The 72,089-nt window shown below is 34.3% G+C and overlaps 1 protein-coding gene and 2 long non-coding RNA genes across 12 annotated transcripts in view; all 3 read left to right on the forward strand.

Moving 5' to 3' along the window:
• Positions 1–5,673: 5,673 nt before the first annotated feature.
• Positions 5,674–13,100, forward strand: LOC149792148 (uncharacterized). Its single transcript, XM_089969535.1, has 6 exons — positions 5,674–5,779; positions 6,578–6,697; positions 7,127–7,267; positions 8,219–8,317; positions 8,922–9,011; positions 12,970–13,100. The coding sequence occupies exons 1-6, from the start codon at positions 5,674–5,676 to the stop codon at positions 12,996–12,998; spliced, it is 585 nt and encodes a 194-aa protein (XP_089825661.1). The 3' UTR covers positions 12,999–13,100.
• Positions 13,101–15,868: 2,768 nt separating this feature from the next.
• On the forward strand, positions 15,869–23,922 carry LOC149792149 (uncharacterized). Of its 3 annotated transcripts, none has more exons than XR_016423274.1 (4): positions 15,869–16,652; positions 17,350–17,522; positions 19,848–19,920; positions 23,763–23,922. It is a non-coding gene; the product is annotated as an uncharacterized LOC149792149 (long non-coding RNA). The 3 variants fall into 3 exon arrangements; XR_016423273.1 differs by lacking the exon at positions 23,763–23,922 and adding an exon at positions 22,315–23,018; XR_016423272.1 differs by lacking the exons at positions 19,848–19,920; positions 23,763–23,922 and adding an exon at positions 17,941–18,044.
• Positions 23,923–58,753: 34,831 nt separating this feature from the next.
• LOC149792150 (uncharacterized) overlaps positions 58,754–72,089 on the forward strand; it is a 25,119-nt gene continuing 11,783 nt past the window's right edge. For 2 of the 8 annotated variants that reach the window (XR_016423487.1, XR_016423491.1), the window contains exons 1-4: positions 58,760–59,476; positions 59,983–60,104; positions 64,384–64,590; positions 67,620–70,536. This is a non-coding gene — a long non-coding RNA (uncharacterized LOC149792150). Of the gene's footprint in view, positions 59,477–59,982; positions 60,105–64,383; positions 64,596–67,619; positions 70,537–72,089 lie in introns of all 8 variants that reach the window. The other 6 variants (XR_016423488.1, XR_016423490.1, XR_016423486.1 and 3 more) reach the window with 6 other exon arrangements.

Genomic DNA, 72,089 nt, shown 5'->3' on the forward strand with positions numbered 1-72,089 from the left:
ACGCTAGTCTTTATATTACTTTCTCAAAATATTGTCTTCTGAGATGATAGTCCATGCCTCTATAGAAACAATTCCAACTTTTCTTCTGAACTAATATTCAAATATTTGTAGTGTTGTTTCTAAGTAGAATGATTAGTGTGATATCGACAACGATGTTCCACGGTTAGATCTGTTATTAATGCAGCACTTGCACCAGAAAAAAACAAGAGGTTACATGTTCTTCTTGTTCGGGTCATCTGGCTATCTTGTCAGTAGTTTTGTATTCGTGTTCACTTGTAGCTTATGATTGATATTGTTGTTCTGGATAAAAAAAGACAACATCTTCAACGACTGTTTTGATAGGCGTGTGTTCTGTATTTCCTTTATTCTTCCTAAGATATGGAACCATTATTCGCAGACTTGATTTCCTGAGTATTGTGAAATATAGAGTGACACACGGTGTTCATATGGATTTCGTGAAAGCCACTGCACTATGAACTTCCACACTATGTTAGCTCGAGATTATAGGGTTGAAATGTATGTTGTCCATGCAGTCGTTTGGAGTGAAATGACTCTCTACAAAGAATATCCTCCTTCATAATCTTCGTCCGAAATGTCATGACTACTATTATGAATTCATAGTCATGTAAGATCTCATGTAATTTCTCTGGGCAATATTGGGTTCAAAAGGTCCGGCACACAACTTTTGGAAATCTCGAGTGACTTCTATCTTGGACACGTTTAAATATTGTAACTCAAAATTGATCGGTATATATGTTTCAGTTGAAGGCTGTATAGCTGACGATGTCAGTGTGCAAACGTTTCCATGGAATACATAATCTCTAATCTTGGATTGGAATCCATAAGCAGCGGCGAAAGTTTCCACTCCCACTTGTTATATAAAATAATTTGCTGTTGCTTTGCTCATACCTAAACCAATGTCATTTCCAACTTTAGCTATGATTTCCACAATGTGAACATTAACGTTTGGCTTCTTCAGCACTCGTTTTACACTCACTGACATTATCCATTAAATAGAACATACTAATACTTCGAATCAGTATCAGGCGTACATCCAATCCATTGAACAGATACATGTCTTTTAGACACACATTAAAACTGTTAACAACCCAAAATTTCTAAGATATCATCTTCTTTGATTTTCTGTCGGTGGTAGTTATATCCAAAAGTGTGAGAATTGTCTTTCTTTAAGCTCTGTATCTTTGAATTTGTCCTACTGTCACGTTTTCATACCAGTAATTAATGCAGATGTGTGTTGTTTGCTTCCTTTGCGCCATAAGTCAATATATATCCTAGGTAAACTCGGTAAGGGATAGTAGATCACGGGTTATTGGTTACACAACACGGCGTGTTGATGGTATTTTTAGACTTGTCGTATATATGATGACCGGGTACTTTGTCATTACACACGGGGTGTTGATGTAATAATGTGGGGCGTTGTCGTATGAATACATGAGTATTGGTCACTACACAAGGCGTGTTGATTGCATTGTTCGGTGTGTTGGATTGTAAAAAGTAGGTTATTGATCACTAAGCACGAAACGTCAATGGCATAATGCGGGATGCTGTATGGTAGACACTGGGTATTGGTCACTATAAGCAAAGTGTTGAGAGCATTGTACAGAATTTGGGTTAGTATAGAACGAGATTTTAATTACTACATCGTGCTGATCGTACAGTGTGGTGTTGTTTAGTAGATGACTGTTTTTTATTGATACTATAATTAGAGGCGTTGGTTAGTAAATCAATGGGTAATGGTCACTGCATACAGCGTGCTGGTGGTATAATACAGAGCAGGGTGGTTCAATTAGAGGTCCGGGAGTCATACAACATTTCAGTTCGAAAATTATTGTTATTTGCTTTAATATGGCCGACGAATTTTACCTTGTTGGTACATGAGGACCGCAGTATTGAAGATATTGAGCATTGCATTGTTTAGTAGATGTAGATATATATCGTGTGTTTAATTTTCTTCTATAACTGTAGATCGTAAAGGTCATTTTGTAAACAAAATAGTAGATCTCAAACTTTTGTCCATGAGAGTAGATTACATTTAAAGGTAATTTATACAAACATGCCTGCTCATATTTGAGCTCAGAACATTGGTTTCCCATTCGCATCAATAGTTTACATGATTTTTTATTTATTTGATTGGCTCATGTTTAAGTAAACATACCTGTCTTTGTTTACGGTTTTGGGGTAATATTCTGTTAAGATGATTTTGTATAATTGTAATAAATTTAAATTATTCACTGGAATTATGAAGTGCTTCTTGACTTTTCGGACAAAATCACTGTCATGGAATTCTTGTGAATTAATTCGAGATCATTCTTGATCAGATCGATGTGATACAGCATACGGTGTGTAAATTAGCACATTGAATGCTACTGGTATATCAGCATATTAAAGGTTGCAATTCATACGTAACACCACTGGAATTCATTCAGAACACTATAATTTTGGACTTGTGACAAATCTTTCACAAGCATATAAGATCCTTTTCAGTGCTCACTTTATATTATAGGTAGATAATTCTGATATATATATATATATATATATATATATATATATATATATATATATATATATATATATATATATATATATATATATTTATATATATATATATATATATATATACATACATACATATGTTTCACTTTGTTTTGTAGGAAAATAAATTATTTGTTGAATTTTACTGAATTTGTTGTGTATGGTTCTTTTCCGTTACTTAGTTTAGAACTAGTTTGGTTTTATTATTACCATCGTATGCGTAATACAATCGAACTGTAAGATATAAGAAAATGACAAGGGAGATAAAGGTTCATAGTCTCTTTGCTGCACACTTATTTTCCTGATTACAAAAGAAAATTGACTAAATGCATTTATACTTATTGGCCTTTCATAAAATTAGATAAAAAAGATATTGTGTTGCTAATTTTAAGAACTGAAGTAATAGATTGTGTTGTATTTCAGATATAATATGTTTTTTTCCTCCATTCCATTCCCCTAACATATTTCATACTTATATATGTCTATGAATTCTTTAATGCCACTTTTTTATAACTTTTGTTGCTTGTTATTCATCTTTTGTCCTAACATTGAAGCAAATATGTATAATGGTTCTAGTGAGGCATGCAAATAATTATCCGATCCGTCTAACAGGAACGACGTGTCTTCAGCATATTGAGCCATTTTAGTTTCATATCCATTTATGAACATGCCTTTAATGTTCTTATTGTGCCGACCAATGCTTCCTAAAATCTATGCTACTAATAAAAACAATCTTTTTGTTAGAATTACTAATATGTATTGATATGCTATCTACATCTTATTTATTGCAAACTATTTCTTTTTTCTATTCCATAGTTTCTCTCTTCCTCCTCTCTTAACTTTCATATTCCTCTAGTTTATCTTCTCGTTTAAATAATTTAATAAGATATATGCATTACATGCATGTATTACTTATGTAAATACAAATGTGTATTTTATTTCTCCTAAAAAATTAACTCAGCTCAATGTAACGCTTTCATACACACGTTTTAAAATTATTATATCTTTAATATATATGTATGCGGTACAGTATACATAATTTAAAACAGAAATACCATTACATAAATTAAAGCTGTCATACCCGATACAGCATACTCACCTTAGAACTGCAAATTCATCGTATAATGTTTATTTTAAGAATATTATCTGGCAGTCATAGAATACGGGAAACACTTGTATAAGGGCAGCATTTATTTGTAAGATAGCACAGACTTGATATGTTATCTTTCTAACCAACGAAAAGATACTCGCTATCTGTTATTTAAACCACAAGTCCTGCATATATTCAGTTCTTGACACCAACTGGGAATTTGTGAAACATACATGCCATATTCATATTCGGATTTATGCTAACTGTATCAGGTTAGTTACACTGCTAACATATTCTGGCCCTACAATATTGCAGGATAGACTTGTATATCTGTGAGAGTTTCCTTTTTTATAACTGTACCTTAAACTGTTAGGCCCATTTCATGCATTTGTTTCATTGGACAGAATATCAAAAGTAATTAAAATATTATATTCGGTCATTTTCGCAGGTAAATAGGCTCGTATTTGATGATATGGCATTTGTCAGTCCGACCATGAAAATACTATAATGCAAAATTACAGAACTGTGCAAGTTTAAAAACTCTGCAATGAATTGCAAATGAAATAATTTACATAGTCTAATTCAAGTTGGTAAAAAACATATAACAATCTGTAGGAAATAAATAGTTAAAGGAGTGCATAACTTTTTATTTAAGTGCTTGTCACACCTAGTTCTAAAAATTGCGATGTGGCATATACAACAATACACTTACATACTCATATTTGAATGAGTTAAAGGTCATAATAGAGTCATTTATGAATCAAAGGAGTATTAACCGTTAAAGACACCAGTATAATGATATAATTATCATATTATCAGTGATGGTTGACGTTCTTTATTGTTGTATGGCACTTTCATGACTATCTGACAAATTCGTCAAATAATGAATGTACGAATTCACCACAATGCTAAAGAATTTATTCTGTTTTTAAGGTAACAAACGTACTTGCATATGTCGTATTCAACGAGATAATTAAGACGCAATGCTAATACATGAATTAAAAATGGAATGATAGCACAATGATTATGACTAATTCTCCTAAATTAATGCAAAACTTACAAACTCTTCAAAACTTCAAATTGTCAATTTTGGACTCTATGTTAATGATATTAGTTTTTCACTGCAATACTATATAATGTTTTATCAATCCGTCGGCATTATTACATATTGTTTAGCATTATTTGCGAAATACATGCGGAAATAATAATTCCTGTTTTCATAGTTACAGGGTTTCATTGAGCAATATGTACAACGTGTGTGGTGTGTTAAGGTCAAAGACAAGTTGTAAATTTAAGTAAGATTTAATAATGCTCACGATGAGTACTGTAATAAATTGTAAGAAATGGAATAATTCTACCCTTCCATGCCAAGTATCGCTTTTTTCCGCTTATTTTGTACTAGTTCAAATGATATCATAATTTCTATTTTTTCTAAAACATTACTGTGTTTAACTCCATAAACAGTAACAAAATATTCAAATGAAAGATGTCTTGTCATTTAAAACAACATGAGACCTTAGTACATCCATATGCTACTCATACTATCATCTGATAGCTAACTTAGGACAAATATAATATTTTTCTGAAATTATGTTTAAGTTTTGTCTTTAATGCTTGAGATCTATTTAAGTCACAAAATATAATTTAGAAAGGTATGCGATGTAACAATTGCTTGTATAATCTAATAGCAAATAAGGGAAAAATTAAAATACTCCTGAGTCACAGAAGAAAACAAAAGTTTTAAGATAAACAATATTTACCAAGGATGTAAATATGAAAGATTAAAAAGCGTTTCACAAGTACTGAAAATACTGGAATGTTTAGTTGTATTCAAATGCAAGCATACGCAAATAGTTTCGTAAATACTCTATTCATATAAATAAACGATAAAATATTTATAAAAACAATTGCATTATCTGCGTTCATTACTTGTTGTAGCTATTCGAGTGTGGAAACTTGTCATTGGAGTCGATTGGAAAACTGCATTTCACGCCTGCAGTTCCAACGAATCCAGGCTTCGATGAGTGAGAATGAGAAACAATGGGCTGGAGGTGGCAGACCATATTCCTCTCAATTTATCCAGTACATTCTGGCTTGGAGCTGTAAACGAGCCTTTATATATTGATGCTCTTAATGGTATAAGTGCCTAACGTATAGTGTTTAACACAAAAGAGCTAACTAATTTATGAAGACGTGAGTGGGTGAATTTAATCAAAATGTCTGTAGTTATGGATGTATTTATCAAAATGAAACTCTTCTTGATATTAATAGCTATTATTATTAATGATTGCCATAAATTACAAGTAATGAATGCATATTGGAGTACTTGATTAGATTTATATTAGCATCGCCATGCTTATGCCAATATTTTAATGGTTTCAACCCAGACAAAGCGGAAGTGCGTTGCATTCATCTACGAATTTAGCCAGGCATATTTCCCACGTGAAATATCAATAAATGGTTATTGTGTAACAGAGTACGAATACTGGAAAACAATGTTCTGGTCAATATACATATATATATATATATATATATATATATATATATATATATATATATATATATATATATATATATATATATATATATATATATATATATATAATCTAATAGCTTAGATTCATATTTCAAAAGTTCCAAAAGGAATATTTGCATTTATCCCGTCTCATATATGTTTAGATCTTGTATTCATTGTAAAAGATAGATAGGTAGAAAATAATACTGTCATAAACGTACTCACTCTCCATCCCAACCATTACATGCAAGCAGGCGTTTAAAGCAATGATCTTATTTGCTAGGTATTTAGTATATCACCCACAAGGGGAAGTGAAATTATTTTGATATTTTAGGATGAAAGTATTATTTTGTATTCCTTTTAAAAGATTAATAAACAACGAACGTTTTTGTTTTACATCTTATAATAAATGTTTTTAGTTTCAGATGAGACTTTAGGGTTTCCAGGTGTGTGCTGTGGTGTGTTTCCTGCATTATCGGACAAGTGTATAGATAGCTGTATTTCCTGTCGTGAATTTCATGCATACAAATGCTTGATAGGTAAAAACGCAGAAAGGGCTAATATTATATAGTTTTATATTTCTTTATTAACGTAAGGATACCATTTTATAGACGGAGCTTAATGAAATCATATTATGCTTGGTATATTGTCTTTATTGATGTACATATTCCTATTGCATGACGGTCATATTTAATGATCATATTTTGTTTGTCATACATTACACATTAATATTTGTCAGAACACAATACAACGTACACGGCATAACAAAGCAATTCTGCGCGATGTTTGAGACATCCATTATTAGTGAAGATCTATGACACAAAATACATACATATCAATACTTATTTTTTATATATCTATACTATGGTTCAAACAATTAGTTTTTTCTTCAAATTCGTCTATATGTGCAAACTGTTTGCCGTAAAATGAAAAGTACTAATAAAGTTTGTACATTGTACCTCCATTAGGTGAAATAAGTGAGATTGAGGGAGTAGGTCCATGGATAAAGATTACGAGAATATGTTCACCTACTGCCATGACCAGAGGACACAGAAATGGTCAATATTGGACGTACGATATTCGTCGATTTAGTCTTGATCCAACTACATGTACGTAGCGTTATGTAGTATGAATCAATATGCCTTATTGTACCTTTCTTTTTGTGTTCCAAATAGTTAATGCGGATTTATTTTAATGCGTTAAAGTAAAACTACGATGCCTTATTATATATTTTTGTTTGTGTTCCAATTAAGTAATGCTAATCTTTTTCGTTAAAGCGCACAACTCCTATCTTTGATCATGAAAACGCACTTTCTAATTTAACTACCGATGTACAATAATTAATATATAAAATGAACATACATTTAGACTAATTGTTAACATCAGGAAAATATCTAAATGATATAGTTTGATCACAAGTAACACATCCTGTTTTAAATTTTTTCTCTGATTATTAAATAATTAATTGTTGTAAATAGAATAGTAACCAACAAATATATTGGATATTTTGCCGATAATATCGAAATATTCACTTCGCGAATGGAAAGGATATGGAATGGAAATGTGTAAACATACCGTATACTCAGATAATAAATGATTTCATAGTCGATATGTAGATCTGTTTTCCATTGTTTGTATAGCTATCCGTCTGATGTAACACGCGCCAAAGTATTTTAATAAACAAGGTTATAAAAAATCCTTTCCGTTTGATTTGATTTCAATGGTTGCCAAAGTGGATACAATAATGCCACTTCTACTTACTATTCAGCAGGATCCGTGCTTTCTAGGTAACTGTTCAATTTCATCAGGCATAGACGTTATTGTGTAACTGGTGAGTTCTCTCTAGAAACCGTTGCAAATTATGAGTGGCATGTATATATTGAGAAATATTAGGAAACATAATTGATGAAAATAAAATAAAATTAGTTTGGATTCAATTATTTGTTTTATTTTTCGTGTTTTTCTAATTGTCCGTCTGAACTAGGACAGGCCCAAGTGCTCTTATTGAACAAGGTTATGCCAAAACATTTCCGTTTGATTTAATTTCCATGTTTGCCCAGCTGGACAAAACAAATCCACTTGCACGTATTATTGTGCAGGATCCGTGCTTAGAGGTGACTGTTCAATTTCTTCCGGGATAGACGCTATTTGTGTAACTGGTGAGTTTTATCTATATACTAATGCAAATTGTAAGCGACAAAACTAAATAAGCAAATACAAATTGAGAGAGTTATCTCTGGAAATTGTTTGAAATTATGAGTGGCATATATAAAGTGAGAAAAATGTTGTGTCATAATTTATGAAAATAAAATAACATTTTTGTGTATGGTGATTACCGATTGTGATCATTGCATCGGAATGGAAAGTTATATGCTAATGTTATTTTCCAATGAATTGAAATGCATAGTTCTGAATGCAGAACACATAATATTGAAATTATTATAATGTTTATTGGATAATACAATTTCTTGCTTATTGTATAAGTCAATATATATCTATATATAACAGTAAAGCTTGAAATAAAAAATGTAATCTTCTGATTTCCACTCTTCTGCAATCTTGCGCTACGAAACAATTCTCTTTCGAACTGTGTTCCGTATGGCGTTTAAAACTGACTTGATCAAGTAAAATCCATTACGAGTGATAAGGGAGCCAACTTATTTCAAATGTTAAATGAAGAAATTATAACTTTCAATATATCTGTCCAGATTGCAAAAATAGGCTTGGAATTATCTCTATTGTATATTTATTGTTCATATTCAGACAAAGTAGACACGTATAGCTCCAGCAGCACAAGTGCGGCTTCCACCAAAATTTATACTGATGCAAGACATTCCAGCTTAAGATATTCCGGTAAAAGTATAGTTAAGAGATAGTTTTAAATCACAATATATTTAATGCATACGGATGCTCTTTTTTATATTCTTTCTTTTGTGTTATTTAATGTATAACTATATGAAACATTTTACTGATTGTAATATTGGGAAGATTGCTACGACTTGATTTCGTTTATTTAGATTTAACACGTGCAGTCACTGCAGCCATAATTCGCACAGATCAAAATGAATCTAACACTAGCTTAGCAATCCGTAGCAAACAAATAATCTTTTAACATAAATTTGGTCAACCAAACATTATTTAAAAAACAAAACGTTTATGTGGGATTCGCTTCGAAGAAATATAGAAATATAACATTTCTCTTACTCGTTCCCTAAAAGAAAGTGTTGAACATTTTATTTTACAGGAAAGTGCATCTTTCTTTATATGTATGAGCAGGATTTCAAGCATAATAACAATCTCATAGAGCTTGTTTGATGGAAGAAGACATAGTCGATTACACGCGTAATTGTGCAAGTGAAAGTGTATGTAGAATCATTAAAAGGAAGAATTTATTAGCCAAATATATTTATACAATTAAGACAAGACAATCACGATGAGTTTTAGATATTATGGAACTATAAGAAAGATGAACTTTAAAAATAATTTTAACTTTGTTCAAGAGAAGTAACAAGAGCAAGTAGCTTCTACAAAGTAATTTGTGGCAAGATTTTGTTTTATTTTTCATCATAGATACAACCAGGAATGATATTTATCTTCAATATAAATCGTATTATTGTTACAAGAAGCATATAATATGATATATGATATAATGTGATATGATATGATATGATATTTATTGTTTGTAAGTGCAAGTTACATTATTTATTATGTACATCTCGAACATTAGCTATAAAAGCCATTACAGATATTCATTCCACGATAAATTCCATGTCAGCTGGTCTTTCCAGAATACTCTCAAATATCAGGGAATTGTTAACTTTATGTCAGTTCAGTTTCTAATACTGTTGTGGATTAAAAACTTTATTTTGTAGTAGAATAATTGTGTACTTCATAATACAATCGTTTATAGATCGTATTATTTACGATAAATGTATTGTAAGGAGATCGCATTAAATCACATGTTCATTTAATGATGTGTTATTATATTTAAATCGCCTTGATTCTTTAAATTTAATTCGTAATATTATGATATATTTATGTGATTGTAATATATGGAAGCATGTTGTACACTAGGATAATTTACCAGTTGAATCAGATATAACCATGTACACGCTATCAGTTGAATTAGATGTAGCCAACGACACGCTATCAGTTGAATGAGTTTAAACCAAGGACATGATATCAGTTGGATTAGGTATCATCAAGGAAACGCTATCAATTTCATTAGGTATAACCAAGGACATGAAATCAATGGGATTAGGTATAACCAATGACACGTTATCAATTTGATTATCTTTTGCCAAGGACACGTTTTGAATTGCTCGATTAGGTATAACCAATGATACGCTATCAGTTTGATTAGGTATAAACAATGACGCGCTATCAGCTGGATTAGGTGTAACCAAGGACACGCTATCAGCTGGATAATGTATATCCAAGGACACACTATCAGAAAGATTAGGTATAACTAAGGACACGTTATCAGTTGAATTAGGTATCACCAAGGACAAGCTATCAGTTGGATAAGGTATAACCAATGGCACGCTATCAGCTGGTTTAGGCGTAACCAAGGACATACCATCAGCTGGGTTAGATAAAACCAATGACACGTTATCAAATTGATTAGGTATAACAAAGGATACGCTATCAGTTAGATTAGGTATCATCAAAGACCCGATATCAGTTGGATTAGGTATAACCATGGTCACGCTTTCAGCAGGATTAGGTACAACAAGTACACGCAACCAGTTGGAGTTTGTATAACCAGGGACACGCTATTAGTTGGATTAGGTATAACCAAGGACACGCTATCAGCTGAATTAGGTATAACCAAGAACACGCACTCAGTTGGATTAAGTATAACCAAGGTCACGCTGTCAACTGGATCAAGGACACTCTATCAGTTGGATTCTGACTCACCAATGATCTACCATCAGATGGATTAGGTATCACGAAGGACACTCTATCAGTTGGATTATGTATCACCAAGGACACGCTATCACTTGGATTAGGTGTTACCAAGAACACGAAATCAGTTGGAATAGGTATAACCAAGGACATTATATCAGCTGGATTACGTATAACTAAAGAACAACTATCAGATTGATATGGGATTATCCAAGGACACTCCATCAGTTGGATTAGGCATAACGATAGACACTCTATCTATTTTATTAAGTATAACCAATGACACGCTATCATTTGGATTGGGTACATCCAATGACACGCTGAGGCCAAGGCAACGCGGGCCAAAGCCTTTCAGACGATACTGATGAGAGAGATGCCCCAGTAGTTGTTGCAGCATGTGGTATGATATTTATTTTTAATGTGTAGTCTACATTAATTGTTATTTTCAGATGGAACTTTATCTACACAATCCTTTACAAATACCGAAAAATCAACTGACGATTCCACAAGTATACACGCTCCAATGACGTGTAATTGTTAACTTTTTCTCAGCTCAGTTTCAACCTTTTTAATGGATTAAAGGTGTATTTGTTTCCTAGAATAATTGTATACTTCAGAATAAAATAGTTTTTAAAATACCTAATCCTGATCGAATGCCTGGATTTTGTGTTTATGTTTATGATAGTGCCATTAAACACGGTAATTAACTTATTGTAGGGTATCGATCTGCAGCATCTTTTAAACATTTCTATGCAATCCCATAAAAACCGAAAGACTTGAAAGGCGAACGGGCATAAGCTAATCTTTATTAATTTTTTCCTTGTCATTTTGTATGGTTCTTATATTATTTACAATCAGTCTTCACTGTAATGCGCTCTTAATGGTTTTACCCAGGTTCCTTGGATAAGGTTATGGATTCAAAGGTGTCAATGACGCAACCAAGATAAATAAATTGGAAATCACTAATATGTGTCACCATGAGTGTCAGGTTGATGTTCTGTGTTTATATGCATGGACTGAATTTTTAAATCCTCCAGTTGACCTATGTGGCCAAACTTATGAATTCAAAAGATACATAAATACTTAACGAAACCTTCATGTCAATGGCATTAACTTTGAGGTTTTTGAGATTTAGTTGACTACATAAAAGTATTTTCTTTTATCAATGCTTAGGCTCCCATCCTCTGTAACTTGCCAAAGGTTGTAGGTCGGATACAAGTAACTCATATTTTCAGCCGCATGAGAGCTTTAGTTCTGAGTTGTGACGTCACAGTACACTGTTTCAAAAAATCATATGTTCGTATTAATATTTTGCATTCGTCGTGATCTTGAGACATTTTAGCAGAAGTTAAATCAATCAAAATCAAGGTTTCTACTAAACTATCATATCGTAGGTGCCAAATCAGAGACCTTTGAGAATATATGCGCATGGAATTAATTTGTATCTTTGATAAGTTACAAGAGGTGCAAGGCAGTGAATAAGAATATCTATATATTCATGACAGCGCTTAAGATTATATGAAAGTTACAGTGTATTTGTAGTACACCAAATAAATACTCTTAAACGAGCAAATATCATATATCTGTGTTGCAGACCATGTACTAAGAAACACAATCCAAAAACCTAATATTAATAAGTATTCCTATCTTAACTTGCAATGCACGTATACTGGAGAATTTCTCAACAATGCATGATGCTAAGAAATGGTCTCAATACCTGCTTAAGGTACAGTTTAACTATTTGACCTGACTGATTATTTTGGTACTCTTTACATACATTTATTACACGTGTGTAACTATTAGCAATATATATATATATATATATATATATATATATATATATATATATATATATATATATATATATATAACATCATCTCTTTTACTGAATGTTGTTTTCCAGAAGGCAGCGATGATCAACATCGCAGCTGACATCAACCTCCTTTGCTTTTACTAACTTTATGGGGAAATCAGATAAAGACACAAATACAACTTCATCGACAATGTCAGAAGGTATTATCCTCATACTTTGAAAATAAAGTATTCTTTTTATGCAAATAGTCCATCATAATTCCTATTCATTGTAAATTATACATTGTATTCTATGCGCAAATAACCCATCTTAACGATTGAAATAGCCATTATAGCTCTTATTTATTGCAATGTATAATTGTGATATGCTATGATTAAATAACAAACCATAACGCCTATTCCTTGTAATGTACAAATGATATGCTGTACGTAAAAAACCCATTTTAACGCCTTTTCATTGTAATGTATAAGTTACATGCTATAAATAAATGACCATCCATAACGCCTATTCCTTACAATGTAAAAATGATATGCTTGCGTAAGTACCCCATTATAACGCTTATTCATTGTAATATATAAATTACATGCTAAAAATAAATGACCAACAATAACGACTCTTCATTATAACGAATAAATTATATGCTACACGTAAAAATCCCATCATAACGCCTATTCATTGTAATAGGCATATTGTAACATTGTAATGTATAAATTGTAATGTATAAATTATATGCCGTAAATAAATAACCAACCATAACGCATATTTATTGTAATAAATAAATTATATGATATACGTAAATAACCCATCGAAGCGCCATTCATTGTAACGTACATGTAAAGCAAGGATCGTAGTCAATTATTCAGGACTCCAATCTCTAACAAAACAAGATTAATATATATGTTATTCGGGACGCCAAAATATATTTTAGCCGGCAGAGGAAAGTTGCAACTTAATGAGAAGACTTTTACTAAAATGAGAGGACAAATTCATGACCTCATAAAGTTATTTAGTTTGTTATGATCCTGAAGGATGCACATTGAATGTGCGTGTGTGTGGGTGTTTGTGTATATACATTTATATATATCCTAAGAGGTGAACTACGTGTTATTTTGAAAGTCCTCAACAAGTTACGTCTGACAGAGACTTACACTCAGTATGTATTGTTCACAGAATTTGCGACCGTACATGTGCTGTCGACTGGTTTGCAAACGCTTAGCCAATCAGAAGGCGTGTGACTTCTGATTGTTTGTCATCCAATCAGAAAATCGCATCTTTGCAGTGTCACTGTAAATGTCGTATACCAATAAATACGGCTCATAAACAATAATCTCTAGTATTATTAAGAATTTTAAAAAGAAATAACTTTGTAAAATGATAAACTGGTTGTGTCATCGGATAGTGCAATAATTTAAGCCGGGTGCGGCGCATATAGTGCGGCATTTGTGGCGCGGATTTGGTGTGTACATGAATTGTATTGCTTCGAGACTTAATGTACCTAACTCTCGGAAGACGGCAAGACGTTCTGGATCAAACTGGTAAGAAAAAAGTAGATTCTTTATAAAATTGTTGTTCGTTCTAATATTCGTTTTCATCTGTGTCAACTTGATTGCATCCCACGTTCCACCAATGTATTCGATACACAGGGCCTCATATCATTGCTTGTACTTAACTATGAGTCATAAACATAGGATACATTTTTTGTTATGGCTGACAGTTAAATTGTAAGCAACGATACGAGCCCCTATGCGAAAGTTTTGATTATTATGCTTCCATTTCAAAACAGTTCACATGGATGTCATAAGAGTTGGTCAACGAAGAAACAGTTCTGTTTTTTCTCTCTCTCCCTCTGTCTCTCTGTCTGTCTGTCTCTCTCTCTCTCTCTCTCTCTCTCTTCATTTCCTTTTCAACTTGATTATTGAGATTGAAACAGACCAAAATGAACTTTATATTACAAAAAGAATTTTGTGTTTTATTTTGCTTTTTAATTCCAAAATAAGACCAAAGAAAAAGAAAATTAAAAAACATTCAAATAGGCAAGAAAAGGAAAATGGAATACATCTGTGTCAGTACCTAATACCCTTGTAAAATAAACAGTTGGTTCCTTTAAAACTAGTACAGTTCTCACTCTTGATGGAACAATATATCCGGCAACAGAAAATTAGGCTCTGTACATGACATGCTCATTGATAAGCAAACTTGGTTACTATAGTCTGAATCATGACTTGGTATCTCAAGAGCAGGAGCATTCCAAAATCACATTCTAATGAACTAGTCATCTACAAGTAAGACATATTGATTCTCAGGGTTATGCCAGTTGAGGTTTCTTATTTCATCGCTGCTGTGGTAACCGGATTCGTGTCAGTGTCAAGGGACGAAACAAACTCTGACACTCTTTTACTGATTTCTGCCATTGTTATCATTATTTTTCTGACTGTCCTACCACTTCCGTCTTTATTATATCTATGACCACACACCACCCGTTGGTTCATAGTCAAGTTTGACTGTGCCAGCGTATTTAGACACAGATATAGCTCCCCGTTTGTTTGTACCTCGCCAACGATTACAATAGCAAATCTTTAACGTGATAAAAGTGCACAGAACTTAGTCATTTCATTCATTGAATTTCTAACCTGACTGTGACCCGAGTGGCAATAACACTAGCATCCTCCACACCTTTCAAGCCTAACGGTCTTTCCATACTATCACGGCGGCATATTGCATACACTATGGGTGAGTCTCTTTTCCTCATACTGCATTGTGACGTAGTTCATCCTATTCGGTAACTGCCGCATAATTCCGTAAATTACTATAATGTTGATACTTTAGTAAAATATCTCTTTCCAGTCAAGCTTTTAAAATTTACACCGGTTGTTAAATCCACGGGAAAGTCAAAATTGTATTTGTCTTTCTTTTTTGCGCTTGATTCGACATTGTAAATATCGGAAGCAGACACCATAGTATTGTATTCCATGTACATACTTCTGTAGTCGATCATATACCACTTCGCTGAAAATGGACTTGTCATGGAACCGGAAATGAATACAAAGCATGGTTATCTTTTAAACAGAAAACTTCCTATGAAATGAAATGCTCAGATGATAACTGTGTTATGGCCACCTTGGCATAATCAGGTTTGAAATTATAAATCAATAAATGAACTGATTATGTTCTGAGCATCTCTGATCTCATTTGTGCCTTTTGCTTTTTAAATTGGAAGGGGCGGGGTTTACAAACAAACGGGGAAGTATATTTAGACTATAGCTTAAGCTCGATTTAGTGGAACTTGATGTTGTTACTGAAAGGGATGACCTGGTCAGCATGTGATATGTCAAGGATCTTTCAAATCAGCACATATATTCCTGCAGAAAGTTAATTCTCAAATTTGGAAAATTCTGGATATTGCTCTTTATACTTCTACACTTCAACGTTAAGCCCTTTATTCGACTTTGGACTATTCCATAAATATATGTAGTAGTCAGCAGCATAACCAGCATAACCATTCTATAAGCCAGCTGTGAGACTGCAACTATAATTAATGGCTACCATATTGCTTACATCAACGTACATTGTTAATAACACTTTTCTTGTGCAAAGAAGTCTGTTGTAATATTTGTTTCACTGATGTTATGTTACAGTGATACAGAGTGATGGACTATTACATGTGCTCTATCCCTGCTATTATTAGCGCATGATTAATAGTTGGCCTAGATTAGACATCAGAAGACGTCACTGTCCTGTGCCATAATATATACATGTATTATCTAGACACAGAGGTAGGTGATATCTGACCATAAATATATAGTTCCCAAATACGTGATCGATAAAAATATGGCTCCCAAACTACCCTGGTTAAGATTCGTCGAACTTCGCACCTTTACACAAGTCTTCTAATACCATATTCTAATATATGATCCCGTAGAAAACAGTGTTTTAGAGTAACAACACTAGTACATAAAAAATTCAAATGTACCAGAAAAATGAGACAAAAAAACTCACTTTAAATTTCCTAAAGGTGTTTTTATATTTATTACAATTTTGATTGGGGAGAGATTTTGTTTTGAAAGCAAAATTATTACAATTTGGGAAAAATCGTAATGGTATTACAAAAGAATTGCTTAATTGTTAGTAACAAAAAGATTTAGCTTGTGACCCGTTTTTTAAAACAATAATGGGCAACGTGCGTATGCATCCATCAATACTCATTTTTCGAGAAGTGCAGATAATCATAGACGAAAGACAAAGTTACAGCAGAAGAGTTTGATTTTAATTTATTTTCTTTCTTACCTTTATAGTGATTATCTTCAAAGGAACTAAATTATACAGGACATATTAGGTTAAATATCAAGATTATGTTAAAGGATTATTGGAAATTGACTTTTAAAGTAAAAATGATTTTATCATCATATTTAAGATCATATTACTTTCATAAATAATAAATGATGTTTTTGAAGGATTTTACCCTATTTTCAGCACAAGATAGGCTATACATGGCGACCAGTAGAATTGGTGGAGGAAGTACCCTGGAAAACCTTAGGAAGAACCATCGACCCACGAGATGCTGCTGGCAAGCTATCTCTAATATCCACGTTAGCCGAGCCTGAGACTAAAACCCACGCAGACATAGACGGCGGTAATCAGGAACGGTGAGTGCTTTAGACACTGGCCACTCGGGCCCATAAAATAAATGTAGATTACACTAATACAGCTAAGACATGTATTATAAGGGATTTACAGTAACAAAGAACCACCTAAGAAAATCGGTTACAACAGCTCCTCATGGAACTTTAGATTTCATTATAGTATTGTGAACAGTGTTACTGATGTAAGTGTCCACGGTATGTCAAATTGCCAACACATGTTTAATAAATGACTATTTTAGGCAGAGGTTGGTTTGCCTCATCGAAAGAGTTACTAAGGACTTTTATGAGAATTTTACTGATTCAACCATGGCCCCGATCGCGCCTGCGTAATATTTAAGTGAATTACGTATGATTGAAATGCTGTCTTCTCATTTGTTTAAACGAAAATGACTTCCATAGTTTATTTATAACTTATATTCAGTCGGACGATGAGAAGGTAGTATTCCATTCAGGGCGTTGTTCTTGCATATTAAGCGGGCGTCATCAGAGCCATGTCGAGCGGCAGCGTGGGAAATTGATTTGGCATTCCTTAAAGGTATGATATTAAGTCAAAATGTTGTTAGCGATACACAGTCGAATGTCCGAGTTAAAGATCAATACCAAATTTATTAAACTAAGGAAACCGTAGCTCGAAATTTCAGGGTTTATTCTTAAAGAGGTCACGCAAGCAAGCAGAGAAGTCTTCTCCTTTGTAGTTATTATCTAGTACATATAAGACAGGTCAATTGTAAGCAACGATACCAGCACATGTGATTCAAAACATAATAATTAATGTAATATATTCTTTATGGCAAGTAATATTTTGTCATTGAGAGATTCAGTCTCATGAGAACGTGGAGTTTTTGACTTTGAGTCAGAACAGTGCATCGTGAAAATGGGGTAGGATGAATTTGTTATCGTATCTGCTGTGTTGAGGCCATGATCTCTTGTGTATCAAGCAAACTAATATAGCTGCAGTATCGAAAGTTATAAAACGCAGTGTTAGCAAAGATTCAAATTACAACCTTTGAGAATACATATAATAAAATGCCCCTGAGATTATGGAATTAATTGTCAAATGACACCTTAGATTGGAAATCTGTTTAGAACTCAGCTTCCGTGTACAAGGAAGGCCTATCTTATCAAAACAGTAACCTGGTTTTTCTATCTTGAGATTCCTTATTTATACTTTCTACATAATCAAATAAATAGAGCATAGTTGTTATTACATATGTAGTATGTAATGTATTATTATGACCAGGTTGAATTGAATCTTAAATGACGTTCATGAATTAAGTAGTTGCCCTATTGAAGGCCCTGTTAAGTGGTCAGTAAAAAATTGAATTTTAAAAGCACTGGCTGCATTACTGTTTACAAAATTACACATTAATGCTTGAACGATGTACTACTATAGCCTTAATGTTGCTAACTGATCAACATTACACCGTTACCTTAGTCTTACTGTGTACGCTTTCGCCCCTGATATGTATAGTGGGATTAGCGCTGGTAATTTTCTTATTTCCTGAAGAAGAAAAAAAAACGTGCCGGTGGCCTAGTAGTTAGAGTGTCCGCCTCGGATCTCGGAGATTGTCAGTTCTCATACAGAAGACTTATCAAATGGTACTAGCAGATGCCTCGCTTAGCACTCAGCAATAAGAGATTCGTGCTAGAACTGGTTTGTCTGGTGTCAGGATAATGTGACTGCAGGGTCGGTCTTATTCCGATTTGACCGATTTTAAGTTAAGTGTGATAAAAGCATTTAAGTTCAACGCCATATAAAACTTGTTTTAAATTTTATTTTCAAATACTTTGTTCACAAATGGTCGCGTACATTGATTTTAGTAAACACATGTTACATATTAATATTTGTTTCTTCCCATTCCAATCCAATATTTCTTATTATTGTTGAAAATAGCTGGAAGGATGATATTGTCATTATGCTATCCAAAGTCTGTCCGATTATTCCGCAGTTTTGATTTGTCCATTCATATGTCCTTTTGCAAACATTTAACTCACATATGTATCATAGATAGACAGAGTGTCATGCACAGCGAAACATTTTGTCTGATGCGTTTTACGTATCCGATATGTAGTTTCTTTACGTCAGGAAATATGATTCTGAAACTACAGGCAAATATACAGCATAGCTCATCATTTTCACATATTCCATAGGTCCCAATTTTAAAGGTCAGATCATGGCAAGATAAAATAATCATACCAGTTTGTTTTGTGTTTTTTACTTTGTTATATCATTTTTTGTTAATGAACACAAGTGCCAAGTATCTAATTCTTACATTGTATTTAATATAAAATATATTTGAAGATTTATTCTTACATATGTTATTGAAGATCGTCCGGATGATGGTTCCGAAAGAAGGGAGATGAAGAAGAAAGAGCCCTGTTACAAGTTTTTGCTCTTAAGGTAAGTAACGGAAAAGAATGAAAAGCAATAAGCTTTGTAAAATTCAACAAATAATTTATTTCCCTAGAATGCAAAGTGAAGATATAATTAAAAGAAACTTATGGTATTTTTAATTAACTCTCCAATCATCCTAGAATTACAGCCACATGTCCTAATCATTTAAAGGCATGAATAAGTTAATTCGAAACTGAGGTTGTTGCTGTGTCGGTAGTAGCTTGTAGAGGGCTCACAGTCCAACAGTCTTTTGTTGAATCACAATAGTATAATTCCAGGTTTGAATTCACTATATAGTCCAGTGACTGTCTCTATCCAAGAATTTTGTGAGAGCACTTTTGTATTTCCAGAGAAAATAATCACTTGAATTCAATAATTTGAAGGAAAAGATTATAGACGGAAATACAATGCTCAACACAACTTATAGTTCAACTTGAAAGTGCTAGATCGTAATGCATGACTGAAAAAACCTCTAGAGTTACAAGATTACATAGTACTCTACTTGACCTCAGGTCATTATTAGCATTTTCTAAAAGAAAACCTAATACCTAAACAAAACCTAATTCCTAATTAACAGTAACCTTCTAGAATGATTCCGATGCTTAAAAAATAAAAATGTTAGTTACTATTAGGAAGCAGAACCTGGATAATATGAATAGGAAATTTCAACACCTAGACCCAGACCCAGACCCAAACAAACATATTTACTTCTACTGGTAATAATGATCCTGATATTAAGCATATACACCTAGAGAATATTTTAGCCATGTATTATTTGTTTTCAAAATAAAATTTAAAAAATGCCAGTTCAGGTCAAACACAAGAATGAAATCAATTTTGGACAAGGTCAAGTCCAACATACAATGTATTATTACAACAGCAAGTAATGACATACAACATTAAAATAAAACTAACAAACAATGCAAAATAAATTTACATAACAACATAATTTTGCAGACAAAATATTAAGATTTGTGCCCATGGAATTTAACACTTGAATTAATTTGATGTGCAATGCTTTAAAAAAACAGATGTGATCAGAAAAACAAATTAGAGCAGAAACAACTAATTGCATGAACCAGTGATAATCTCTATTGGAAAACGAGCTAATATATTAAGGATATCCACTTCGTAATATATATAAAATGAAATTTACATGATTATAACATGTTATTTAAATGTATCATACTTAATTGTTTTTTTGTATGACAAAATTATATTTCAGAACATTATATCATTATCAGAAACATATTTATTATAAACTACAAGTTTTTCACATGAAAATAAAGAAATCACTGTCAATGCTAACATTTGTACTTTCAAGATTGTTTAAAAACAATTGGTGATGACTATATCCCACAATACTAAACTGAGTTCATCTTATGTCAAAACTAATTGTTCCAGTACATCTAAATCATATTTAGTTCCTAGAAATGTTAACAACTAAACCTGTTTAATTTCTTTTACTGGCTCGAACTCATAATCTGTATGGATGTGATGCTGAGGTTAAAACTTTTACATTTACTGTGCTTGTAGATGATATTTACTGGTAGCTATCACGGAATTGTATACGAGTTATATCAATATGTATATGTTGTCAAAAATGTACTCCGGTTTCGTTGCCGCGTACAGAGTCACCCGAGGGTGGTATATTTTTTCGGCTCTAGTTATTTCGAAATCCTGAGCGAAACTCGGATCCCTGCACGTGCAAATTGCCGGCTGCGAAAAACCTAAGTACCTACCTGCGCATATTTGTCACAGCTAGTGTACATAGAGAGCAAATTCTCTATGACCAAATCACATTACGCCAAGTCTTGTCAGGAAGCTTACCCCTTTACGGAAGCAAATCTCCAGCTGTAGAGTTAATGAAATTTTCTGTATTACTATTCGTTTATATGACAGAATTGTTTTCATACTTTAGATGTTTTAGAACCTTAATTAATGTTTCAAAAAGACTTTTATCTGCAAACATATTCATTGAATGCAGTTGCTAACGAGCAGGAAACATATATTTATTCTAAATTCTACGGAGAGTCAATACCTAAGTTATACAACGCTATATTATAAATAGTATAGTCTGGTTCGAGTTAGCTATTTGTTGCAACTGAACAGACAAATTGATATTTAATTATACGCTGTTTGCATTCTCGTGGGTCGGTGGTTCTTTCTGGGGTTTTCCCGGGTTCTTCCTCCACCATGAAATACTGGCCGCCATGTATAGCCTATCTTGTGCTGAAAAATGGCGTTAAACCCAACAACAACAAAAACAACAACAACGATGTTTGCATTAAACGATTAATGTAATGGGTAACGAATTCATGTGCGCGCATGCGCTACATATATCAATGAAGAAGTACCTAACCTTGTCATATGTACTACACGGTTTAGTTATCATTTTAGCTGCCTAAATGCCATGCCTTGTATATGGTTTGATGTGGAGTCACAAGCTGTAGAGCTGCTATATACATACATGCCATGCCTTGTATATCGTTTGATGTGGAGTCACAGAACTCTGTGGGGTTTCGTGTGACGTATACGCTGTGTTTTGGTGACGTTGGATCGGAAGAGTGGACTGGTTTTCTCGATGCGATGGACCAGGGCTTTGCGACCAACGGGTCTGTGATGTAAGGAATCGTTCAATAGACTGGGAGGAGCGGACCATGCGTGGGTGCTTCTCTGGCCATTTACTAGAGCGTGTGGAACCGGAGTTAATATTTTGGTCGTCAAATGGGCGCCACGATAGTTATAGAGTTCCATGTTATTTCCACAATTGCATTTCATAATTTCATTCATTCCTATTGTTATGTCGTTATATGAACGATCGATAGGTTCATAATGTCATTCATTCCTAGTGTTATGTCGTTATATGAACGATCGATAGGTTCATAATGTCATTCATTCCTAGTATGTCGTTATATGAACGATCGATAGGTTCATTCATTTCTATTGCTATATTGTTATGTGAACGATCGATAGGTTCATCATTTCATTCATTCCTATCGTTATATGAACGATCGATAGATTCGTATTTTCATTCATTCCTATTGCTATATCGTTATGTGAACGATCGATTGGTTCGTAATTTACACTGCTTTTCTAAATCATTATTTGAATGATACAGTCACAATTACATTCTTTTCTAATCGTTGTTTGAACGATACATTCAAGACTCTTTATATTGGTGTGTAGATCACTTTTATTTTTGATCGGTGATAGGAATTCACGTTTGTTTTGAAATTCCATTTGTTAAATTAATGTTTTTGAGGTTTTTTCTTTCTCGTTGAATTAATTGTTGTTGATAGTTCCATGTTAGGAACTTTATAATTTTCCTTATCTGTTTGTTTATAATGGTGTCAGATTTGTTTATATTTAAATTGCGTTGATAAATAAACATCTTGTAAACGCAGTTGCTTTTGGTGTCTTCCCTAATCCAGTCCCAACCCGGCTTCATCCTGTGACAGTAGCTGTTGCTGTTAAAACAAGTTAATAGTATGTTACATTAATATATTTGTTAGTGTGCACTCAAAACCCTAATGTTAATGTTTCCTATTGTCAGTTTTGGTTTCTTTATATTGCTTAGGGTTGTTTCATTTAAACAGGGAACGGCAGTGTTATAACACTATATGTCGCGGTACTTTGATTTCACAGAGTTCATATTAAAATGATACGAAAATTCTAAATTGTATCATTGGGTGAGTAACCACTTTAAAAGTGCTCTTCCTGGGTTCATTGTATATTTTAATAGAACAGACTTTACATGGTATACAGTTGAACAAGTCCTGTTTCAAATGGTATTAACGTTTTTGGGAATGTAAGATCTGAAGGTAAAAGGGAATTTTTTGTTTTAGTTAAAAACTGCAAGACAAGTGTGAAAGCAAGAAGGAAACAAATGATAACATGGTCTACGGAGTAGAAGGCAGCTGTATAAAGACAACTGGGACAATTTATAAGAAGTGGTTCACTACCAGGAAAAGCAAGATGTGAAGAGGCAAAGAAGAAGGAACCTACTAAGACAAGGTGACCATGGAGCGTTATTAAGGTCTATTAAAAATTCAAAATCTAAAGCTATATTAAATCTAAAAAATTAGAACCTTTACCTGCAAAATTAAAACAGATGATAAATATAAGCTGATACTTTTGGAAGAGAGAGTCCAAATCGACAAAAGAATGGTAAGTAATCATTTTGGAAAGAGATCGGGTCCTAATAAATTAGCCGTTGACATTGAGAAGGATATTAAAATATCTATGTTTTTCTGTATTAAATTTAAGTGTATCATATGTAATTGCGCTGAAACAGTATGTACTAGTACTATATGTTGTTTTAATTTGATCACATATATGTATATTAAAAAATGACTAACCATGGTATTTTACTTCACGCACCTCACGAAGAAATAAAATATACCCTGATATGAGAGAGAGGTTTGTGGACAATTGAAATCTGTGTGTGTGTGTGTGTGATTTTGATTTTTAACGTAGCTTTAACAATGTTTCAGTCATGTCGCTACGATGTCTGCAATGTGGCAGTTTATAGTGATGTCTAGCACTGGGGCATCATGCCGCAGACATGTATCATGATGTCCCACCCAGTCACATTATCCTGACACCAGGCCGACCAGTCCTAACACTAACCTCTTAATGCTGAACGCCAAGCGAGGCTGCTGCTAGTACCATTTTTTAAGTCTCTGGTATGACTCGGCCGGGGATCGAACCCACGACCTCCCGCATCCGAGGCGGACGCTCTAACCACTAGGCCACCGGAGCGGTCCAATTGAAATCTGTATTTTTATGTTAGATGACAATAGTGATCATACTACTTTACACAGGCAATGCTACGTTCCATTGTCAATTGATAAAACTGTGTCAACAATTATTTCTGGTTTTAGTTATGATATCCATTGTCTCAGGAACAAAACAGCTTTGCAGTGTTATTTACGTGCTAATTAAATACACTCATGCCTGAGTTTAGTCGTTCCAGCTAAAACCTGTTTGAGGTTAATGTTCTGCAGACCAGGTCAAATTGGGAAATGAGACCACCCATAGGGTATTATGAATACAGTACCATGTAATACCAGCTGCTTACTTGTGCACGTTTCTGAACCAGTGACACATTTTGTACTAGCTGACAGAAATGTCATTCAGACTAACAACTAGGCTGAGCAAAGTTGAAAACTGCGAAGTTTAGGTCGAATTCGCACAGTTTGTACAGTTTCTATCCTTCAGGCAGATACCCAGTATAAGACAAGTTCCAGAGGAATATCTCATTTTTATCTTTTTCACTGATGTTTGTTCATCATTGCATCATGAATTTCCATAAATTTGCAGATCAGCACCATCAAGTGTAACTAAATGTAGCAAATTCGTTTCACACAAAATATTTAAACAAATTAGCTACTTGTAGCTACAGATGATCTAAAAACATGAGTTACAGGTATGATAAAATTAGCAATACTGTGTGAAATGCAGTTTAGCAACTTTTTGTTATCAGGAATATTAATGGTATTTATTTCATGCTTTTTTGTACATTACTGCCATGTTTATCTGAAACTTGTGAAAGAAAAACAGCAATAAATTAAACAGTAACTGTAACATAAAATACATACCAAAATCATTCAGTTTCAAATATATATATTCACAATATTTATATCCATATAGACTCCATATGGGTCAAATCCCAAAAATGACAATGGGATCCTATTGTGTAAAATAATTGAATGCACAATGATCTCCCCTTTCCCAAAAAATTAAAATATGTTCATGTAAACTTCCTGTAGTTAGGTGGCATGAGGTTTTCCAACCTACGTTTGTCTGAATATTCTGAAGGCAAAAGTTATTAAATATCTTTCAGATGAATCTGTTTATGCAACTGTTCTGTTTGTCAGATGTTTAAAATGTTAATCGGCGAGATTATGTCACATCCGTATTCGTGACTTGTATTTAAGCACCTGTGTTGACTGTGTTCAAAGGTCTGCAGCCTACGTCTCATTTTTATCATTCCTTTGGACCTAGGGAAACATTTAATTGGAATTATAGCACAGATACCTTAAACTTTGTTTGCTTCTTTCTCTGAATATGTAAATATGAAATTATTTGAATTACTCAAATACATTTACACTTTACAAAGGAAATTGTCTTGCTTCTTGATGTTCCTTCCAACAACAAAGTGACAATTTGAAAGTTTCATCAAATTTAGAAGGAACTACCTTATCAGATTATAATAGAGATGGTCCATGCGTACAACCAATCTTACCATCGACGCATCGGACGTGCCACCCACAAAATGCCTCCCGACAACGAAGTGGCCGTTTCTGAGCGCTTTCCTCGTCCCCGACTGTGGCTGTCCCAAAAAAAGGGAAAGTGTTGGCAGCATAATATTGGGTGCGCATTGGCAAAACAAAACGAACTTTCGACAAAAGTTACTTTCCCAACTGGACCACCGAATAGTGTCGCGTCACTGGGCTGTGCGTGTTTGTCATCCTGCCGTCTATATATTGGAATGCATGAAAGGGGAAGTGTTAAAATGGACGTCTTACTTGCCAGAGTTACAACGCGTAACCAACATAGTAGACAAAGTGTACGACATCGAAATCATTCTGGAATGAATAACCCGTAAAGTTGGAAAATGATGTGTCAAAGAAGTCAAAGTACGTTGGAAAGGATCGACGATTCACGAAATGACCATTTGTGCCCTTCCACACATCCTCATCTACCTCTACCATGTAGTGACCACTCTTCCACCAATGTCGTCTGTGGAAAACGTGTGCCTAAAATCCAACTAGTCGTTTTTGCCAAATTTTTGGAGTGTATTGTGCCATCGGTGCGGTCATTGCCATTGCCATTGCCAATGTGAGTTTGCAAGAAGGAGACAAATAAGTTGTGGACCACTTTACTCTGCAGCTGCATCAGTTACCTTCTCCCCAATCCTTCTCGAACGAGAAAAACGGGATCCTTATGTCCAACACCAGTCAACACTCCAACAACAACAACTTTTCGGTGGAGACAATTCTGTGTCTTCCAGTGACCCCCATGACAGCATCAGAACTCTGGAATTATGAACAACAACAACCAATTTTACTTAACGTTACACAGTGACAGTTCAATGGAGGTGTTTTCCCTTCACATTTTGTGCTGTTACACGGACAAATTATTTCAGGCCATCCAGTTAGGTCATGAAGCCCATTGATAAGTGGCTTTGGTGGAAATCTTTCACCCAACACAAGTCATAAATGTCCTTCCAAATCAAAATTTTGTTGCGGTCGATGTTCATGACGACCATAGGCAGAATTACTTGAATAACAATGTAAATTATTAAATGAGAACACATAGCTCACAAACTCAAAGGTCTCCCCGGCTATTATTTTAGCTATCAACATTTGGTGAGCACGATTTATAAAAGGGTTAATGCCGTGTTTCTAAAAGGCTTGTTGCGTGGGTGTGGGTGTCTGAAAATGTGTGCATTTAATATTTTTCCTAATTGGACAATCAGTACATTACGCTTAAATGCAACGTTTTGTTTTAAAACTATTCCACTATTGCAGACAGGCTAGAAGACGAGTTGCTGATGCACGGAAGAACGACCATATTTGTATGCAGCCGTTGAAAAATTTAGCTTCTTACGAAACCCTTGATCAAAGAAACCGTGGTTCAAAAAACGTATATTTTACATTGGCGACTTGATTCACCAACGAACGCTTTAGTGTCCCAAAATAATGAGTCATAGTACGGAACTTATTCACTATTATTCACTGTCAGGAACATGGTTCTAAATTGCACTACCAAATTATTGCATTAGTTATTTAAATATCATACAAGTTTTTCAATGTTTACAAAACAATTTCGAAACAAAGTGTTTACATTCTATTATCTGAACTATTTTAGTAAAAGTGAAATATAAGGAAGTTGCAGTGTCGTTGTATCGACCGTAAAGAAAATATGCAGTGAAGGTTGAAACATTATATCAAGGAAATATTTGGCGTCGTTGTATATAACAGGATATGAGGGAAATGTGCACTGTCGTTATATCGAATATGATTTCAAGGAATTAGTGCTATGTATACATTTTTTATTTTGTATCCATGATTGTATTTTGTATTTAAATCTAATGGTTATTTGTAAACAAATGTTTAGATAGGTAACTTTATCCGTGGTTGTAGGTTGCATTTTAAGATAAAAGTTGTAAATCGGTCGTCATGGCATTTTAACCTGAGACAGTTATGGAAACGAACTTACCTTACACATACTAGTAATCTTACTGTGTTAGATTTTCATATAATGTTTTGACAAACAAAAGTATTCATTCCTATTTTATTATTAAAGTGCAATCATTGTTATTTGTGTTGATTTATAATCTGAGAGGAATACGTATTAAAATGATTTATTGACATTAATAACAGTCTCATTGGCTGTATTATCAATATTTATGAAATATTGTGAATTCAGTTAAAGACCTTTTGGATTATGGCATTGTGATATATCACGCCTATTATTACATCAGCTCATTCAAGATTGGAATTCATACGGAACATCCTATACGTTTGGACTTCTGATAAACATTTTAGGATTCTTTGAGATTTATTGACAATACCATAAGATCCTCTTAAATTTCCCTTTCATAACTTATATGATTAAATTATTTGTTGATTTTACAAAACGTACTGACTTAGCTTCTTATTGTTATTCATTTTAAAACCACAGAGTCGTAACCAAATGTGGTAACGTTATATCGAACACTCTCTTAAGGAGCTGTCCGAAGTGGGCGACGGCTATATCTTGTTCTGTGAAGACCGTGTCAGGTGTCCTATTCGTGGTTAAATATCATCTAGTGAGCAAGATACCAGCCTTTCCAAGCATCTCAATTATAGCCTATTGACTTTACAACTCCCACCCGGAAACACGAAGAGTGTCATCGTGAACAGCACTTACGGACCAACAATGACCAACCCAGATGAGGTGAAAGATAAACCATATGAAGAAACAGAGTCCCTAATCTCAGCCACTTCAAAACCGGTAGTCCTAGGAAGGAGCTATTGGAAAGTATGATGTCGACAAGTGTAACAGCAGCGAGATCCTGCTGCACCTCTGGCATCATTCTCAGTCGCCTCATTCAACAATATTGAACAGGGTAAACTCCCATAAACCTAGGATAGTCAAAGTGATATTCGCCACACGACAACTCCAGGAGAAATGACAGGAGCAACAAAGAAACCTCTTTACAACCTTTGATGACCTGAAACGTTTGAACATAATCAGTATTGGTAGTCTGTGTAAGATCAAGACAAAATTCGGCTGCTCGTGTAAGATTTTAGAGTCGTTCGATATCATGATGGCATGATGGAACACGTACTGGATGACGGTGAACTCTCAAATGCCTTTCCGATCACAAATGGCGTCAAACAATGCTACGTTCTGTTTCCCACAATCTTCAGCATGATGTTCACTGCCTTGCTCATAGATGCATTCCAAAACTGAAAGAGGGCATCCATGTCAGATATCGGACTAAATGGAAGATATCCAAACGCAATGGCGAATGCATGCAGTCACTACCCTGAACCAAACAGTCATTAGGGGCTTCTCCTTAGCTGACGACTGCGCCGTTGATGTCAGCACATAAAAACATAATGACCAGCATAAATACGTTTGCGACAACTAGGACATCACGACCAGCACCAAATATACTGAAGCTATGAACCATCCTGCCTCTGGGAAGCAATATTGTGAACCGAGCGTCTCTGTGAAGGTGAAAATCTCTAGCTTCACGATTCTGGGCAGCAACCTCTCATGTGCAATCGACATTTGCATTGATGACTACATCAGAACTGACAATGCCATCTCAGGCTTAGTGAGACTACTTGAAAATATGTATGAGCGCAGATTAATCTGCCTTACCACTAATCTGAAACCGTACCGTACAGTACTTACTACCATCCAGCATGCCAGCTAGGGGTAACCTACCATAGTAGGCGTTCCAGTCAACTGAAATAATTCCATATAAATTGTGTCTGCCTGATTATGTAGGTAAGGTGGCAAGACTAAATTCATAACAACGAGGTTCTTACTAGGGCCGGTATCTCATCGGTCTTCCTGTCTTCACTTTATTGCGAGGGCTCAAGTTAGATGGGCAGCACATCATTCGTATGTCCAAGGAACGGATTCCAAACCATTTGCTCTATGGCGAACACTGCGAAAGAAAGAGCGCTCTTGGATGACTACGCATTTAAAGGACTCACTGTAGGTGCATTTAAAGAATCTGCATGTCAACAGTGCCTCGTGGGAGACCCTTGCGCAAGACCGTCCCTCCTGGCACAGCAAAATCACATCAGACAAACAGTAGAGGATTGCCGAAGCGCATAAAAAAACCGTTCCGATCGTAAGGTCAGAGCTACCAACACCAGTACTGTTATACCAACCATTCTTTGCCTCATATACGCAAGAGATTTCCGTGCCCGAATTGACCTTACATGTAATCTCTGGACTTCTTGCTCAACAACAAAGAACTGAATCTGTGGTCTTCATTGTCACTGATGGACGAACACAAGCCTTTGTTTGTAGTATACGTGTTGAATTAAAATCAATGTGCATACCCTATTAATAGATTATCGTGACCTCTAATCCTTATGCAGATAATGTCGAGTTTCCTCCTTATCCTAACACCACGCAATCAGCAACTTTTGATCAAGGAAAGCGCTTTATGATCAAAGGTATAACGCAAACAAAGGTTTCTTGCTCCACAATGACTTTATCCTTCGTCCGTTGGACATCATCTCTTCCTTGCATATAATCCAAACTTCCCCCAAAGTTTGGTCACATTACGTTTTAAGGAACTAAAGTCATTATGGTAAAAACAGTTACAGTAACCTTCGACCTTGACCATTGTAAAGTGATTTTCATAGGTTTCATGCTCACAAAGCGTGTAAATTACCCTTAATCTTTGGTCAGGGAAATAGATGAAAATTGTGTTCAGAATCCGGTTTTCATTGTTACCTTGCTTTTCATTTTATCATCTAATCCTTGGATCTCGGAATACTTAGGACCCTATTGGTTAATTCTCCCATCAGTAGATTGTGGCTTCTGCTGTAAAATAATTATTGGTTCATTACCAAATATACTAATGTGGGCGGTATTCCAAGCACACTAAATGATGAAAATCAAGATTAAAATAATGCCGACAGACAAAGTGAATGAAATGTTTACGATGTTGATGCAACATAGATGTAGATAACTGATTTTCTTAAGATAATGTCTGTCTGCCATTAGCATGTACATAAAATATAAAATATGCCGGTATCGTCCATATGCAAAAAGCTATCATATTACAACAGTTGCTGGTATGAATGTGATATTTCAGATTCCTGCAGTGGTCTTAATAAGTGCTTTAGTTTCCTTGAATTATGTATTGAGATATGTCTATGAAAGCTAAGGGTTTGATTTTACTATTAATCTATGTCACTGGTCACATGACAAATACACGAATATATAGGCACGGAGCATATGTCCAAAACTGGAGCCATATAAATAGCAACTTTGTGCTCCTGGTGAAGCTGCTAAATAATCTCGTGACATCTGTATTCGCGAACACGTGTCTATTTAGATCATCTAGCAGCGCCATAAAATTCCCTGTAAAATTATCAGCTGCACTCAAAGGATACAATGGATAGATCGATTTGCATGACTGAGTTCGAAACGGGGTGGTAGAAATGGAAAACAACGGCATATACTACCACAGATATGAAACCGGTGGGGGTTAGTAGCTTTTCAGGCATCAAAGAGCGAGTAATTTCCATTGAAAATGTAAAACATATATAAGTGCCAATAAGCCAAGCAGACATAACCATCCTAGATTATTGAGGAAATATAATTCCATACTTGCAAATCACGTGGAGTCAGCTCAACCAGATTATATAATGTTCACAATACTGTCAAATATTGTTCAGCTTTAAAAACATCTGCTCTCAGACAATTCAATCTACAGCCAATACAACTGATATTATTAAATCTATGGAGCACCTACTAACGCTACTGATCATCGTAAATCATATGACGTATTTCTAGCATGGGATACATGATTATGGACTCCTCTAAACTTTGCAGGGTGTGTGAAGCCAGACATAAAAACCAGGGTATTACAACTTTAATTTTAGCAACTATTTGGTGATAGAGGATTGTACTTTGCAAATGAAGATTTTGGTTGTAATTCTGAAATTGAAATCGATATTCCATAATGCCCGATGTACTCATGACAACACAAACTGTTTATTAAAAAACGGACTAAAATTGTTTGTGAAAATAAAGTGTAAATCTTCACAAGGTCGAGGTTATTCCGTATGTGCAATCTCCAATTAGTTTAAGCTCCAAAGCGGATTAACCGGTATTGTGTTGACCGGCATATGTTACGCTCAGTGTAAATGACATTCACAACATCTACATTTACAATATAGATCTGTCTGAAATCTTGTCAAATGCAAGTATAAACATGTTTTTGGGGACTATTCACTGATCTCCATACAACTATAGAAAATGACATTAGTACCAGACGTTGCAAAATAAGGTACAATTGTTTGCAAGTTAGGAAAATATATTATAAACGATATTCTGTCGACTGTTGCATTTGATACAGCGGAAATAATTACAAAATCTAAACAAGATAAAAAACAAAGATGATAGAAACGGTGATGTATTGTATGTAGTACTGAAATCGTTTAGTCATCACAATTAAGTATTTGTACAGAGTAGAGTATATGCGATATATTTTCTGTGGAGAACATGTAATGGTCAAAGGATACATCATCGATTGAAAGTTCTGAAAAAATGTGTTTTACCGTCTCTATTTCACCATAAAAGAAACATTTGGTTCTACACATGATTCGAATATATATCTTAATATTTATTGCTATAATTTGTTCTTTGCCAAGCATGAGAAGTGGCATTCCATCATCGTCCTAATGAGGGAAGAATTATATTTACCATTCCTTAAGTCTCTAACATGTTCTGATGAGATATCGGTGATTTTTTCTACAGGCAAAGAGTTTCCAGTTTGAATCATATATGGCATAGACGAAGTAGAGGATACAAATGTTCCTTCTCTCTGGAGGCCAATGACATTTTGTTGAACAAGAAGAGTAGATGTCACGTTGTCTATCTAAAGATCATTATCTTGAAGATGTCCATGCCCAAGCTTATGCCATGCTGCTTTCAAATAAGCCAATAGATTAATGTTGTGTAACATTTATATGTTGGTTCAAACCGTGCGTTAAGATAGGGTGGTGTTGGTTGTAATTCAATTGTCATGATATTAGCATTGATTCAGTTTAATTAAGATTATGTAATACGTCTAGATAGTTCACACACACACACACACACAGATATATATATATATATATATATATATATATATATATATATATATATATATATATATATATATATATATATATATATATATATATATATATATATATATATATATATATATATATATATATATATATATATATATATATATATATATATATATATATATATATATATATATATATATATATATATATATATATATATATATATATATATATACAGGTAGTCGCATTAAAGGCCAGATAGTTTCATTAATTGCCAGGAAGTTATGTATATTGACAATGAAGTGTATTTTATTATATATTCCCCCTTCTCTCATTAAATGCCAGTTAGCCTCATTATATCTATATCAGACTTTACGATGTCACCAGTTAAGATCGGGTTGTAATCTATAAATAATTTGTATCATAGTCTGTTTTAAAATGTTGCATCATCTATTTTTGTTTCTTTTCCATTCAAGTAGAAACAGGGATAGTTCTCCAGATTAATGAAGTACATGATTGCAAAACCATACAGAATGTAAATTGCTGACTTTGATTTTATGTCAGAATGCTTGATAATACCTACACGAGGTTTGTAAATAAGAATAAATATCATTATCATACATGTTAGTTAATTTTAATTCTCACTTTACGGAGATTCTATCCTGGGTCCTCCGCTAAACGGTACTAATCACCTTGTCTATAAGCAACCTGCTCTATACCATCTCAACCATACACATTCCCCCAAAAATGATGTTGCAAAATCATGATCGGTTCTTACGGCATGACGATGGGCGCTGATTACCCACGGAACCGTGTTCTAATCTCCGTTGAATCCTAATGCAATATATTCATTAAAATATGTACATTATGCATGTTCACCTCCAAAATTGATCAAATTTGAATTTCCTGGACATAACAGTTTAAAATTTAAATCCCAATTTGAGACCTTTTTATACTGAACAGTATTGTATCTGAAGCGGAATATTTACGGTAATATAGACATAGTTATAACCAGCGTAATTTGAAACAGAAATCAATGTCATAGCATGAGATAATTTCGGTTGTCAAGATCTCAAATTAAATTTAGGCCATACTATTGCAGTAGTCCAGTTCAGGGACCTGGACATAAATCATCGGAGTGGGAATATTTCGATGTACCATCGTAAACGATAAGACGTCATCTGGTCGCTCAATATAATAAAATGTCTTTTTGCATTTTATGCAAGTAGCGTGTTCTATGTTTACATAACGTTTCATACAAAGTCCTTGTCATCGAACCTGACATTTTATCAACAGTGAGTAAAGAGTCTTATCTACACTTCATTCGGAGATTATTGATAACAGTTTGAATGTCTAATGTACACTGTTGATTAAACAACCTTGGTATGAGTATCGGAGCAACGTGTGTTATAGAAAATATGTTGAGTCATACGTATTTGGGTATTGCATAATATTGAAACTTAAGCAGTAGTTCAAAAATAGAGATTATTTCAATAGGTGTACGGAGTGTTTGCACTATTCTCCTATCTTGATGATATAATTTGTTTTATTTCCGTGGGTATTTAAGCATACAATATACGTTCAGTACTAATAAAGCGATTTTGCAGTATTTCCTAGCGTCGTGATACCCTCTGCCAAGTCAGCAATGTTTCAACATGTAGTGGCTCACAAATAAGTGCATTCTATAAAAATGTTGCATGAGTACAGTGCCAGATTAAGCTAGTGTGTAACCTGTGACTTATATTATAACTGGGTCCAAATATTTTAAAACAAACACATACATATTAAAACACATACATTTGTAAATTGCATAGTAAAGTGGTTGAATATTTTAATTTTCCACACAGCCAGATAATACCACAAATATATCTAACATGTCAGTAATAATAGTATTTACATGTAGGTAATTGATAGCTTGAAAGCATTTAGTGCGGGAACCTTGAACGTGCGGTGCCGTAACATATGTTACCTTTGCAGCAGCAGAGAGGGTGAGAGAACCTTTTGTTAGAACGACATTTTTTGAAAAAATAAAGTTTTCTATGACAATGAAAAATATAATGTAAATAACGTCAAACCGAAACGTCTAACATACCGATATTTTCTCTACATTGGTTAGGTTTTTTTTGTACGTTATTTCTTTCGTTAGTGCTTTTTAAAAACTATGCGCGTGTGTTTACCTAGTAACGTTTCATTGAGGTCACACACTCTCTACTGCTGTAACTAAATCAATCTCTCAACCGAATGTTTAATCAAGACTAACACGAAAAAGCATGATAAAGGATCATGTAAATTTATTGTCATAAATCCGTGCAGATTAATTTTCAGAAAAAGTATTTAAATCTAATCATGCCCATATCTCCACTACACCAAATCTGATGAATGTTTCTCGAACTATGTGTATCGACTCCGTTAAATATAACTAAAATATTGTAGTTATTTTTTATCACTTTAGGTATTTGTGTATATCACTGGGTAACATAAATCGCATGAATAGTTGTATGTCCGCCTCGAGAAAATATCCGAACTGGATTTGATTGTTTGTCAAGCCTCACATCATCGTACACAACTAAAATATTAATAAATCCATCAAGGTCGTCTGCGGATGGTGCTTCATCAATATCAGTTATAAAATTAATAATGTCATCGCCATCTTCATTTAACAATGTTGCGTTTTCATTAAAATCTTTATGTACATTGTAGCATCTCTGATCGTCTACATATGGAGATTCTAAATACAACTTATCACACTAGAGCCATCTCATTATCAAATTAAGTAATAACTGCCTTTTACCAGACACAGATGGACCGATTATTATCATTCTGATAGAATTTTGTAGCACTGGGTGAGGTTTGACTGATTGTTCTTTTTCGTGTCGCTGATAAATCAATAACATCATGTTGTATAAATATAATATATAATATGCATCTATGTTGTGTTTGATGTAGAGCATTTAGAGTGGGTAAAATAATCGAGAATGTTTATGGCATCAATTACTACGATCCATCCCAATCTGCGGGTTACGGAGGAGTTCAGAAATTGTATCGTGCTGCCAAAACGCGACTGAAACAGCTCCGATTACCTCATGTGCAACGATGGTTGCAAGAACTAGCCATCTACACTTTACATAAACCGGTTCGACGTAAATTTTCCGGAAGTCGCACAAGAGTGGAGGGCATCAATCATCAGTATCATGCCGATTTAGCCGAAGTATCTCATTTGGCCACCTAAAGTTTTGGCTACAAATATTTGTTTTGTGCCATCGATGTCTTTTCCCAATTAACCTGGGTCGTGCCATTGACTTCCAAATCGAGCAGTCAGTGAGTGCGAGCTCTCCAACTGGGGGTGAAAGAAAGCGGTCTTCAAGCTCTTCGATGGCGAACTTACAAATGTACTAAATTTCTTAAGCAATATTTCCAAAAAATAACTAAAGAAATGTGGCATTCATTTTTTCACCAGCGAGAATCCCGAAACCAATGCCAACATTGTGGAACTTTTTCAGCGTACCTTGAAAGAACGCGTGTGAAAATATTTTACTAATCAACACACTATCAAGTATATCGACGTCTTACCACACCTGATTCAAGCGTACAAAAAAAATTACCAACGAATCATTGGACGGGTCCACCCACCCACCCAATATGTGACTCCGGACAATGAAGTGACCGTTTCTGAGCGCTTGTTTGGTACGTTCCAGACAGTATTTGTCCCCAAGAAAAGTGGAGTGTTGACAGGATGAGATTGGGTGCGCATTGGCAACACCAGACGTACTTTCGACTAATTTTACTTAACGAACTGGACTACCGAATTGTTTCGTGTTACCGGACGAGTGCGCTGCCTTAAACCTACCGTCTATAAATTGGAATACATGAACGGGGAAATGTTAAAAGGAACGTTCTACTTGATGACGACATGTACGACATAGAAAGCATTCTCGAAAGAAGAACCAAAAAAGATGATAAAACGACGTGTCAAAGAAGTCAAAGTACGTTAGAAAGGATAACCTCCCATTTTTAAATTTTGGATTGACGCTTTGCAAGTCATCGACTATAAAATAAATAACCATCATGCCCTTCCAAACAACCTCAGCTACCGCTACCATTGCAGTGGTCACTCCTTCACCGAGTTCTTCTCTGCAAGATCTACAAAATTAACCATTGTGGGTGTGGTGTGGAGAAAGGTGTGACTAAAACACAAATCGTCTTTTTCTGCCAAATCTTTATAATGTATTTTGTCTTCGGAGCAGCCATTGCAAAGTCAGTTTGAAACAAGAAGACAAACAAGTGTGGACCATTTTATGGAAGAGTTGCATCGGTTACTCTCTTCCTAATCCTTCTATCAAACAATTCTCCAACGGCAACAACGGGAATCTTGCTTCAAGCGTTAGTCTCCATTCCAACAACAACAAAAATATTTTGGGGGGAAGACTCTCCTCTGACTTCCAGTGAAGCCTCAGGCAGCAGAAGTCTGGATTTATGAACAACAACAACCAATTTTACTTACGATTAACCTGTGACAGATCCATGTAGGTGTTTCTCAATAACACTGCGTTGTTATGAGTCAAAATTACCTCAGGCTATCCAATTTGATCACGAAGTCCATTGGAAAGTAGATTTGGTAGAAATGATTTACCTTACACAAAACAAAAATATCAGTGAATAACAAAACACTTTCCAGGTCGAAATCCTGAATGCCCAATTCCAATAAGAAATAAATAGAATCGGGTTTTCACATAACACAAAGTCAGCAAGCCATCCATCTTTTAGCATCCACACGTTGAAAATTCCGTCAGATTATTTTTTTAGTGGTGAACATTTGGTGGACAACATTGCGGACAGATTCGAGTTAGCCTTTGGCAAAGCCCTGAATCGGGCCAAACAGTGTTAAGACTGAGTATCATAAAGTGGTTTGTTGCCTACTTATAAAATTTCAGGATACCGACACACTGACCCTCAGATTTAATGGTAGTATGTTTACAATTTTGGGTGGACATCATAAATGGTAGCCCACGATTATGGTCCCAAGATCAACATTAATATGGATTTTTACAGGGCAATTGAATCCGCGATAGACTGAACGGAAGGCTTAATTTCATCTTTGTGTACCTCGATGTTTTTGAGTACAACGTCGTGGGACACACCTCCGTACCGTTATTGCGTGTCATTCCTTTCAAAGCGGATAGTACCACGGCCAATGACCCGGGAGGTGGAAATACCTATAACGATCACCGCGAATTTTTACATCCTCACTATTTACCTGTCAGTAAGTCGTATTTTGACTCTGTCAACATTACTATAAAAGGAGACCTGGGACAAAATATTTCATTCTCGAAAGGAAAATGTCACGATGCAACTCCATTTGCGAAAATGATTCTCTAATGAATTTTAAGTCACGTATCCAGTGCACCGAGTTGTCGCGCAACAGCGAGAACATAGTTTATGAGCTAGGTTGAAGTGATCCTTTCGTTGGGTGGCTCCCGTGTTGTAACCAATGGTGATAAGAGGATTGCATGACTAGAAAGATGCCGCATTAACAAATGGATAAGAATGTCCCGAAAATGTCATCATGAACAAGCATAACACTAAAGAAGCTTTTTTCGAGAGTAGACAAAATTTGTCTTGGTTCAAACGGGCAAAGACATTTTGGGCCCACGAGAAACTCCTCTAAATGCCCTGAACGCTACCAAGTCAGGTATTCCCGCTTCCCTGACATCACGTTATGTTGATATGAGCACAGTTAAACAATTAATTTTGTCAAGTTGAATTAAGGGGACCAGTGTGACAGAGTGGGCGATAGCGCTTGCATTTACACATCGCTGCGCTCTAAGTTCGTGCTTGGCCAATGTGGGTACGTGATAAAGATCCCAGTCTTTAACCGTGCATGCTCGGTTATAACATTGAACTATGAATGTAATCCTGACGCTTAAGTCGGTGTCTTACAATGCACTGTCACCGAATATGAAGCTTTCTATGCCAGTACTTACCCATGCACGCAGTAAGTACAGTACAACAAATACAAAAGGAAATATCGATCGGGACATAAACTGAACACGATTACAGACGATGTTACACCGTTTACGGAATTTAGACAAATTCGTTAACTTTCAAATGGTTATCTAATTTATTTTATTTTTCTTCAATTTGCTTTATCCAAAATATGGTGCGCTCAGTGGCGGTCATTATCACGTGGTATTGGCTTATATCATCGCTATGTCATACATTTTGTAAAAGGCAAATACAGCTTTAGTTGCAGTTATTCATTCATAAGCAGCAGGACCTTATTCTCGAGTCTCTATCATGCGTAAAGAAAATGAAACATCATTAATCTCTAATCTAGTAGAAGTATTCCCAAAGAAACGATTCAATATATATATATATATATATATATATATATATATATATATATATATATATATATATATATATATATATATATACTATTATTTAAGGTGGGTCGTGGGCAGTTTTGTCGTCCTCAGACGGTTTCGTGGGCAGATAAAAGTTCGTGGGCAGATTTCCATCTGCCCACGAAGCACGTCGTCCTTTTCTGCACTCTTGCCACAAATATCAATAAAATAAATGCATATTTACGCTGCTGAATGTTAAATATTCGATAAATATTCATCTGCAAAATAAATAATTGCCTTTTTACCTATTTATTTCAATTTTTTCATTAATGAGTTGAATTGAATAGCACAACTTGAGTTACCTCCCATTATGTACTAGTATATATTGCACCTTAAAAATAGATTGACCCGGAAGTAGTATGTTTCAAATTTACTGCCCATGATGACAGGGGATCGTTACAAAGAAAATCAAGGGATGGGGTTCTAACCTGTAACAATATAATATGTTAATAGTGCTACAGGTTAGAACCCAAATCTGTTGATTTTCTTTGTAACGAGCCACTGTGCCCGTGGTTATTATTGTGAGAGATCAAAACTGCCCGGGAACCAGGATGTGGAGTGAATAATCTGCCAATGTCGCCAACAAGCACCATACATATATACTATTTATTTTGATATCTAAGAAGTTTTCAATAATGCTAATTAGTAACATTATAATGAGTGAGCTGTTATATGTCTTTCGAAATACCTCTATTCACTATTGCTGGTCTTGAGCCCAAACTAAGAGGATTGTGGCTGTCATTAGAAATACAAGTGATACCATTTATTTAAATCCAGGCTTAGTAAGTTCATAACTTCACTTAAGTTCATATTATATGCTGCTGCATTTTCTTCTCTCAGTCTACCATTAACAACGACAACAAAAGAAAAATGGTGTTTACTCAGAATTTGTTCCTATATTTATCAAAAAATTTGTTTTGGAACAGATATTTTGTTGGAAAAGCTGAAAGAATAAAATTGGGGGAAAATCATGATGGTATAATAATACAATTGTTTACTTATAATAAAAGAATACTAGATTTAGTGTACAACATCCTTGCAATAATTAAATGGCATTGTGAATATGCAGAACCCCAATTCTTTAATGTACATGTACTGTTTAAGGTACAAAACTGTTTTGCATACTTCATAACTTATTTCTCTAATAGTGCAAATAATAGGAGACAGAAGACATTTAGAAAGAATTAATTTGTCAAAATAAGTTAAATATCAAGATTAGTTTAATGGACGTTTGAAAATTTACTATTAAAGTAAAATTGCCTATTTTTGAGAGAAAAATCCTAATAGTAATACACGTAATTTTATTTAAATTAGCAGTAATGTAGAGGATGCTGATTTATTTATGAAATATACCATAAACGTGTGTTTCATGTTCATTACTCCAAAGTAAAATACCCAAGAACCACCTCAGAAAATCAGTAATGACATATTCACGTAAAACACAAAACACAATTCTAAAAAAGTGATGGAGATGCAGTTATCAGCTGTGAGTCACATAGCTAACACATGTTGAGTAGCAGACTGGATGATTGGTATGGAACGAATTGTATTTGCCTTGTCAGAAAAGTTGGTAAAGATTTTAAGAGGACTTCCTGGTTGGAAAAAAGTGAATTGGAGAAATGTATTATTTTTTTCATCGTATGTGTCCTTGTTTCACTTCATTAATAATAATGATATGACTTTTGACAAATCTTTTTGTCCGAGTGACTCAATGCTGATAAGTGTAAAAAAATGTCGAGGCTGCGACAGATGTGTCCTCTGTAGAAATGGGTGTTTATTAAACTAGGTCAAAATTAGGTAGTGTAAAAATAGGAAGTGGAACAATACACAATATGGAAAACGCTCGCTGTGGAAGACATTGGGCGGACATACAGACACATCAAGATGTATTTAATAAGATTCATACACATATTATATACTGTTGTATAGCTCTCCTTGTATGCTTCAGATTTATACTATAAACATTGAAGTTTGTGATACCGAGACAAACGGCAATGGAAGATGCACGTATCAAGGTTATGAAGATTGTTAAATTCACAAGCGATACAGAGTCAAATATACCAAAACTTTCATATTGCATTTTCTTACATTTCTACTATCACGGATCGATTTAGACTGATGCGAAACCTATCAATTTATATCAAATTTGTCAAAATCGGGGTTTATTTACTATTGTATGGAAAACGATCGTATAGGAAGACATTAGGCGAAATGACAGACAAAGGAAGATATACTTAATAAGATACATACACATAATATTTACAGTTGTACGGCTTTAATTATATGCTTTAGATATATAGCAATAGCATCGAAATATGTAGTACGATTGCAAAACGGCAATGGTAGATTCACGTAGCAAGGATATGCAGATCGGTAAAGTCGCACCCGATATTCAGTAAAAAGAACAAAACCTTCTATTTTGCATTTTCACACATGTCTATTGGCACAGATCGATTTAGTATGATTAGAAACATATCAATTAAAATCAAATTTGTCATCTGATATCAAATGTGTCAAAACCGTTGTTTTTGCGATTGTTATGACTTATTCGCCCATATGAAAAACTTTCGTATAGGTCGGATCTAGGCGCACGGACAGACAAATAAAGACGTGCTTATTAAGATATATACACACATTTTATAATATTGTATAGTTTTAATTCTATACTTCAGATCTCTAATATTAGCATCGAAGTATGTGCTACAATCACAAAACGGGAAGGGTGTATTAAAGTAGCAAGCATATGAAGATCGGTAAAGTCGCACCCGATATTCCGTAAAAAGTGGAACTTTTTTATTTTGTATTTTCACACACGTCTATTGGCACAGATCGATTTAGGCAGATGAGAACCTATATATTAATATGAAATTTGTCAAAAGCTGTGTTTGTTTACTATTGATATAAATTATTCACCTATATGGAAACAGTTCGGATAGGAAGGCATCGGGTGCACAAACAGACATATGAAACCGTACTTAATAAGATACATACACATATTATTTAATGTTGTACATCTTAAATTATATGCTTCAAATCTATAGTATTAGCATCCAAGTATGTGCTACTATCGCAAAACGGGAAGGGTAGATGCACATATCAAGGATATGAAGATCGGTAAAGTCGCAAGCAATAATGAGTCATAAATACCAACTTTTTTATTATTAATTTTCTCGACTTTTTTTGGCACAGATCGATTTAAACTGATGAGAAACCTATACATTGATATTATATATGTCGAAATATATGGTTGTTTAAGATTGGTACAACTAATTTACCTATATGGAAAATCTTTGTGTTGGAAGGTATTTGGCGCACGGAAAGACAAATGAAGACGTACTTAATAATATATGTAAACATGTTATATGCTGTTGTTTAGCTTTAATTTTATGCTTGAAATCAGTAGTATTAGCATCGAAGTATGTTGTAACCCCCCTCCCCTTAGTACGCTACTGCAAGCAGACTTTGTCAAATGCTAAGAGACACTAATTGCTCGAAAATTATAATTTAAAAAATATTTATGTATTTATGGACTCGTATATTATAACCTTATAATGCGCCTTCATTTTCCATCAGGTAGGTCTCCAGGTCGAGTTGTCATGAAAAACAGGAACCAGTATCGTACATTCTTTACTAAGCGACTTCTCCGATGGTGCAATGTGTCTATAGAGCGTCCGCCTCGGATGCGAGGGGTCGCGTATTCAAACCCCGGCCGAATCATACTAAAGACATAAAAATGGTACTAGCAGCTGCCTCTTTTGGTGCCGATCATTAAGAGGTTAGTGTTCGGATTAGTCGGCCTGGTGTCAGGATAGTGTGACTGGGTGGGACAAGTTTGTCTTATGTCCGCTAAAATGCAAAAGCCTACTGAACCAAGTCGAACAGGTTACGTATTATACAACTTATTTTCGAGGTTTCAGCGCCCCCCCCCCCCTTAAATGCGTACATATATTATCAGTATACCTCCATGCTCAAGCCTATGCATTTGGGTTACCCCCCCCTCACCCCTCTATGCGTACATACTAAATGGACGGCCCCTAACCATTCATGAGATGGTATTGATTCAAATTTACGAGTGCGATTGTGATGTACGCATTTCCCTACACAAACACGGGATGGTATTATTCAACCGTACATGTCCACAAAACTATATATATTTATAGACATATGTATACAACCATGGTACATCAATTAGGTATCTAATTACATAATGACAGTGTAGTGGTTAGAAAATTTGAGAAATATACTTTTTTATTCAGACACCATGCCAAAAGGAAAGAACTAACTTACAGTTTACGCTGAACTAAATTAAATTTACTATTTTTGTTTCCAGCATGGTCGGAATATGTTTACATGTTTCATATTAGGAAACAATTTGCATTATGGCTAAGTATATCTAAGAAGGAAATAAGATGTTCTTACAAACTCTTATTTTGTTGGTGTATTGGTTACCTCTCAACATATGAACCATTCTTTGCCATCTCACGATCATAATCCGTATGTACTTAAGCGTTGTCTCATTTGTAGTGTTAATTTTTAAATGTATACTTTGCTTGTAAAATGATCCCACTTTATATAAATGTACAAACACCGCAATCGTGATGTGCTTACAGGAATACATTCTTCTGAGTTCTACTGAAGTCAGTTATTCAGTATAATTTGTAAAACGATATGGACTGATTGATAAAAGTGACTGTTTTCTTTACTTTGGTTTGTCGCAATATTTTTCTAACACAGTACTAATATACACTGGTCACACATGACGCCCCAAAGAAGCAGTTGTAGTTAATTCTTTTTTACCTGTAGTAATGGGATTTTTACAATATATGGCTGTGGCAGATGTACGTCGATTATCAGACAATGGTCGGCTTTTGCACTATTCGCTTATTTCCCTACTTCGAGTGCGGACTGATTGACCGTTAAGCAAAATCTCAATTAATCTCTGCGATTTATGTGCAACGTACGATATTGTCCCCAGTGTTTATTTAATTCCATCATCGTTTAACAAAACTTCTTTTCTTATCCTCTCTAAATCAACTTTTGTTGACCAAAGACAATACATTTTATAAGCAAGGCAGAACGCAAAATCACATTACCCATCCACGAGTACAATGAAAATATGTAAACAAAAATAGTTAATAAAATTCCAAGGTATGTATAATATTGTAATATATTTTGGAGTATGCGCATTTGTTTACCGCTCTCCATTTTAAGGATTCCTTATATACTTGCTTGAATATGGGAAGTCGGTGCTGGGATTATAGTCTTTAGACCAAAATAATTAGCCAATTACTAGGGGCAAACGTTACGGAGTGAAGTGTAAGTGAGTTTCAAGATGACATGGTTTACTTTTGGTGAATTCAGGTAAGAGCCGCATGAGTATCCCTGTCACTCAGTAGTCCCTATTCAAATCTAATTGCGTGAATTGATCGAGTGACTCCAGGTGCAGTATTTATGACTGGAGATTGGTAAATTATACAATGGAATCAACAGAAAAGGACTGTTCCGCCGTCGGCGGGCGCCATTTATTGTTGCTGTGGTGGTAAATATGGTACAAAGTTACAGGCGAAATGAAGCTAAAAATCATGATTTAAAAGGCCTAAGGTGGCGTAGTAAAAACGGTTCCCTGTATTAGGTTGTTGAGTTGTATAGTTTCACGGCGTGAAATACTGGCGGTAAGTTACGGAAAGTTAACGAAGAGAAGCTTTGCAGTTGTGACATTGACATACATTTGGGAAGTTGGGATTTGTGGTCATGTATTAATTAGAGTAACATTACTGATAGATTGGACGCGTTGGACTTTCCAGTTTGCAGAAGAAGTTGTACAGGATTCCTTTGAATCGGGGAAACCTATGACTCGTAGCGGGATTCGCGCAAGGGCTTGACATCGCTCGGTCAAGAAACCCATTTGGTTGATACAATATTTCTTGCGTGAGCATAATGCAAATATGTATACTGGCTTGCACTGTTTTCAGCTATGATGTACGATGTTAAGATCTCAGTCGGTCAGGATATTCTTTAACAACGGTATCTTTTATCCTAACACGTCTTTCAATACGGTACCATTTACCCCTTGCAATAAAGTATATCAGTTAGAGGTTGAGGATGAACTAATCGATATTGAATTTCTCTAAGTACTGTTTGGTCAATGTTCGGATCTCATTATCTTGTTATTGCAAAAAATATATATTGGTTATAATCAATTACACCTTTAGTTTTATGATTATTTAGACATTCTATATAAATCCAGCATGGTATCAGTTAATATTTCGACGATATTGTTATATGTGACCAGTACATTTGAACATGTATGATTATAAACAGTAAAATTAGGCATTTAAACTGTGGGAAGAAAAATTCTACTGAAAAATGTTTCATCAGCATAAAAAACTAAGGATTGTCAAATCCGAGACTAGCAATATTTTATAGTACCTATATTTGCTCTTTTCAGGCCAAGTTCTCACGTAATGGCTTGTTTTAGTAGATTGCTTGTTTTTGTGTGGGTTTTTTTTGTGCTCCCACACAAAATGCGCGTGCGCGGAATTTATTTTCCGTTGCCATGACGTATAAAAGTTACCGGCCATGCACCAACATTTTTCTTTATACATCAGATTTGCATAACATGATTAAAAGTAGTTATACTTGAACAAAAAGAACCAAAAAAAACCTATAAAGTGTACAGAAAAAATAATTTAATTTCTCGAAATAAAAGTATACATCACTGTTACTTAGATACGATTTTCCACCTATAGAGGACGCCAGCAGGAAATGACGTACATTTATCCCCACAAGACGAAGTACGGGGGGGGGGGGGGCCGGCACCAGACAGACCCCCCACCCCACTTTTCCAAAAAATTATAGTGTTTTATGTGTATTTATCCCCCCCCCCATGTGTTTTATGTTTTATATTATGCAAAAGAATTTAGGTCAAAAAAATTTAATTCTCCTTTTTAACGGGGTATTTCTTTTAAAACCTAGTTTTATCTATAGGCTTGTTTTTCCGAATAGGTTTCCATCTTTCCATCACCTGACTTGAAATCCCTTCCCTATACTCTTGGTTGACCTTGGCTAGAGGTCGCCTATATCCCGTGTGTGCTATATATATATATATATATATGCTATAGTTTGTGTATGCTATATTTTGCTTCCATGTTGGGATAGCCTTTATTTTTTCCCAAATCTCCCCAGTAATCTTAGGACCTTATAATCGGATCAAGAAAAGGTTTATTTTTATTTATTTAATATATTTTTGAATTTTGGCTAAGTAACGGTGTATTATAATTTAATTAAGAAAAAAAAACTTAATGTGTTCTGTGTGCAAATATATTGTGTCATTATTCACATATTGGATTTGTAAATTGAAATCCGCTGTACTCGAGTTGGAGTCCATACACTTTTTTATTTGCTTGTATTTCTCCCACCTAGAGTTAGGCCGTCTCAAATTATTTATTGGATTTCTGCCAAAATCTCTAAAAATGGTTGTTCTTCCCACACACACACACACACACATACACACACACAGTGGGGATTTACCGTGCAGTGCGAGAGCTGCACATTTTGAGCAAATAGAATTAGAAGAGAGACTTATTAGATCCTTTGTTTTCGTGTATGTATGTAAAGTTTCCTATATGAGGTGTTTTTCCCGACTCTTTCATAGCCCCATGACGTCATTATCTCGTACTTTTCCCATATAGTTTCTCTGTCCCGATAATTAGGATTTGTGATAGTTTACGTAATATAATTAAAGTCTATTTAATTATTTAATTTTAATTGTAATGGATAATAAAAAGAAACTGAAGCTGTTTAGGAAAATTTATAAGAAATTAAAAGGGTGGCGGCTACAGCAGATTCCAATCCGGGGTGGGGGTATGAGGGCAAGGGTTCACTTTGTGATGGTCCCTTTTAAGGGGAGATTATCCATTGCCCCATCTCCCTCCCCTTCTTTTCATCCTTTGCAGCCCCGTCCCTCCCATTCACAAATCTTCCTAGAAGTTCTTTTTTCTAATTAATTTGAAAGGATTACAAAAAAAAATTTGCCTATTCATTTTTTTTATGTTTATGACTTGGTCACACGCCATCATGGTTTTAGTTATGTTATCTGTTATTTTTCCTATTAAAGTTTTGTTAAAGTTGCCGTCTTGATATAAAACTTGGTTTCTTCTGTATTTTTATTTCTTGGATATCTCCATAATTAATTGTATCCTGTCTTGTTTCCTAAACTCGCACTGTGCCATCGCATGATATTTTGTGAAGTTCGCACATTTGCACATGAGATATTTTACATGTATGCATATGTCGTGTAGATATTTGAATATCAAGCTTTGTATTTTTGGAGAGCCGATGTTGGTCCAGTACCTCCAAGGTCTGTCCCAATTAACCGAGATATTTCCTCCTCTACTTTATTTCTAATTTTAGAGGTTAAATTTTCCCTTATCCAATTATATGTTTCCTTAGTTTCAATTCCCCAAAGTTCCTCATTTTCCCTATATTTACATAAAAGTTCCTTTATACTTCTAAAGGTCCTTGTTGTTTCTAGTCTTTTTACCAGTTTATTATTTTTGTAGATGTCACTTATGTTTTTCATGCTAAAACCAAACCAGTAAATGTATAAAGCTTCCTAAGGGGTTTTGGGTTGGATATTTACTTCTTTTACATTATAAATTAAATACTAGAGAGGAGGCCTAACTCGAATCGGGAGAAACACAAATAAATAAAGAAAGAAAGTGCGGACCCTGACTCGAATACAGCCTACCTCATTTTGAAAAAAGACTTTAATGTGAGAAACGCCACACCATAGTCAAATCACATAAAACAAAAGGTTTTATTTTAATTTCAAATGGTAGTATACCGTTCATCTCGCCGGAATTCTAAATTGCAAATTAATTCAAAAGCAACTAAATTTATACCAGGACAAACAAATAAATTTGAAAAGTCCATAGAAAAATATATATTAAGACAACAGAGACAAATTTGACATAGTATTGCTGTCCCTACACACAGACTATATAGCATACACACACCATAGCATTGATACACATAGCATACACGGAACATAGAAAATTCTTGACAAAGATCACTAAAAATCAAGGATATGAAATCTGAAAATGGGAATAAGACCCATGTTTCAGACTACTACCCTTTAGAAAACACTAGGACTAATTATAAACTGAAAGTTTGATCAAAATTCCTTTTTTAAACTTTAAACAAGCACACACATCTTGGGGTATACAAGAGTACATGAAAACACTTTATTTTTTGTGGGGGGGGGTCATCTGTCTGGTGCCCCCCCCCCCCATGATACTTTCGTAACTCATACTAGCGAAAGATTATCATTTGCACTCACATTGTATGTTCTTTAAAATAATGATTTCTTTTTTTATTTGCGAGATATCGTCGTATAGTTAACCTGGATACAATATAATCTTGGTCCGTTTGCACCTTGAAACTTATCATGCGTGAATGGCAGGCGCCTTCAACCAATCTGGTGATATTTTCGTCTCTTTTGCGATATTTTTGTTATCTGACATTAGCGATGCACACACAGTAAGGATGCATACGCATGCTGGCATCCGCTACATTTACGGAGTTCGTTGATATATTTTGTTCTGTAAATTTCGCATGATGAAAAAAGAAGGAATACATTATAACAATGCAAGGTTAGTTTCTTTTATTTTATTTTCAATCAAGTGTTTGTTTATTGTACCGTGCCGGGGCGGGGTGGGATGGGCGGGGGGGGGGGCACAAATTCGACACAAAATTAGTTCCTTTCTTATCTGCATGGAATAATGGAGCAAATATGATTGACGATATTGACTAGTAATAACAAGCTTTCAATTTACGCGCGCACACACGAAGACAACTTGAAAAATAGAAACAAACAATAAAATTAACTGGTAACTTCGCACTTGCTCAAGGCTTTGTAGTTACAATGGGGGGGGGGGTCTGTGCTATTATCTGGTTAGGCATGACTATTTCGCAGAAATACAAACAAATCTTTTGAGATGAGCATAAAATGCAATTATTTCTTTTCCTCCATACATTTACGATGCTCTCAAAGGACCCAAATATTTAGGTAAAAGTATGACCGTTACCAGGCGTTACCGAGTTGAAAATATGCCGAGTAAACTTACGAATTACGCCACGTACAATGTATAAACAACACTTGGCAACTTTTAATGATAAAAGATGGTGTTTTTATTTATTTACTTATTTATTTAGTTATCAGAACTCTTTCAGAATAACAATGTAACTGCCGCTCATACAGCTCGCCTCTAAGAAGATTTTCGTAGTTTCCAACTGCCATGCATAAAATAAGTTTATGCCAAAGTGATCGTGACCTACAAAATGTTGGCCATTGTCACAGGGCATAAAATTCATAAAACAATAAAGAACATTCCTTTTTGTTCTACCAAAGCAGCGGAACCATAATGAGTTGATAAAACACAAGGATATTTGTTGTTATTTTGCAAACCATTGCTAATAAAATCAGCTTCAGAAACTATTATTATTGTCCGCCCTAGAGGAAAGATTTTACAAGGTGGAAATCACTGACTGTCAGTATCCCTGGAATGACAACCAGTATGACGACTATAACTAGTTTGTGCATCAGTAAATAATCTTGAGTAGCCACTGCACCTGAAATGCGTGCAGTCCATTCATCGAATACCTCCTATTCATTCATTTTATAATACACATTTTACTTACTAAGAATACCCTATCACAGTATAAATGTTTAGTCATAAATCGGGAAAGTTTACAACTGTATATGCATATTTATTTCTATTTTAACCGTACTGTCATAAAAGTACTTCTGTGGAGGCTAGTGTGTATATGTCATGATGAAAGCTTATGTCATTAATAGTTTTCTTTCTTTGCTCTTTACAAAAAATCAAAATAATAAGACTTTCGTTCATCTTTTGTTAGATTTCATATTTTCTTGAGAATTTTTTTAAAAATGTATCTGGAAAGTAAACATAACAAATACGATAATTTAAAAAATGAAATTTGGGTCTCCATCTAAAGAATTTATATATTCTTAGTTACTACTCAGTTCTTTTTAATTATTCATAAATGATTGTAAGATAAATTAGTTTTACAATGTAAAAGTGCGAGTTTGCTCCATTTACAGAAGGGTTTACTTGCTATTCTCTTTGTATAATTCTCCCAGCTTTAAACTACAGATACAGAACATTACATAAGACAGCGAATTTCAGTCTTAACCTAAAGCTCGAGGCTGGAGAAGAGGTCACTAAATTACCGTTTCCATAGTTACACACTGGTCAGATAGAGCAGTCTCCCGCAGGTATCATTCCCTATAGATGAATTAGAGGCCAAGTAAACTGCCTTCATTTCATGAGCTATACTAGTGTAGTATAGATGAAATAAGTTTTAAATTGCAAAAGTTGTCTCTTTTGTAACCAAAGTGCAAATCAATAAAGAAATATAATGACATGTAAAATTACATGAACAGCAATGAAGGATCTTTTCACGAGAGTCGCAAAAGATTGAAACTATTTAACGAATTTCATAAATTTCATTTTAAATAATCTTAAATGTAAGATTATGTTATGTGTATCACATGACAGAAATGATATTCAATAAAAAGCATAAAAATAGGTTACATAATTGACTTTAAATTACATTCGTCATTACACCTTCAATTCATATGTCGTCATGCCGGCATTTGCTGAGTTATTGGGTGTTATTAAACGTATCATATAGTTACGTATGATACTGGAAAATATCATATGGGTATATTAATCTTAAGAGGAGCAACATTGGCTCAGTGGTTAGCGTCTCAGACCTGCGACCGAAAGGATGCAGGTTCAACCCCTGCCATCGGATCAAATCCTCGACCTTATTGGAAAATAATGAGATAACAAGTACATTCTACAAAGACATGGAACCTATTACCTCCACTGAAACGTACGAAATGATCATCTAAATTTGCAACAAGTGATCAGGAGAAGTGCGACCTGTTGAACTTATGATAAACAGTTACCGCATTTTGAAGTTAGAAATGAAACTTTTATTTCTGCCATCATTATATATAAACAAGAAATTATAGATGTAGTAACTAGTCTTGACCTAAACAAAACCGCTGGAACCAATCCAATAAGTAATAAACTTGTACAATTATAGTTGAAGAAATGTATGTTCCATTGCAAATACATTTAAATAAATCACTCCCAGATAGCGTGTTCCTAACACAGTGCAAGCTAGCGTATGACATACCGATGTATAAGAAAGGAGATAAAACACTACCGTCTAAATGCAGACTAATTGTTGACTTCAGCTAAATTATATACACTATTCATAAGTCCAACCTTAGAATATACTTCTGGAGTCTGGGATAATTGTTCTATTGAAGATTCGGAAAGATCAGAATAAAGGGGGGAAAATCAGATGGAAGATGCACGGGTCGTTCCAGATCTATACCCATTAATTCTTCTAGATAGTCTCTTTATGCGGAAACTGCTTGGTTTGCACAACGAAGGAAAAGGAAGAGATTATGCATTATGTATTCGATTATAAATACTCAAGTACCTAACTATTTAAACGAACTTCTTCCACAAAGGAGATATGAGGCATCTAATTATCGTCTACGTTACTCTCAAAGTATCACACCAATCTCAACCAAACTTTATATTTTCACACGACCTTTTACCATATACGATTCGTCTTTAGAACTCTCTGCCTGATGATATCCGAAATCCTCCAAATCTTTCTATTTTTAAGAAACGTTTCTCTAATTTAACTAACGTGTCATCACACAAGCAGAAAGACATCTTATTGTAGGTGAGTAGTCACGTCACTTTTCAATGATAAATCTAGACTTAACCAAGAAGTGTATTGAAAGGTAGAGCGAAAGAGCTGGGATCTTTGGCATTAGGTAAGGGGCAATAGACAAAGTGTTCAACTTCTTCATTATCATAAGCACATGCACACGTGAAAGAGTTAACTAAATTCATCATGTAAAGGTCGGATTTCAGGAGACTACCTGCTTGTCTAAGTTTAGTATGTAGGATATTAAGGTGACATTTGTCAGTAGCGTAATTTTAGCGTGATGACCCGTTAGTTGAATTAGAAAAACGTTTCTTAAAAACAGAAAGATTTGGAGGATGAGAAACCTATAAACTGATATCAAATGTGTTAACATCGGTGGTTCTTTACAATTGGCATGACTTATTTGGTTATATACAAACCATCAAAAAACGGCAAGGGTAGAAGCGGGTAGCAAAGATATGAAGATCGGTAAGTCGCAAGCAATACCGAGACAAAAAAGGCAACTTTCAAGGTAGCATTTTCACACATTTATATTGACACGGGTCGTTTTAGACTAATGAGAAACCAATAACTGGATATTTAATAGGTCCAAATCTTTGTAGCTTTTTTTACGATTAACATGACATATTTAGCCTTATAGAAAACGATCATGTTGCAAGGATATAGGCGCACGGACAGAGAAATGAAGATGTACTTAATAAGATACATACACATAATTTTTACTGTTTTATTGCTTAAGTATATGCTTCATATCACTAGTATCAGCATCGAGGTATGTGATACCATCGCAAAACAGCAATACTAGAGGCACGTAACAAGGATATGAAGATTGGTAATGGTAAAGTCGCAAAGGATACTGGGTAAAATATATAAACTTTTCTAGGTTGCATTTTCACACATTTCTGTAGGCATAGATCAATTTAGACTGATGAGAAACCTACCAAATAATACCAGATTTGTCAAAATCTGTGTGTGCTTACGATTGGTATGACTTATTCGACTCTAAGATAAACGTTCGTGTTGTAAAGATCTAGGAGCACTAACATTCAAATGATTATCATCGAATTATATGGTACCATCTCAAAGCGGCAAGGGTAGAGGCACATAGGTAGAATATAGAATATGATGATCCGTTGATGATCCGTAATATCGCAAGCGACACCAAGTAAAAAATATCAACTTTTTTACTTGCATTTTCACACATTTATATATTTCACAGATCAATTTAGACTGATGAGAAACCTATCAATTGATATCAAATTCGTCTAAATCGCGTTTTAAAAAAATTACTAATGTTATAACTTATTTGCCTATATGGAAAACGCTCATTGAGGAAGACATTGAGCGGACATACAGACACACAAAGATGTACTTTATAAGATGCATACACATATTATATATTGTTGTATAGCTTTCCTTATATGTTTGAGATCTATAATATTAAAATTGAAATATGTGGTACCGTGGCAAACTGCAATGGTAGAGGCACGTATCAAGGATATGAAGATCGTTAAAGTCGCAACCGATATCGAGTCAAAAATACAAACTATTTTATTTTCATTTTCACACATTTCTGTTGGCACAGATCGATTTAGACTGACGAGAAACCTAACAATTGATATCAAATTTTGCTAAATCGGTGTTTATTACTATTGTAATGACTTATTCACCTGTTTGTTAAACGATCGTATAGAAGACATTAGGAGAAAAGACAGACAAATGAAGACGTACTTAATAAGATACACACACATATTATTTACTGTTGTACAGCTTTAATTATATTCTTCAAATTTATAGTATTAGCATCGAAATATGTGGTACAATCGCAAAACGGCAATGGTAGTTTCACGTACCAAGGATATGAAGATCGGTAATGTCGCACCCGATATTCAGTAAAAAGAACAATCTTTTATATTTTGCATTTTCACACATGTCTATTGGCAGAGATCGACATAGAATCACGAGAAACGTATCAATTGATATCAAACTTGTCAACATCGTTGGTTGTTTGCGATTGGTATGACTTATTCGCCTATATGGAAAATATTCGGTTAGGAAGGCACTAAACGCAAGGACGTACAAATGAAGACGTACTTCATAAGACGCATACACATTATTTACCGTTGAACAGCTTTTATTATATGTGTCAGGTTTATAGAATTAGCATCGAAAAAATGTGATACGATCGCAAAACGGGAATGGCAGATGGACGTAGCAAGGATACGATGATCGGTAACGTTGCAAGCGATACTGAGTGAAAAATACCAACTTTTCTATTTTGCATTTTCACCCATTTATATTGGCACAGATCTATTTAGACTGATAAAAATTTATCAACTGATATCAAACGTGTCAAAATCGTTCTTTGCGATTGGTATGACTTATTCGCCCATATGGAAAACTTTCGTATAGGTCAGATGTAGGCACACGGAAAGACAGATAAAGACGTGCTTAATAAGATATATACACATATTTTATAATTATGTACAGCTTTAATTCTATGCTTCAGATCTATAGTATTAGCATGGAAGTATGTGCTACCATCGCAGAACGGGAACGTTATATGAACGTAGCAAGGATATGAAGATCAGTAAAGTCGAACCCAATATTCAGTAAAAAGTACACTTTTTTGTATTCTGCATGTTCACACATGTCTGTTGGCACAGATCGAGTTAGACAGATGAGAAACATATATATTAATATGAAATTTGTCAAAATCGGTGTTTATTTACTATTGGTATGACTTATGCGTGTATATCGAAACCGTTCGTAGAGGAAGGCATTGGGCGCACGAACATACATTATGAAGACGTACTTAATAAGAAGATACATAAACATATTATTTACTGTTGTACAGCTTTAATTATATGCTTCAAATCTATAGTATTAGCATCCAAGTAGGTGCTACCATCCCTAAACGGGAAGGATGGAAGCATCAAGGATACCAAGATCGGTAAAGTCGCAAGCGACAATGAGTCACAAATAGCAACTTTTTTAGTATTCATTTTCACACATTTTTTTTTAAATTATAATTTTTTTTTTTTTTTTTTGTTGCACAGATCGATTTAAACTGATGAGAAACCTATAAATTGATATCATATATGTCGAAATCGGTGGTTGTTTACGATTGGTACAACTTATTTACCTATATGGAACATGTTCGTGTAGGAAGGCATTTTGGCGCACGGAAAGACAAATGAAGACGTATTTAATAAGATATATAAACATGTTATGCTGTTGTTTAGTTTTAATTTTATGCTTCAAATCATTAGTCAGCATCGAAGTATGTTGTAAACTCCCCCTCCCCTTAGTATGCAACTGCAAGCACACTTTGTCAAATGCTAAAAGGCACTAACTTTCTTGAAAATTATAATAATCAAAAAAATTCCGGATTCGTATATTATAACGTTATAATGCGCTTTCATTTTCCGTCAGGTAGGTCTCCAGGTCGAGTTGTTATGAACAACAGGAAACAGTATCGTACATTCTTTGCTAAGCGATCGCTCAGGTGGTGCAGTGTCTGTACAGAGCGTCCGCCTTGGATGCGAGAGGTCGCGGATTCAAACCCCTGCCGAATCATACTAAAGACATAAAAATGGTACTAGCAGCTGCCTCTTTTGGCGCCCATCATTAAGATATTGGTGTGAGGATAATGTGATTGGGTGGGGCAAAATGCTGTATGTTTGTGGCATGATGCCACATTGCTAGACATCATTATAAACTGTCACAATGCAGACATGGTAGCGATATGATTGCATTTTTTTTTAAAGCTACGTTAAAAATTACACACACACACACACACACACACACACACACACACACTTTGCTTGGTTATTTGCTATTTGAAGAGATGGAATATTGTTCATATTTCAACCGCTTTTTATTAATGATCATCGATGTGACCAACATATACGATAATAATACTCCCGATGATGATGATGATGGTTGTTGTTCTGATTTCTGTATTACTACTGCTCCATGGGTATATTATATATCGAACTTGAAAACAGAAGCACTACCAGCAATAAAGCAGCTTTGAAAACAAATCGCACTTAATCGATATCAATATATATTGACATCAAAATGAACGTCAAATGTTCTGTGCAACTGTATCGAAATGAACTATTACATGCTGGGTTTTTTTCTTGTTTTTTTTGGACAGTTTTAGACCGAAAAAAGTAGTACTTCAAGGCTCTGTCTATGGTATAAATATGTTCATGTACACTTTTCCATTGTAACTTTAAATGTATAGACTGCAAATACGATGAAGCACAAATCGAGGACGTCGAGTGTTAGCATTGGAACAATGTTACTACTTCGGTCGAGAAGGATAACGACCTATATATGTATTCCTGCCCACTACCATGTAGGATGTATCAAACTGTATATTACTCAAGCGCTCTTTGTCGAGCGTGCTGGTGTGTGTGTACAAAAAAAAATGGAATATAATAACTTTAACTGAAATATATACAATTAAATTCAATATAAAAGTGATGCGGCACCTGGGAGTAAAGCAAAAATGGAAGAAACAAATTTCCGGATCGCTACTATCAACAGCAATGGGATAGACAAAGCGAAAGCAGACAAAGTAGCCAAAGAAACAAATTATATACAAAGGGAAAGGGAATAGAGACGAGATTAAGTCACAGGGCTCAGTGAAGTGCACAGGCCCATCATGAGTCTTTGAAAACACCCAATGTAGAACATAAACAGACAAAATAAAGACACAAATACATACTGTATAACACTTAGTTTAACACCCTACTAGTTTAAAACCCTACTAACTTCTCCCGCACTGCATGGTTGACCACTATAGAATAATGTGGTCTCATAAATACGTTTGGATCTTTCAAGAAAGCATAATCAGATAAACTAAATAAAGGAGGCCTAACGCGACCCAGGAAAAACACATAGAGAATAAAGAAGCGTGAACCTTGGATCGAGCGTAACCTACCTATCAACATCTTTAAAGACTATTATGAGGAACGACACATATTATCACTCGAACAATAAAATAGGAAATTATTTTTTTTTAAACAAAATCTAAATAGTACACCATTCCATCCTCAAAATTAGAAAACCATAAAACAAATTAAAAGATACAATATAACATCATAAAGGAAGAAATACAACTGGGAAAGATATTTGATCTATACTTGCTGTCTCAAACATAAAGAAAATATAGCATACACACAATATAACACCATTACATATAGCAAACACTGAGACCTAGGCGACATATAGCAAAGGTTACAAAACATTTCAAGGGAAGGAACTTCGAGCAAGGTGAGGGAAACCAGACTCGGACGAACAACCCTTTAGATAACACTATGGAAACATAAATACCCCATCAAAAATTCTAAAAACTAAATTTTTTATATAAAATTTTGTTTTAATAAAACGTAGAACACATCTGAGGGGGAAATACACAAATATAAAATACTTTTTATTTTTTTTTGGAAATGGGGGCATCTGTCCGTTGCCCCCACCCCACTTCCAAAAAAGTGTGTGTGTGTGTGTGTGTGTGTGTGTGTGTGTGTTATTATACCCATTACATTACTTGCAAAATATATACGGTGCTGACATTTTCGGCAAGAGGGAGACCTACCGATATTCTGCATATAATTATTTTAATGTTTTTCAGAGCGAGAATATATTTATCAACTGATACAGCAGGTATAATCAGAGGCGTAGCTGGGGGGAGGGGGGAAGGGGAGTACATATGTCCCCGGGCGCCAAGGTACAGGGGCGCCAAAATGAGGCTTACAACGTTACATTATAATAAGTAAACAAGGGTAATATTCAAAAATATGATTAAACGGGAAGGGGGCTGGGGCGCCAATTTTATAGTTCGTCCCCGGGCGCAAAATATCATAGCTACGCCTCTGGGTATAATAGAGACCCCCCCCCCCCCGAGTTTGCCACAGAGCGCTCGTGTAGTATACGGTTTAATACAAAATACATGATTGTGGGCAGGAATATACAAATTTTGGTCGATATACATGATCGTTGGTATCTATTCAAACGAGGGCCATGAAATACATTAGCAAATTCCTACAGTATTTTAAGGCAGGCGATTACGAATTATTTAAACCACGTTTTTCATCTGTCACAGATTTTATAATCATTTTGAAGTGGCTGCTTTATCTCGAGGAAAACGAGCGGTAAGTGTTATACAAAACAAAATCTTAATAGCAATTTGATCACTTTTGCGTCATTTGACAGTAAGACTAGTAATAAATAGAGGATAATTTCTTTTCCTACGTTAGGCCTAATACCTGGTATGTTTTTTAGTGTGGTACACACACAAAAAACAACCCCAAAACAACACTAGCAACATTTTAAAAAACCCACAAAAACGAGTGCCGTGCCGAAGCCACGGGCTAAAATGCTTTATTATCATTTTTTTTTTATTTATAGCATCAATCACAAATTGAAATATATACAGTATTAGCGTTGGAAAAGAAAGTTTTCTTTTTGTTATATTTTTTTTTCTCACCCTAGCGAAACACTTTCTGCAAATGACCTTAATAAAGAAAAATAATAAATTAACCTAAACCACTTTGAATGTCGACCGTATCTTTTATTTACACGGCATCATGCGCGGAAGAAAATACCAACTGAACCGGGATTTCAGACAGCAGATGAATTGAAGTTGATTCATTGAACATCATTAGCAATTGTACAATCAAACAGATGCAACAATGAAAAGTGGAACTATGAAAAATCGAGAATGTTAGATTTGCGAAGGATTTATTCCGAATCATTGTCTGCTAATAGAGAATTCATGTCAGTTGCTGTGTCGGCGATGCCCACACAGCGCGCCGTCCAAATGTGAAGTTGCGTTTTGCTGACAGACATAACACTGTGCCATAATTTATCTGATGGCATGTAAAGAAGCTGCTTAAATTATAGTATTTAAAAGTTTCTTCATTTTGTAAGAGCTCAAGAAATTAATTCTGGTTTTAAAGACAAGATGACGGTAAAACTCAGAAGACGTAGCTGTACAGTACCGTTGGTGTTGGAGACATCATAATAAAGGTAACTGCGTTAACTTCGCTTTTTGTTTGGTAATTTGTTGGATATTATCTTTTGCTGATCTTCTTTGAGCTTGGAGTAAATTTTACATTCTGAACATTTTTATTTGCACTTATCTGCTTAATATGTATTGCTGGGATATCATATAGAATATGAAGTCAGTATAATGGTACTATATTTTACATATTTGAATGATAAAAGACTGGTAAATGATATAATGATAAACTACAAAATAAATAATTTGCCCATTATCCCAAATATGTTAATTAAAACAAACATTGAATGTAAATTCAGATATAATGAGCAGTTGTAAGAAGTAAGAAATAACATTTTATCCATTGAACCTGTTATGTGTTATCATCATCAGTTTTAAAATAAACACATGGAGACAAGTTTGCTTAAATTCTAAAATTAACACACACACACACACACACACATATGGTATTTTAATCTAATACAGAAATGGTGACATTGATATATGCAGACCAATAGTTTTCTTTCTTCTACAGATATAAATTAAAAAGCCTAATTCTGAGAGTTTCACCTACAACATTCATGATGGGAAAGGGCCACTAATTAAGAGTTGACATATGTGGAAGAAAAATACCATCCATGTTGAAAAGGGCTAGAGGTAATGTGAGATAACATAATTTATCAATCTTATTTAACATATTGTTGATATTTTATCTCAACTGGTCAAAAGGCTAAGTGGGTTTATGTAATGGTCCAGAGTGTGTTATTTATTTCACATCCCCTTCTGTCTTTCAACAGTAAGAAATTAGTTACTTTGGAGTCCATAGTTCTGATCAATTTGTTTATATAAAACTTGGTTTTGGGCTTAAATCAACATCTTGGATAAATCTAATAATGAGCAAAATCCAAGTATATACATGTGATCATGTATAAGATTAGTTGAGTTTTTTAACCAGCCTAAAAGCCATACTTCCACAATATAGGCTAAAATCATTAAGTTGTCCTTGAAGTTTGATGAGTGTTAACCATTAATAATAATAAGGTGATCTTTCATCTGAGTATGTTACCACCGCATGCAATATTTATACATGTAGTGCACTTTTTACTAAACTTAGAATACATGCTTATATAAATGAGATCTAGATTGAAGAAGTGAAGATGCATACAAATACATGAGGTTATAACCACTACTGCTGATTCAAGCTTGATCATGCTTGGCCATTGGGCTTATATAGTCAAGTTTCACAATGATGCTTATTATGAGTGTGATAAAGGTATGGTAGTGAAGTGACCTTGCATCTGATTGGCAGAGTTTCTTATGATTTGCACAACAGTGTTTATGATCCAATTTAGATCTGACTTGTTTAATTATTTGCTTGTATGTCTGAGGCTATAAGCAAAATCTATGCATGTAATGTGGTGGTTCTACATCTCACTAGCCATTCTTGCTACTGCTCTTAAAACTATTTCTCATTAATTTTATCAGACTTGGTGAATAGATTTATCTCATCAAGATATAGCAAAGGAGCAATTTTGTTAAAAAAATATTCATTCATATTAAACTCAAATTCTGCATCTGATTGGTTGACCTTGCAAATACTATAAGGGCTCTATTTCTGACAAAAAGATTATTTTGATCTAATGTAGCAGAAATGCTTATATGATCAAAACATTGAACATATTTGATGACAAATAAGAAATAGTTTTTCATGCAAATTTGATAAACATTGATAAATCGGTTCATATCATTAAAAGCTTGGAAGAGTTTGATTACATGCGAGACCATCACATATTAATCATTCTTTATTTAGAGAATTATTTTTGTCAGGATTTAGTAAAATATGTAAAATCAATATGGACTGGTTTTGTTATGTACAGCAACACTAGTTGTTTACTGAGTACTGAGGGAATTGGAGTAAGGCAAGGGTACATTGCAGTAGGTAACCTGGTTGACTTGATAACAGGATTTTAACACAAACATTTTTATCAGGAGTCTAGCATACTAACCATTCATTCACTGCAGATCCTGCCCCCATTAGTTACCTTTTAATACATAAAGCATTTGGGTTTTTTATGTCACAAATCCCATAGGGATTAAAATTAACATCATAGGTCTCACTGGATAGTTTCGTATTTTGACATCCCTCTAATTTTTAAGGTAGAAGGCATGAACCTAATTATCACAAGCCTAGCATTTATAAATTTACACATAAGCTAAATCTATAATGTGGTTCAGATTTACTTTGAGTTAGGCATGGAAATAGGTTGGCTTGTTGGTGACTGCCTGTCACAGTTAGATGAGCATTGGAGATCATATGCGTAACTTAGTCTGCAAATGAGCTGCCGACTTTTATTTGTGTCTGCTACAGAGGTAAATATAAAAAAGTCTTGATGGTAGAGGGGTGATGAAAAGTATGCTAATTTGTTATAGTACTAGTGAACTTTATTCATGCATAAGGCATATACTGATTCTTTTAGTTGCCTTGTCACAGAAAAATATTGAAAATAGCTATTTCTAGTAAAAAATGAATGTAAAATGTACCTGCATCCTTTGACCCTACCAGAACCAAACTAAAAGCTCAAATTTGTGCAGCTGCTTTTGCTCATCACAAACATAATTGGGAGTATAACTGCTAACCCTACCCTCTAGCACACATTTAAGATCTTTAGAGTTTTTAAATACAGCCAGGAATTACATCACAATTAATACTTCTAGTTCAGTACCCACGAATGTAGTTCTAGTCTATTTTTAGAACATTTTTTCCTCTCTCATTTTGGTGGTGATAGAAGAGTTTTATTTATGCATTTTTGGTAGGGATTTAAAGGTAACTGTTTATTCTTGATAATATGAGCTCAGGGTGTTGTTGTCTGTATGTATTTTGGCGACAGTGCACAGTGAGTAATAAGGCCTTGGTGATGATCCGGAAGTGAAATACGTGTTCTGGTTACATGCTGTTATGTTGACAGTCAATGATCTAAAAAAAGAGCAGGTCAACCTTTGACAAGAACTTCACCGTGAAGTCATCTTTGAAGGTATTTTAGATTAACATATGATTTGCATTGATTGTCACACAGTGGAAAGGTCAGTACTGAGAAACAAATGTAGAGAACATATAGTAAAATTAATTGTGTACTATGTCCTGTCAGGGCAGTATTGGAGCAAAGTTTAAATTGGTATAAAATCTTTATTATTAATGATAGACACATGAAATTTTAATATGTCATGTATATTGACTTTTAAAATATAAAAATGAAATTAAAAGTAAAAAATTAATTTCTATTTTAAAAATTTTAATAAAATTTAAAAAAAATTAAAAAAAATAATTAAAAAACCCCTAAAATGCACATATATAATATTTTTGGGAATCATATTAAATGTTATCAGCATGTATGTATTCCTACACCATATAAAAGCACCAATGTTGGATTTTTGTCACATTTTGTCAGAGAAAATATCTTTGTAGTCAAAATGAGACCTTCATTAAAAATACATGAAGACAAAATTATAATTTGTATTGGCCATTCAGACTATTTATTAGGGGTCCAATCAGTTAATTTATGTGTTTATGATGGGGTCACTTCCTGAGTAACAAACATCTGCTTGTATAGCCTTCAGTAATTCTTTATAAACATAGTTATAAGGTATTTAGTGAGAGGACAGCGATGAAAACTTTATACTAGAACCTACTCAAGTTCTGTACTAAATCATTTTAAGCTGTCTGAGAATGAAATACAGGTCAAATGGATAAAATATGCTTCCCCCAGGTATATTTACCCTTGGATGTAAGAAAAAAGCAAAATGATGTAAGTTGAATACAAAATGCATTCCATTTCATTGTTCAGTTAGGTTAAGATATTATTGGTGTAGTGCGGCATTGTGGCCTATATGATGTTATGGGAATTCTAATGATCCATCTTGCTTTATGCATTATTAATTACTAATACTATTTGTTAACTGACACTCTAAAGATTACATAAGAAGCATTCAAACAAATTATTTGAATTTAACTTTGTACATGGTTACATATCCCACATGTACAAATATCCATCCATTTTAGAATGTTTGGGATCAAAAGTTCACATTCAGTACATCATATAGGCTGACATTGTACCTATAGTGAACCTGTAAGGCACATTTATGGCTATGTGCACTGAAAATATCCCAAAATGTTATTTTCATCATGAATATGCCTATGTATGGTAACATATTTCAATTTAGTACTTTGACAGAGTGCGGTATTGAAACATCAGCTGATATCTGATTCCACTCAATCAATGAGCTTAATAATTGGTAACCAACACTCTTCAAAATACCATATAAATGTTCAAATAGATCATTTGAATTATGTTTGCACATTTGATCTTAACAAGTACATTGTATATGTCCCACATATGCAAATTTCCATCCTTGTTTACAAGTTTTGGGGATGAGAATTTCACATTTAGCTGATGATATAGGATTTATTGGTGCTTATAGTTGATTTGTATGACCACATTTGGCTGTATTCACTTGCAATATCCAAAATTGTTATTTCCCTCATGAATAAGAATGCTTATAGTAACACATTCTAATTTAGTACATTGTCACTTGACTTTCCTGTATACTGGTATGTAATAATGTTTACACCAATGATCAAACCTCACCACCCCAACATTGCCTTAAACTTTATGATACATAGTCTACCTGATTAGTTATTTAACTTGTAAATGGCTAAATGTGCTTCTAGAAACCTCATATACTTTTAGGATGAATTTAACACTTTAATACATGGCCATTGCTTCACATTTCTGAGTGTCACTCTGTCAAGTTTAATATTTTCTCCCATGCTTGCAACCTTAATGTTAATTTGAAATCACCATATCTAACACATTTTAACTTCATTTACATAGATCTTACTGTTTTCTAGAATTAAGTGAAACATATTGTATCTTTTCAGGTCTAACCTGGTATCTGGAACAAAGTGTTAGAGTTGGATCAGCTTGGAAGCTCTCCTGAGTAGTCTGGTGGTAATAGCATGGTTTCATAAGGGCATGTGCACTGTACTGCCATAAGTGACCAAGATTAGTTCATATCACCACACTGATATATGGCACCTCAAAGACATGGCTTAGGTTTTCATGAGAGAGATCAGCACCATTTTTCAGTAAAGTAGAACCTCCCTAGAAACTATTTTCCTATCCCATTGCCACCTTTTGTTGTTATCGACATTGAAATGGAATGCATTTTTGCTATAAAACATGGTAGTGGTCCCATTAGAACTTTAAATCTGAATGTGCTATTAGTTATGGAAACAACTGCCTAAGTACCTGACACAATAAATGTGGAACATAGCACCTGTCAGTGTTTCTTTAGTGTGTACACCTATATGCATCTGGACAGGCATATTGCGGTTTGCTGCCAAAATCACTATGAGCTATGATGCTTCACTAACCCTGGGGAAAATGTTATCAGTTATACAGACCCAAACTACCATTTGTTTTAAATATCATTCATTAGTCAACTTTTCTGTCTAAAATTTGTCAAACTGTGTTTTAAAACTTGTATGAAAATTTAAGTTTTCAATAAAATTTAGTTTTTAAAATTTAAATGTTTATTTAATTTGCCATTAAAACTGAATTTATCAACATTTGTAACTTTCAAACATATTTTCAGACAGGGCTTATCTTGTGTCACAATTAGGTTTTTACTCCATTGAAAAATTCCTATAATTAAGGAAGATATAGCAAATTTAGTTTTGGTTTCTCAAGAGCACTTGGACCAGAACTTGCACCCTGTGGAACACCAGCACTACATACTTTCTGACAGGTGTCACATGTTTTCCTTGCAAGGAAATTCAAAAAGACTTCATGTATAAAGTTGAAATAGGTATAGCATGCAAATATAAAAGTTTGACTAAAATTGGCGTAAAACATGGAGCCTGTCAGGAATTACATCACAATTAATACTTCCAGTTCAGTACCCACGAATGTAGTTCTAGTCTATTTTTAGAACATTTTTTCCTCTCTCATTTTGATGGTGATAGAAGAGTTTTATTTATGCATTTTTGGTAGGGATTTAAAGGTAACTGTTTATTCTTGATAATATGAGCTCAGGGTGTTGTTGTCTGTATGTATTTTGGCGACAGTGCACAGTGAGTAATAAGGCCTTGGTGATGATCCGGAAGTGAAATACGTGTTCTGGTTACATGCTGTTATGTTGACAGTCAATGATCTAAAAAAAGAGCAGGTCAACCTTTGACAAGAACTTCACCGTGAAGTCATCTTTGAAGGTATTTTAGATTAACATATGATTTGCATTGATTGTCACACAGTGGAAAGGTCAGTACTGAGAAACAAATGTAGAGAACATATAGTAAAATTAATTGTGTACTATGTCCTGTCAGGGCAGTATTGGAGCAAAGTTTAAATTGGTATAAAATCTTTATTATTAATGATAGACACATGAAATTTTAATATGTCATGTATATTGACTTTTAAAATATAAAAATGAAATTAAAAGTAAAAAATTAATTTCTATTTTAAAAATTTTAATAAAATTTAAAAAAAATTAAAAAAAATAATTAAAAAACCCCTAAAATGCACATATATAATATTTTTGGGAATCATATTAAATGTTATCAGCATGTATGTATTCCTACACCATATAAAAGCTCCAATGTTCGATTTTTGTCACATTTTGTCAGAGAAAATATCTTTGTAGTCAAAATGAGACCTTCATTAAAAATACATGAAGACAAAATTATAATTTGTATTGGCCATTCAGACTATTTATTAGGGGTCCAATCAGTTAATTTATGTGTTTACGATGGGGTCACTTCCTGAGTAACAAACATCTGCTTGTATAGCCTTCAGTAATTCTTTATAAACATAGTTATAAGGTATTTAGTGAGAGGACAGCGATGAAAACTTTATACTAGAACCTACTCAAGTTCTGTACTAAATCATTTTAAGCTGTCTGAGAATGAAATACAGGTCAAATGGATAAAATATGCTTCCCCCAGGTATATTTACCCTTGGATGTAAGAAAAAAGCAAAATGATGTAAGTTGAATACAAAATGCATTCCATTTCATTGTTCAGTTAGGTTAAGATATTATTGGTGTAGTGCGGCATTGTGGCCTATATGATGTTATGGGAATTCTAATGATCCATCTTGCTTTATGCATTATTAATTACTAATACTATTTGTTAACTGACACTCTAAAGATTACATAAGAAGCATTCAAACAAATTATTTGAATTTAACTTTGTACATGGTTACATATCCCACATGTACAAATATCCATCCATTTTAGAATGTTTGGGATCAAAAGTTCACATTCAGTACATCATATAGGCTGACATTGTACCTATAGTGAACCTGTAAAGCACATTTATGGCTATGTGCACTGAAAATATCCCAAAGTGTTATTTTCATCATGAATATGCCTATGTATGGTAACATATTTCAATTTAGTACTTTGACAGAGTGCGGTATTGAAACATCAGCTGATATCTGATTCCACTCAATCAATGAGCTTAATAATTGGTAACCAACACTCTTCAAAATACCATATAAATGTTCAAATAGATCATTTGAATTATGTTTGCACATTTGATCTTAACAAGTACATTGTATATGTCCCACATATGCAAATTTCCATCCTTGTTTACAAGTTTTGGGGATGAGAATTTCACATTTAGCTGATGATATAGGATTTATTGGTGCTTATAGTTGATTTGTATGACCACATTTGGCTGTATTCACTTGCAATATCCAAAATTGTTATTTCCCTCATGAATAAGAATGCTTATAGTAACACATTCTAATTTAGTACATTGTCACTTGACTTTCCTGTATACTGGTATGTAATAATGTTTACACCAATGATCAAACCTCACCACCCCAACATTGCCTTAAACTTTATGATACATAGTCTACCTGATTAGTTATTTAACTTGTAAATGGCTAAATGTGCTTCTAGAAACCTCATATACTTTTAGGATGAATTTAACACTTTAATACATGGCCATTGCTTCACATTTCTGAGTGTCACTCTGTCAAGTTTAATATTTTCTCCCATGCTTGCAACCTTAATGTTAATTTGAAATCACCATATCTAACACATTTTAACTTCATTTACATAGATCTTACTGTTTTCTAGAATTAAGTGAAACATATTGTATCTTTTCAGGTCTAACCTGGTATCTGGAACAAAGTGTTAGAGTTGGATCAGCTTGGAAGCTCTCCTGAGTAGTCTGGTGGTAATAGCATGGTTTCATAAGGGCATGTGCACTGTACTGCCATAAGTGACCAAGATTAGTTCATATCACCACACTGATATATGGCACCTCAAAGACATGGCTTAGGTTTTCATGAGAGAGATCAGCACCATTTTTCAGTAAAGTAGAACCTCCCTAGAAACTATTTTCCTATCCCATTGCCACCTTTTGTTGTTATCGACATTGAAATGGAATGCATTTTTGCTATAAAACATGGTAGTGGTCCCATTAGAACTTTAAATCTGAATGTGCTATTAGTTATGGAAACAACTGCCTAAGTACCTGACACAATAAATGTGGAACATAGCACCTGTCAGTGTTTCTTTAGTGTGTACACCTATATGCATCTGGACAGGCATATTGCGGTTTGCTGCCAAAATCACTATGAGCTATGATGCTTCACTAACCCTGGGGAAAATGTTATCAGTTATACAGACCCAAACTACCATTTGTTTTAAATATCATTCATTAGTCAACTTTTCTGTCTAAAATTTGTCAAACTGTGTTTTAAAACTTGTATGAAAATTTAAGTTTTCAATAAAATTTAGTTTTTAAAATTTAAATGTTTATTTAATTTGCCATTAAAACTGAATTTATCAACATTTGTAACTTTCAAACATATTTTCAGACAGGGCTTATCTTGTATCACAATTAGGTTTTTACTGCATTGAAAAATTCCTATAATTAAGGAAGAGATAGCAAATTTAGTTTTGGTTTCTCAAGAGCACTTGGACCAGAACTTGCACCCTGTGGAACACCAGCACTACATACTTTCTGACAGGTGTCACATGTTTTCCTTGCAAGGAAATTCAAAAAGACTTCATGTATAAAGTTGAAATAGGTATAGCATGCAAATATAAAAGTTTGACTAAAATTGGCGTAAAACATGGAGCCTGTCAGGAATTACATCACAATTAATACTTCCAGTTCAGTACCCACGAATGTAGTTCTAGTCTATTTTTAGAACATTTTTTCCTCTCTCATTTTGATGGTGATAGAAGAGTTTTATTTATGCATTTTTGGTAGGGATTTAAAGGTAACTGTTTATTCTTGATAATATGAGCTCAGGGTGTTGTTGTCTGTATGTATTTTGGCGACAGTGCACAGTGAGTAATAAGGCCTTGGTGATGATCTGGAAGTGAAATACGTGTTCTGGTTACATGCTGTTATGTTGACAGTCAATGATCTAAAAAAAGAGCAGGTCAACCTTTGACAAGAACTTCACCGTGAAGTCATCTTTGAAGGTATTTTAGATTAACATATGATTTGCATTGATTGTCACACAGTGGAAAGGTCAGTACTGAGAAACAAATGTAGAGAACATATAGTAAAATTAATTGTGTACTATGTCCAGCCTTCTAATTATACAAGTTTCATTACATTGGTCGATAATTAGTCACATGTGATGACACTTGTAACTAATCAAACCACAACAACTGAGAGCAGACTAAGCACTGATATTTATATGGTACAGTGGCAATATACAGTCTGTCTGCCGCAACACATGAAACAAACTGGACAAATCTGAAAGCCTTGAATTTGACTTTATTTATCTGTATGGTAGAACAGAACCTGAGTTGAAAAGCTTTTAAAGAAAGACCTTGATATCAAACCTAATAATAACTGCAGGAGTTATATTATGGATAATTAACCATTCTCTCAGTTTCAAACTGGGCATTCTATCCCATGGGGTTCTAAATGTAAACCAAGTGTAACTGATATCCTAATGAACTGTAAAGACCATAGCAGCACAACAACAGGGGACCAGATATGTCCAGATCCAGAAATCATAGACCAGTTTCAAACTGATGATGAACCACATAAAAATTACACATCTGCTAGAACTTATGTTATGAAGATAACTTAAATTGCATTATTATTAATCCTCCTCCTCACATTCATCATAATTGAGATGCATCATATATGTTTTATTGTAAAATAGTTTATGCAACATAATTCAGTGAAGACCTTTGCTGCCAATTTACCAGTGAACCATTTGTTTCAATGAACATATTTTATGTTGTAACAAGGAGCATCATTTAAACATTATGATACATTTATCATACCTGTATATGAAATCTTAATACTAACACTTATACTTGCAATACTACTACTAATAAAAACACCTGCATTGATATTTTGATTATGTTCAATTGGACTTGTATCTAAATGATCACCAGCTGTATGAAAAGACATATTTCAATATATAGATATTGGATGGAATACTAGTTACCACAATTGAATAGTCATATGATAAATGATATATTATTTTAAACAATTTATATTTGCAGTGAAACATACTTTTACATTATTTTCCCTTAAATTTCATTTATAGAGCAGTATACTCTGCATTCATTAAATTACTGAAATGGTTAATAATACAACAACAAATACTGCAACTTCCAGAATCACAAAAATCAAAAGATATAAACAGAAACTTCCCTACATGTATAAACAGTTGTCACTTAATAGACAGAACTATGAAGATTTAAAATAGGATGTTAACAAATTAGGTATTCAAGTTAAAAAGAAAAAAATACCAAGTAAGCTTACTACCAAAAAATCAAACAATAACAGTGAATTTTAGTACATTCTCAGGAAACAGAATATATGATTTTTCTTAACTTGATCTGATACATCTTAAATCTATAGAAAATGATTCATATTGTATGACTAAAATATTATGTAAACAAAAATTCCATCACTTTTTTCAGATGCAACATGCATACCCCAACCCATCCTTCTTGATCATAAAGTATACCAGCATTCCACTATAAGTTGGGGAGCTGTAGTGGCTCAGTGGTTAGCTTTCTGGACCTGTGAAATAAGGTAGGTTCAAATTCTACCATCAGACCAACCTGGGTTAGCTACCATGGTGTGTCCTTGGGCAAGGCACTATACTTAAAGTGCCTTGGCACTAAATAACTTACTTGTGTTGGTTTACCATAAAAGGCCAAACCAAACACAAAAAAAACAACAACTTTAAAATATGAGTTTTGTCAATACTAAGTAAAGGAAAATCATACTGAAGAAATGTTTTTGTTAATACAGTTTAATGGATCTAAAAAATCTCTTTCTTCTGCAGGAGTTTAAAATGTTAAATTAAAAAGGTCATGGTACACATTGCTTTGTTTGTACACATCAGGCTCCGTAACCCATATCCAACTAAAAATTTTAGTAGAGTCTGAATAAAACATATTTTAATCTGGATGATAATATTCTTTCTCCATTCATATATTACACCACCAAGATTGATCCAAATAAGATTACATTTTACTATAACACTGAGGATGAGTATGCCTCTTAACAACTGACAAATGTGGAGAGAATGGAGTTAAACTGAACTTTGATTTCTTTTCAACCATAGCACAAGATGATCATTTATTATGAAAAAACCTGAATAAAGTTGGAGTTCATAACCATGACAGTCTTGATATAATATAAATTCAATATATTATTGTTGTCTTGAGGTATAGTTCTGTATATTACAATTTCACACAAGATCAGGGTATATTTTAGTACCATACAGTTAATTCGGGATTGTATTAATACCTATTCTGGTGAATGAACATTAAATAAGATTTACTATTTTGGAACCAGTTGCAATAAAGTTTACTAAACAAGAGAAAATATGACTTTACTATAATATCTAAAATGTAAAATCTGCAAACAGAATACTTGCTTGACTTTACACTTCAATTATTTATTTGAAATAAATTTATACAAATGGCATTAAATTGGGTTTCAGGCTGGTAATGACAATGGTAGTAGTGAATAGGGACAGTCTAGGGACTAGGGAACTTCCATGTTAAAAAGGGTATATCCACTCTGGGGACTATGTAATTTAACATGGGAGAAAAAAAAATATCCATTCTAGGGACAAGGGGAATTTAACATGGGAGAAAGAAAAAAAACTATTCACTCTAGGGACAAGGGAAATTGAACATGGGGAATAAATCGTGGGACTGTCTTGGGACTAGGGGAAATGGAACAGGGTTGGGACCCTATTTTAATAAGGTCCCGACCTGATGGGTCTATGAAAATGGTACAGGCGAAAATTGAAACAGGGAGGGGTCTCTATTTTTTTATTATTTTTTTAAACAAAAAAATAAAAAAAGGGGTAGGCAATTGAAAGTCAAGATCTTTTCGAGAGATAGGAATGGCCCTGAAAAGGGCCTTTGGTTTTATGTTAATATACCCTTAACATAAAGGGCATCTGTGACATCTTCTTCTTGACCTTAGGCTGCGCCTGACTGCAGGACCATAGATTAAGACTCTTTTGAGGCATCCTTGATACTCCACATAAGATTCTTCGCATCCACAGGCTGGTGTCTGTCCTGTGGATAACTGTCCAGTTGGATCGGACATACATTGGTATGTCC

Source organism: Sinohyriopsis cumingii, chromosome 9, assembly GCF_028554795.1.
Source record: "Sinohyriopsis cumingii isolate HCF-2022 chromosome 9, ASM2855479v2, whole genome shotgun sequence".
Taxonomy (NCBI): Eukaryota; Metazoa; Mollusca; class Bivalvia; order Unionida; family Unionidae; genus Sinohyriopsis; species Sinohyriopsis cumingii.

What these genes read in the sequence shown, in the direction of transcription:
- LOC149792148 (XM_089969535.1), top strand. Translation starts at nt 5,674, where the DNA reads ATGAGAAACAATGGGCTGGAGGTGGCAGACCATATTCCTCTCAATTTA. An exon ending in TGCATACAAATGCTTGATAG is followed by an intron (nt 6,698 to 7,126) that starts GTAAAAACGCAG and finishes TACCTCCATTAG; the next exon opens with GTGAAATAAGTGAGATTGAG. An exon ending in TAGTCTTGATCCAACTACAT is followed by an intron (nt 7,268 to 8,218) that starts GTACGTAGCGTT and finishes ATGTTTGCCCAG; the next exon opens with CTGGACAAAACAAATCCACT.